We start from the raw sequence: 72,089 nt of genomic DNA on the forward strand, positions 1-72,089 counted from the left end.
ACAGAGTGAAAACAGTTTTCTGACAGGTGGAATTCGCTAACACGAAGGAATTTTTCATATAATGGTGTTTAGACTGCCGTAAGGTGTCAACACAAACTGGCTCGAGATTGACAAGTTAATACTTGAAATTCAAAAAGATTAATTGATATAAAAATATAACAATAATATTATAAAAGTAATATTTGCTCTGTGCTTAATAACATCCTGTCTCCATTACTGATGAACACAGAATAGAATTATTGGATGAATAAATGACAGAATAAAAGAATTGATTCTATTTGAGCATTCTGTTTAATTCTTATTAAATATCATATTGAAGAAAAAGTCTCGACTTATTTTGTGCATCATGTTTCAATGTTGCAGAGGGTTTGAATCAATTGTCCTCATTAAATTCTTCACTGTTTTATTCAGATCTTCTTAAATTAAATAATATGTGCAGCAATTAAATTATGTGAATGGTCCAAATTATTAAACCTAAGAAGCAGTTCCATTGATCTCCAACTGTCAGGCCGTTACAACAAACACAAATTCGAAAGAATGCATTTTTTATCACGTTTGTAGGTTATGATAAGGCATTTGGAGTAGAAGTGGAAATGAAAAACATTACAACGTGATTCGATTTATGAAAATAAATTACAGATGTCTGAACATTTTCATTAAGTAAATTGAAGTTTATTGTTTAAGATTTAATTAGAACCTTACAACTTCACAGTGTTCGAGACAAAATCAGGTTTTGAGTGATTGAAAACTGATTTTATTACGGAGTGCAAATCAGCAACAGGAGAACTAACTGCCGAATGACAATAACAACATATAATATTGGTGCTACTTAATTTAGAAAAAACCTTGAATAGTGCACCGGCCTGTAAAATATCATCTGTTTTGGAGAATTTTTAATTGTATCAAAAATGAATTCAGAAACAAAACATTTCTTTACTCAGCTATGCTCAGCTCGATAAACTGTTTTGCCTTGATTATTGTGTTGATTACATTTAATTAAGAAATTAGATCAAATCAGGTAATGATTTTCAATGTAAATGTTGCTTGGTTAGTTTAATTCTTACTGTGTCACTGCATCTCTATTGGGGACATTGAAGTGTTACTGTGTCACTGCCTCTCTATTAGGGACATTGAAGTGTTACCGTGTCACTGCATCTCTGTTAGGGACATTGAACTGTTACTGTGCCACTGTATCTCTGTTAGGGACATTGAACTGTTACTGTGTCACTGTATCTCTGTAAGCGACAGTGGACTGTTACTGTGTCACTGCATCACTGTTAGGGAAATTGAACTGTTACTGTGTCACTGCATCTTTGTTAGGGACAATGGACTGTTACTGTGTCATGTGAGAGAATTTGCTCTGTGAGAGAATTTGCTCTGAAACTTGTAATTAAAACGTGCACGATGAGATGTGATTAAAATGTGTACGATGAGATGTGATGAGACCAGCATGATTAATCAAATCAATGTATGCTCCCTAATGTAATAAGTATAGTAATCAGACCAACATGATGAATCAAATCAATGTATGTTACCTAATGTAATTAGTATAGTAATCACCTATAATCAATGAATGTAAACAACAGCCACCTTGGGGAACAATGGTTGTTGTTCAGTTACTCAACTCAATGTGATTATGGCTGAAAGGAAAGAGTGAAGTAAATAAGTTCTCTTTATTATTCGGCCTAAGCCAATTAAGCCATGATAGTTGTACAAGCAGAACTGTCTAGATAAGGACAAAGGTCGTAACTACCGTGGTTTCAAGAAATAAATGATGCACCAATTAGTGACCAACCTCAAACAAGATAAATAAATGGCAGGCTCAGAAACAATGGTGACTAAAAAGATCAACCTTGAGAGTAAGATAAGGATCTCGGGGTATGGAGTTATAGTGAGCAAAAAGACTGTAAGCGAACAGTTCGTCCGATGGTTCCGGACATCCCGGCTTTATTGTCTTGTACTAGAGAATAAAGTCTACTGCTTGGAAGATCAAGACTCAGAGTCTCTGTTCCAATGGGCTAAAATCATTTGTCGTCCTGGGGAACAACGACAGTCACTGCATCTCTGTTAGAGACATTGAGCTGTTACTGTGTCACTGCATCTCTATTAGGGACATTGATCTGTTACTGTGTCACTGTATCTCTGTTAGGGACATTGAACTGTTACTGTGTCACTGTATCTCTGTTAGGGACATTGAACTATCCTGAATCTGTTATTTTTGATTTCTCATTTTCAGCGAAATTACATTTTTACACAGTTTTCGAGAAGTGATACAGGCAGAGAGAAATAATTAAAAGTCGAGACGAGTTCTGAAATGAATATCAGTTTAATTTAAAATAGGTTATTGGTGTTTCTGTTGTAAGTTGATTATTGATCAATTAGAATCCAACGGTTTGAAATTTACAGATTGAACAGATCTTTCTGCTGGGAACTCGGCTGTTGAACTGTTTGTGTCTGTTGTGTTTCGGGGCGTGTGGTCACTGTGTTGGGACCAGGAATCTCCCTGACTGGTTATAAACCTTCTGGTTCCTTTTCCTGTACTGCAGGAAGTGAAATTTGATTCATTTCTTCAATGCACTTGTATCTGTGAGAAATGTGACCGTTTGACTCGGCGTCTCAGAAATTAAATCCCTGAAGCATATTGTGTCCATCAGAGAAGCAGAAACATCAGGCTGTAGAGGGAGAATTGGGTGATTTTTAAGCAGTGATGTACCGGCCTTGGGAATGTTCGATGAACAAATACAAAGTGAGATTTACTATATTGTGCTCCGTACTACAGCAGCCCCTGAACTGTTTAGTTTGACAGTTGAAGGGTCAAATTCACTTGCATATTATTTTTAATCTTCTAAAGGCATTTTAGAGACATTTGCTCGGCCAGAATTTTTAATCTAATTGTTCCTTCACAAAGTGTTGATATGAAGTATCCTTGAACAACTGCAGTCCATCTGCTGCAGGCATCCATCCTGCTGTTAGGCAGGGAGCTGCAGGATTTTGAACCAGCGATTATGAATGAATTGAGATATTGTTTCAGGTCGGGATGGTGTGTGTTTTGGAGGGGAGCTTACAGGTTATACTGTTTCAGATGTGTCTGCTGCCCTTGTCCTGTTAGGATGTAAAGGCAGCGGGTTTGGACAGTGTATTCTATGGAGCCTTGGTGAGTTGCTGCAGTGCATGTTGTATATAATACACACAGTGCTGTCACTGCTTGTTAGTGATGGAGAGAGTGAATAGGGTGAATGAGGAGGTGGGTAAACTTGTGGGTGGCTTTGCCCTGGATTGTGTCAGATTCCGTGAGGTTTTAGAAGTTTCCCTCATTGAGGAAAGAGGAAATTATTTAATAGTGACTGACTTGTGAAAGATTTAAATGTTTTTCCAACACTTGCGCCACAGCCCGTATTGTGCTTACGTGTCACTGTGTGACTGGGTGAGTATGTGTGGAGTGAGGGTGCTTTTCCAGACTGAATCAGCCAGACAGAGACTTACACACATCACACACTCTCACACACATCAATACACACATACAGACCCTCATATTCTCTCACACATACATTCACACACACAGTCGCTCATATTCTCTCACACATGTACACTTACATATGCACACTTACTTTCTCTCTCATACGATATCTCACACACATTCTGTTTCTCTCACGGTCTACATACTCTGTCTCAAATACAAATACAGACATACTCTCGCTCTCTCAATCAGTCTCTCACATCTCATACACAAAAACACTCAGACGCACACACCTCCGCACGCATTCTCTCTCTCTCTCACACACACACACACACACACACACACACACACACACACACACACACACACACACACACACACACACACACACACACACACACACACACAAACACTCTCTCACGCTCTCGTAGACACACCCTCTCTCCCACACTCTGTCACACACGCTCAAGTTGTCTCACATTTATTCACACACACTCTCACAATTCCTCTTGCACACGCATCGCTCTGCAACACACACACGCATATATTTCTATCTCTCTTGCACACACTATCTCGCACCTGTACATTCTTGCTCTCTCAGACACTCGCTCTCTCACAAACACTCTCTCACAAACATAGACCTATGCACACACTCATACTTATACACAGAAACAGTCTCTAACATAAGCATAGTCTCGTGCAAACATTCTCCGTCACACACACACACACACACTTTGCTTCTGTCACCCACACACATTGCACACATCTTTCTCACTCACACGCAATCCCATGCACGCTTCCACACACTCATGAACAGATTATTTTACTTTCCAATAGGCACACTGTCCCCTCTTGCAAACGCAGCCCACTGTCACACATGTGCAAACACAGTCTATCACACACAGGTACCTTCACACACACATTCACACTCTCTTTCTATCAAATACACACAACAAACACCCTCTCACGCACTCTCCACCTCACATACGTCAGAGAGACTGTCATTTACATCACAGCATAGAATCACAAGATCCGACAGTACAGAAGGAGGCCATTCAGCCCATCGAGTCTGCATCAACGGAATCCCACCAAAGCCCTATCCCCATAACCTAATTCTAAGTCTATAAGTCTAATTCGTCCTCCTGAAACTAAGGGGCAATTTAGCACGGCCAATCCCCTGAACCCAAACTTCTTTGGACTGTGGCAGGAAACAGGAGCATCCAAAGGAAACCCAAGCAGACCCGGGGTGAACTTGCTAACACACACAATGACCCATATCGGGAATTGAACTGTGAGGCAGCAGTGCTAATCACTGTGCACCTCGGCCACCCCCTCCCCCTCCCCCACTAACATTTGAATGAGGGTGGGATCGAGGAGTCCGAGTAAAACTCAGGTGAATAAGTTTCAGCGGGAAATTCTTCTCTGTTTGGAGTCATATTTAGCACAAAGCAAGATGGTGATGGTTGTTGGAGGTCAAACATCTAAGTTGAGAAATCACTGCAGGAGTTCGGCAGGGGACTGTTCTGGGACCAACAATCTTCTATTGCTTCATCAATGACACATTTCATCCAATGTGAGGTCAGAAGTAGGGATTTCCATGTGTTACACCGGACACAAAGACACAATCAGTAAGAAGGGATCTGGCTGAGACTAAGTCCGCCTGGCTCCCCAATACTGGTGTAAACTTGGTGTTTGATTCCTGTGTGACCCTAGTTTTGCTGGAAGCTTCCCTTCCAGCTCCCTCAGTCTGTCTATTTGTTCACTGATCCGTGTTTCTGAAAGAAAGGCCCCGACATTAAAGCAGCTGCCCGGTGATCTACACTGATTCCTGACTTTACACAGCCCTGTTACTGAAAGCTGATCAATGGAGAGAATCGGGAAAAGATCGATGGAGAGGGAGAGGAGGAGGTGGCTCACTGACTCTCTCACCCTCACCCACACTGACTCACTCACCCTCAATCTCTCATCCTCACTCAAACAACTTCCCTCACTTACCCTCACTTACCCACCTTCCCTCACTGACACACTCTCACTCACTCACCCTCATTCACTCACCCTCAATCTCTCATCCTCACTCAAATAACTTCACTCACTCAACCTCACTTACCTACCTTTTCTTGTTGACACACTCTCTCACTCACTCACCCTCACTCACTCTCCCTCATTCACTCACCCTCACCCACTCAACCACAATCACTCACCCTCACTCACTCATTCTCATTCACACTTACTCCCTCACTCACCCACCCTCACGCACTCGCCCTCACGCACTCGCCCTCACGCACTCGCCCTCACTCACTCAGCCTCACGCACTCAACCTCATGCACTCACCCTCAGAAACTCACTGATCCTGATTCACCCTGAGTCAGTCACCCTCACACACTCACTCACTCACAATCACTCACTCATACTTGTTCACTCACTGTCATCCATTCTCACTCACTCACCCACAAGCACTCAGAAACCCTCATTCAACCTCGCTCATTCACTAAAACACACGCCCTGACTCACTCATCGTCACACCCTCATACACTCACTCACTCACAATCACTCACTCATATTCGCTCACTCACTCTCATCCACCCTCACTCACTCATACCGACTCACGCGCAAACACACATTCAACCTCACTCGTTCAACCTCAATCACACACTCTGACTCACTCATTCTCACACCCTCACTGACTCACTCACATTCACTCACTCTCACACCCTCAGTCACGCACCCACATTCACTCACTCACACGCACTCACCCTCACGCATCACCCTCATGCGCCCTCATTAACTCACTGTCACTCAGCCACCCACACTCGTACATCATCACTCAATCAACCTCACTCATTAAACCTCACTTACTGACTTAGAGCCTCAGTCAGTCACCAACATTCATACTCACCTTCTTTCACTCATCCCACTAATCCACCCTGACTCACCCAGTCTCACTCAGTCTCACTTACCCTCACTCACTCACCCCATTCTCTCACACTCACACACTCACCCCACTTACCCACCCTCACTCATCTAATCTCACTCACTCTCACTCACAGTCACTCACTCAACTACCCACCCTCAATCACCCAGACTCACCCCCACAAACTCAAGCTTAATAACCATCTCTGTGTCTCTCTCTCACTTACGCCACCTCACCCATTCAAACTCACTCAAACTCACGCATCTACCTTCACTCACACACGCTCACATACTCATCATCACTCAAAAACACGCACCCTAACTCACAAATCCTCAATGACTCATCCTCATCAAACACTTTCACTCACTCACCCTCACTCTCCCACCCATCCACATTCATTCTCCCTCACACACCACCCTCAAAAACACACCCTGACTCACTCAGTCTCACACCTCACTTACACAGTTACATTCACTCTCTCATCCTCATTCACTCAATCTCACTCACATTCACTCACCCACCACCACTCACCTTCACACACCCTCACTCACTCTCCCTCATTCTTTCAATCTTGCTTACCTACACTCATCCAGCCACCTTAACTCACATTCAGCCACCTTCACTCACCTACCCTCTCTCACACCCCCTCATTTACTCACGTTCTCTTATGCGCAAGGATATTTTGTCCTTGGAGGGAGTGCAGAGGAGGTTCACTAGGCTGATACCGGAGTTGAGGGGGTTGAGATATGAGGAGAGGCTGAATAAACTAGGCTTGTACTCGTTAGAGTTTAGAAGGATGAGGGGAGATCTCACTGAGAGATGAAAGGGATGGATAGGATAGAGGTGGAGAGGTTCTTCCCGCTCAGAAAGGACAGTAGGACTAGAGGGCACAGCCTCAAGAATGAGGGGGGGGGGGTGCAGTTTAGAACGGAGTTGAGGAGGAACTTCTTCACTCAAAGGGTGGTGAATCTCTGGAATTCTCTGCCCGTTGAAATGGTGGAGGCTACCTCGCTAAATATTTTTAAGACGTGGTTGATGGGTTTTTGATAGGCAAGGGGATTAAGGGTTATGGGGAGAAGGCGGGAAAGTGGAACTGATCCACTTCAGATCAGCCATGATCTTATTGAATGGCGGGGCAGGCTCGAGGGGCTAGATGGCCTACTCCTGCTCCTATTTCTTATGTTCTCTCTCACCCTCACCCACACTTAGTCATCCTCAATCACTCATCGTCTGAACTTCACTCACTCACCCTCGCTTACCCACCTTCCGTCACCATCACCATCCACTCTCAATCATTTAATCACTCACTATCACACACTCACATTCTTTCACTCACACTCACTGAATCTGTGTGGGGAGGGTCTGCAACGAGAGAGAAGAAAGATCTCAAGTGGCAGTTTGGCGTTGAAAGGTGGGAGCTGCCCTGGGAGTGCAGAGAGCTGGAGGGAATCGCTGGGGGCTCGGGGCCAGGGGCAATGTCAAAGAGTCGGAGGAGAACAGGAGGCGAGGGAAAGGGCAGAGAGACCAGTGAAAGGGGAGAGAGCTGAAAGAAAGGGCAGAGAGATGGGGGAAAGGGCAGAAAGACCAGGGAAAGGGGAGAGAACCAGGAGAAAGGCAGGGTGGCACGAAAAAGGGCAGGGAGGCAGGAGAAAGACCAGAGAGCCGAGGGAAAGGGCAGAGAGCCCAGGGGAAAGGGCAGGAGAGTCAGTGGGAAAGGTCAGAGAGCCGGGGGAAAGGACAAAGAGGGGAGGAACCGGGGACAGAGGGCAGAGAGCTGAGGGAAAGCGTAGGGGGCTAAGGGAAAGAGCAGAGAGCCGGGGAAAAGGGCATGGAGCTGGAGGGAAGTGTAGAGAACCAGGTGGAAATACAGACAGCCAGATAAAAGAGAAAAAGATCCATTGTGGAAGTCAGAGAGCCAGTGGAAAGGGCAAAGAGCTGGGGAAATGAGCAGAGAGCGGGTGATGGACGGGCGGACTGTGGGGGTTTCAAAATAGAGCTAGCACCACAATCAGCTCATCTATAATGTCAGAGAATGATAGAGGAAACTTCAGGGCCCGAATGACCAACTCTTGCTATGAATATATGATCTTTCAATTAGTCAATGTTGGATTTATTTGAATTTATAATCACATTTAGAGATTCCTGATCATTCAGTAAGTATTCATTCCGGAGGTATTATTGAAGCAAAGTCATTAATCTCCGTTTTGTGGAGTGAGGGACAGTGAGTTGGAGAAAGGAAGGGGCACCAATCAGTTTGAACACAGGCAATTTCCAAAACTAGTGTGGAGATGCCGGAGTGAGGTTGGTGTGGGCACAGTAAGGATTCTCACAACACCAGGTTAAAGTCCAACAGGTTTATTTGGAATCACAAGCTGTTGGAGCTCCCTCATCAGGTGAGTGGATAGTCTGAATGAAGAGAGAACGTCTTCATCTCAAAGTGTTGTTGTTTGAGAAATAAACAGCGGTTTATCACACACTGCTGTTGTTTGAGAAGTAAATAGTTGCTGCAATAATGGAGAAAATTTTTGCTTTTCTCTGTTAATCCAATAAATGATATACCATTTTGAGATTATCAGGATGTTTTTTCTTCTCTCTAATTTGATAGAAGTGGAGACAGGGATGTGAGTTTCTACAGACATAACGATTCCCAAATGATAGAAGTAACATTACTTCAAAGGTGGATGAAAGATTTAATCGGGAAATATTAGGGAAAGCTCATAATTCTAATCAGTGTTCGAGATGGAACCATGAAAAATAGAAGCTGGAGTAGGCCATTCGGCCCATTGAACCTACTCCACCATTCACTTTGGTCAGAGCTCATCAATATCCTGATCACACCTACTACCCATATCCCTTCATCCCTTTAACGCCAAGGGCTATATCTAATATAGAAACCTATTTGCAACAATATGTTTGTTGACTTAATAAACGCAAATAAGAGTCTAACTTGTTCAATTGGCTATTCTTTCCAAGCGAAACAATCTCCGCCCAATCTCTACGGCCTGGTCTCCTACTGTCAGCAAAAGAACTCCGACGGCTCCATCATCTACGGCTGTTTGGCGATGGATTACTCTCCAGATGACTCCAAACTGACCTGGAAGAAAAATGGGCAGCAGATCACCAGTGGGTTTAAGACTTACCCGTCAGTGAGAAACACGAAGGGAACCTACACCCTGAGCAGCCAATTAACCATCAGCGACTCAGCGGGAGAATGCCCCAAAATTGACTGTGAGGTTCAACACAGCAGTTCAGTCAAGAGCGTTAAAATACCTTGTAAGTGTTGTGCAGCTTGTTGAAGACAGAAACACTGTGGTTAACATGTAGAGTCTTGGTTATCACTCTTTTAAATAGATGTGCATAATCCGGACCCCTGGATTGTTTCGGTCAGTGTCTATTGACTGCAAATGAGTTACAAATGAAGACAAAAGTTTAATTGATCCACATCTTCTGCAAGAAATGACTAATATGTTTTATTTTTCCTGAAGATCTAAAAGATATCCATCCAACTGTTATCCTCACCGTGAGTTCCAGTGAAGAAATCTCAAGCAGCAAATTTGCAACCATCTTCTGTTCAATCATCGATTTCCAGCCAGGGTCACTGACGGTGAAGTGGCTGAAGAATGGGGAACCCATGCATTCAGGAATTGTCACCTCTCCCGCCTGTCAAGTGAACGGGAACTTCTCGGCCAGCAGCCGGCTGACAGTCTCCGCTGGGGAATGGTTCAGCAAAGCGGTCTATACCTGCCAGGTCACTCATCAAGGATTCACTCAGAGTCTGAACATCAGCGCATCTCAGGGTAAGAGACTCAAACAGAAGACAAAGTATATCATTCCGATGTTAATTGGAATAAAGGATCTGTTAATTTTGGTTAAAAGTGTAGAACAACTAAATTATTGTCATGTAGTTTTTTTGCATTAGGACAGTGCATCGTTCAGAATTTCATCAGAAAAAAACATTTTTTTTGTTATTTCTTCATGAGATTTGCATTTATTTCCCAAACCTGAGGGTACTTAAGTGTGACTCACGTTGCTGTGCATCTGCAGTCACATGCATGCCAGGCCAGATAAAGACAGCAGTTTTACTTTGCTAAGGATCATTTGTGAACTCGGAGGGGTTTTACAACAATGGCTTCATGATATCCATTCGAACTTTTAAAATACAAATTTCAAACTTACAGTGATGAGATTCGAATCTGTGTCCCCAGAATCTTGCTCGAGTTTGTAAGTCTATTGACAACAGCATATGCCACTGCCTCCCCTTCAAAGAGTGATCTTTTCCGGTTTGAAGTAATATAGTGAGTGAGGTGGCCTTGCTGTCAGCTTTTTCCTGAGACAGCTGGTAAGATTTGGAGAAACAGAAGGTTCGGATTGTTTCACAGGTCACAGCATACGGGTAAAATATTGGAAAGTGCATCCACCCTATTTATAAACCATCGGTCAGTACTTTTTCCCTGAGTTTCCCTGAGTATTTGTTTGGGAATCCTGCAATGTTGAGTCATGAAAATTGTACCGCTGCAACAATACGTTAATAAAGGGAATAAGTTCATAGAACAAGTTGATTGTTCATCGCCGGTTGAAGCGGAAAGGCGATAGTTAGAGATTGAAGGTGACTTCGTCTTCTTCAGGCTGAAGACTGCTGTCCTGTTTCTGAAGGGTGAGCTTGGGTTGATTTTCATTTTTCATTCTCAGATCCTTCCCAGTGCCATGTTCCTACAGTGACGATACAGCCACCACCAATAGAACAGCTCTTACTGGAGGCGACCTCGACTTTAACCTGCATCATTTCTCATGCTCCTGATGGCGTTAACGTGTCCTGGATCGGAGAGAGGAAGTATTTGAAATCAGAGATTGCCGAAAACCCGGGAGTGGATCCTGACAGCGTGATCAGCAAATTAAACATCTCGACACAAGCCTGGCTGAGAGGGGCTGTGCTTGAGTGCGTGGTGAGCCATCAGGATCTACCGACTCCTTTAAGAAAATCCATCCACAAGGAAACAGGTGAACTGAGAGATTGAAAGAATAAATGTGTTACTGTGTCGAGTAATGGTCAATATTTAGCAGTCAATGCAATAATGGTCTCCCCTGAGTAGAAACTCGATTAACTAAAGACTCTGGGCCTATAGATATTGTTACGGGGAAATTTGATGTGTCGAGGAATGAAAAGTCAACTGAAGGCGATGCTATTGGGTTTAGATCAAATAAGGAGGGGCGAGACTGATCTGGAACATAAAACACAGAAAACTAAAACAAAATGTAGACCAGTTGGGCCGAACAGCCTGATTCTGCGCTGTAAACCTTCGGAAATTCCCCAGTCCGCCCCCCTGAGTTATTTGAAAAAACAATTGCGTTCACCTCTCCTCCAAGCTGCAAATCAAAAATGGAAAATTTTACAATCGAAATTGCAGCATATTTTTTCTGATATCTAACCAGCCGCTTCATTGTCTCCAGAATTCTCTAGTTTATTGATATTTATTGTACATTTTCTGCAGATCCAAATCCGCGGGAACCGGTCGTCTCTGTCCTCCTGCTCTCGGCAGAAGAAGTCTCCGCTCAGAGTTTCGTGTCCCTCAGCTGCTTAGTGAGAGGTTTCTCCCCCCGAGAGATCTTCGTCAAGTGGACCGTCAACGACAATCCGGTGAATCCCAGGAACTACAGGAACACCGAGGTGGTGGCGGAGAACGGCAATAGCTCCTTCTTCATGTACAGCCTGTTATCCGTTGAAAAAGAAGAATGGTCCAGCGGCGCTTCTTACTCCTGTGTGGTGGGACATGAAGCCATCCCCTTGAAGTTCACCAACAGGACAGTTGACAAATCCAGCGGTAAACTCAGTTTTATGGACATTTCCCTTGCACTGAAGAAAATCGTTAAGCCATGTGATTGAGAATCAATCGTTTCCATTAAAAACTTCAACAGAAATAATAAAATATTTTCCCCCAACGATAAATGAAATACCCAATTGCTTAATTGATTGTTTTTCAGTTTTACTTCCATTATATATCTTTGGTTTGACTCAGATGTTTCCAGTTTCGGGCACAAGTCTTGTTGAACCAGTTCACCCTGCTCAGATAGACCCTGGGTTCGAGACAGAGTAGAGCCCATTCATCACAGGATCCTGCAAAATATCTTTCCTGACTTTCCTCTCGTTGAGGAAAAATCCAACAATTTCAACACTTCTGACAAACAAGCACGACATTTAGATCTGGGAGTTCCTGCTTCTCTCATTGTCCATGTCTTTATCCATGGATACCAGCGTTAAGCTGCTGCACCGCACCCACTGGGAACTGAAGTGAGGGTCACACAGAAACATGTAGTACTAATCTCCCCATCAGCGAGAGGGAGGGTGAAATTGCTAACATACCGGATTCCTACTCACCCTAGAAGAGAGGGCAGAAGCAGTAGCTAACCCATGTACCACTACTTCCCCAATGAAAAGAGGAGGAACGTTTAATCCATTGTACCTCCACTTCCTCAGTGGTTAGAACCATCAGGGACATTGCTTCACCCGGTAGAGAGAGGGAAACTCTGAGTTCACTCTCCTACCTCTGCGTTTGGAAGTGTACGGCTATCTACTATAAGGACCCAACAGCACAAATTAGCTCCTGGTTTACTTGCTCCAGGTGCTGAAATATCATTATCTCAATCATTGTAATACGTATGTACTTGTGCAACATGATTTAAACATGATTCAATACTCTTGTTCCTGTTAGTCATGTTTTGGCACAGATTTCCCATGATACAAATTTAAACAAATAATAGAATCCTCACTGATTTTCACTTGTCTGTCCCTGGGTTTCTGAGATGCATAAATGACTTATTTGATTCGCGCTCCTGATGTCACCGTGGCACTGACATAAAATAAATTCATGCAGCAAACACTGACGATATAGTCCATTATTCAAATTGTTTGGATCATGTTCAGTTAATGATTGCAGTAAAACTTGGAGCAACAATTAAAAAGTACACAGACTGACAATACTGCGCAGGAGTGTCATAATTATAAGCACACACATAGACGTGTGTGTGTGCGCGCGTACACACACACACACACTCACACACACACACATCGACACAAATGCACAAATACACGCACAAATACACAAACTCACACATGTGCACACAAATACAGAAAGACACAAGTAAATACACCCAATCGCATGCAGATCCCCCCCACCCCCCATCACACACACACACACACACACACACACACATACTGAAAAACGGACAAGCACATTCAAATACAAACACAAAAACACGCAAATGCACAACACACATAAATGCATATACAAAAACACAGAGAAACATGCATGCATAAAATATATATTCATACGCCATAAGTACATGCAAGATACGCACAAACAGACACAAACACGCACGCTCACGCAAATACACTCATGGGCAACACATGCGCGAAGAAAAATACACATACACAAATATGCACAGACACAAATACTTCCATGCACACATGGATAGAGGGACACATACATTCATTCTGTCTCTCACCACACGCACACACACTTACACACCCAGACACACCCACACCCACACACACATACGCACCCACACTTACACACACATATACACACACCCACACACATACACACTTACACACCTAGACACAAGCACACCCCCACACACACATTTACACACACACACAAACACACACAGTTACACAAACACACACAGACCCACACACATACACACACACACACATACACACGCACATGCACTCATTGACATGCACTTGTACAAACAGGCAGAAAAACAACGTGAACACAAATAATCAAATATGTACAAACACACACACGCACACACTCACAGGCACACAGACACAGACGCGCGCACACACACACACACACACACACAGGCATGCAAACACACAAGTACGACACACGCATAAACATATGCAAATAGGTGCACAGGTCCAAGCTCAAACAGATACATGTATATTCACATTATAGACAGAAGCACTTGCATGCAGATGCACATACATACACAAGCACTTACGTACACTCAGATTAACACATGTTATCAGATTTTCACACTGACAGGAATATAGATACAGAGACATGTAATGTTCTATACATTAACACTCAAACATGGAAAATAAACATAAACACATTAACAGACTGCACATAGATGGCCAGACAGTCAAACTTTTACATGCAACATATTACTATGCTCAAATAGAACAGAACACCATAGCACACATTGCTGCACACGGAAGCACAAACATCGTTATGAAGAACTATCAACACGGATATACAGACAGTAACATGTTAACAGACTCGCACACACAAAAAAGGATGGAGGAACAGACTCACACAGAATGGGAAGGAAACCATCCTCGTGTGACAGAAATTAACATATTAAAATAGGCATAAGCACATGCACACATTGTGAGTGGCATGAGTAAACATGTATAGACTTCACACAATAAGAAGCATGCATCCACAATGCCAGCCGAATAAAATATACACAGACCCAGACACACAACAACACAAATCAACAAGCAGAAGCAAATGAACACGTTCATTAACCCTCATGCACACACATTAACGCAGGACCAAAGGTTAATGCAGACCACGAGATCCTCATGCATACGCACACAAACGCAAATTGCATCGATAAACACGTTGAGAAACTGAATTTAAGCTCACGATCTACCAAGCATTTCCACCACCAATGAGAAAAGATCGGAAATTACATCCCGGCTCTTAAACAGCAGCATTCACAGTTTACAGATCAGTAAACATCTGTGAAAACAATCATTGATCAGTGAACGTTCCTCCACATCAGTCATAACATTCTTCAATGCTATGAAATGTTCAAAAATGAACTGACACTCAAGAAAACATCTTCATTGCTTCTGACATGGACTGTCCAAGGAATGTAAAGAAAAATCAACTGTGAAAATAATTACGGAGATCGGCTACTGAGTGCCCTGAACTTAATAGTAGATATATGTTGAAAATTATACAGGTATTACATTAACAGTGTATGAAGGAGAACGGGGGAAAGAAAAATAACAATAAGATTCCCTGGATCAATAAAGTAATCTAATTTCATTTCCTGGTCTCCATCCCCTAGACTTCACCGATCACATATGGATTGAGGACAATGAGGATAATAACAGCAACATCTGGACAACCGCTTCCACATTCACTGTCCTGTTCTTCCTGAGCATGTGCTACAGCACTGCCGTCACTCTGGTGAAGGTGAGATCATTCAACTCACTCACATTTCAAACTGGCAGAATGGATTTGAAAATCTCTCAATGTTTCACTGATTAAAAACTCCAACATTAATGTCCCGCATCATAAACACCTGCTCCAATATTGTATTTTTCTTTTACAGATCAAACAATGAGTTGAATTTTGAACACAGTAGACTTACCACAGATGATTATCAAAATCTCTGGGTGACACAGATACAATATCTGCTATCAGTGACTGTATCAGAAAAAAAATTCTCAGGTTGTCATTCTGAATCTGTAACTGAGGTAATGGTAGACATTATTTCAGTTTTCAGTGTGAAATGTACGAGGCACTTTTGTTTTAATGTAATTGTGGCTAATAGTTTAAATACCATGTATAATTGAGAAACTTTTCTCATTCCTCATTCATATCTGATAATTCCTCTTTCTATTAAGATCCTGTTTCCTCTTTCTGGTGTATGTACCAGATGTACAAATATTGATGAATTCCCTGTGCACGTGTTCTGTTCTCAGTGTGAAGCTCGATCGTTATGTTCACTTTTCTTGCTTAAAACAAATGTCGCTGTAAAATATTCTCTGAATTTTAAAAATAAATATTGAATGAAATTTTTACCAACTCTGGCTTGGATTAATTCCTTTCTCTTCAAAACCCAACAACTCTGCCCCATTTTCCCCATTATACGGTTTTCCCCTCTTTCCCAGGCAGGGATTTTTCCCAGTCAAGTGTGGGATGTGGTTGAACTCAAGACCCTTCAGTGAAAGAGCCACTCTGCCACCCAGTGACCCATCCGTTTAAATACACATTCATCTCTGCCTTTTCATGATAAAATCCAGAGACGTGAGCTAATAATGTGGAGAACAGCGGCGATTTCACGCATAAACTGGTCTGTCACTGACGAGTTTCAGGTAATCCTAAAAAGCAAAATGCCATCTTCATTCGAGACCGATGCAGGACTGTGTTTGGCAGAAGATAGTTTTCTATGCACTGCCTCTTGAAAAAGGCCATCAGTGTCGCTGTAGCGTGGGTTACCAGAGTGTATCTCTCTTTATATCGTCCGATGAAATACTTCCCAGGCAGGCAAACCACAAGCAGGATAGAGGAAACATACAGAACAGATATACAAATCATGACGTGAAACGAAGAAATTGAGGTGTATTTCACTTAAAAACATCATCGATTACAAATTTCTAAATTATGACTAGTGTTGTGGGTAATTTGACAATTTGAGATTGTCTTTAACTATAGACAATATAAAACTCACGAGACAGATATCTGTGTGTGAGGGGGTAACATTAATTGAAAACAAAAGCAAAATATACAGCTGCCTGGAGATCACCAAGAGGATTAAGTGGCTCTGGAATAGAGCGGCAAGACCTTTCCTGTGAATCTAACTTGTACAATCAAAAACAGATCAATTATAGATGTTCTTACCGATCATTCCCACCTCATATTAGATTAAAACCAATTACATTCTGTCAACATACATCAATAATAATTCCTGACACATTTCTCAGACAATCGCATTTTACATCCCTCCGTAATGAGTTCTAATTCGTCCATTTAGTACCAATGCTGACTCCCATTTTGGTTGAACTCACTTCCCTCTGCTGTGTGGCTAAGAACTCTCATTTAGAGGTCAATGTGAAAATACCTGCTGACTCATTCGCAAAACTGGGCAAACACGTGATCCTGGGTCCCAGTACGATCTATTCTGTGTGTAAACATTGAATGCCCCCATTCATAAAGTTGCAAAATGTATCCCCTCGCCTGAAACTTTCAGATATTAATTTTGCTAACTACGAAGATTCCCAGGCCATTGGCTGTCAACTCTTCAATTTTACCATCACGTCTTACAGTGACTTGCTTTTAGCTGAAATGAACAACAATTTATTCAAAACATAAATTATATTTAAAATATGAGCATATATGTTTTGTAATCATAACTGTTTATTTAATTCTCCTATTGCATCCACATATGTGTAAAGTATTTTCTTCATTACCTTATCATCATTGTTTCAAGATTTATTTTGTTCTTTTTTTGTAGTGTCTTATGTGTTATGTCAAAAACCTTGTCAATTGGTTAATAATTTCCCCCCTTCAGTCGTATGTCAGATAAGCACATCATGGATTACAAATTTTCCAATTATGACTAGATTGGGATCTATGGAATTGACCACAGAGAAACAAAAACGCAAACGTTTCAAAAAGCTGGGACCCATTGGATACAAGTAAACACTTATTCTCCGAGACTGGGGCCTTCTGATAAAGATATTTCAGCTTCACATTCGGGTAAAACAAACACAGATAGACTTTTTTCTCTTATTGCTCCATGAGATAGGAAAAGACTCCACTGTTCAGAAAACACATTGACTGTCTGGCTGTAACCATTAAACATCCCCCACTGCCTTCTGTTTCTAGTATGCATTTCTCCCTGTTCAGATTCATTCCCCCTGATACTAATGCCCAGAATTCACTGAACATCACCTTAGGGACCCTCTCTCTGTGTTCTGTTCTCTCTGATACCATCCAGCTGAAATCATGGAAATCCCATGGGATCTGCCTCGTTCCCGTCTGCAATTTAATGTGCAATACTGTTTTGTAGGTAACTTTTCTTCGGTTACTCCTCATATACCACATGTTAATTCTGAAGGTTGCTGTATGAGATTGGTGTTGTCAATGGCTCTATCGTTCTGATGTTAGATGGCAATATTTATTGTCTTTGTAAGAATGGGAGACATTGTGGTGTTATCCTCTGTGTAAGCAAGTAGGGTTTCAAACTTGACTTCTGTAAACAACACATTACTAGTCAGTATCTGGATCATATAATCAGGTTCAACCGAAAGCAAGAGGTGGAAGCGGAGAAAGGGAAAAGCAGAGCCTTCTTCAGTTCATTTCGGAACTTCGTTTGGGCTACAGCATAGATAAAAGAGCTGTTGCATGAACTGAGCAATTGGAGCATGAAGTGTAGGTCATTGAAATCCAGGCTGGTGAAGTAGGCCTCACCCTTAAGCCGCACGTAGAGGAAATCTTCTGTCTTAACTGCTGATGACAGCGGCTGAGTGACAGAATCTCTACGGCCCATATTTGGATAAGTGTTGTCTTGGCCCGGAGGAGGTGGAGTCGTAAGAAAAGATTCTCCACTCCAGTGCAGTGTAGAAGTTGAAAAAAGAAAACATAAATAAAATCGCGTTAGAACTTATGATCTGAAATCTTTGAACACAAACTTGAGTTCTGAAGGCTCACAGGTGGTAGAAATCTGCACTTTCTAGTTCCATGTCGCGGCCACCAGAGGGCAGGAGGATTCCGTGTTGAGTCCAATGTCGGGAGAATTACAGACTCACTCACACGGCCAATAACAATATTGAGAGAATGTAATTCGAAGAACAAATGTTGAAGCAGAAATATTACATTAGATTTGACAGTAATTTTTTTTTTCACGGAAATATCATTATGAGTTGTTAAACTGTTGATTGCTGAAACTATTCACGTTCATTGAGCTTGGCGCTCGGCATTCTTTGTGATGTATGGCGGGCAGTATGTGAGCTGCAGACGGAAAAACGCCACCCATTTCCAAACAGTCGAGTTAGTAACATTGGTGTTTTCAGTTACCAGTGTTTTCAGTCTTCAAATGTTGCGTTTTTTTTTCAACAAGTATATTTTGGTGAAGAATCCGAAAGTGTGGGCTGGTTGTTCTAGCGGTATGATTCTCACTTTGGGTTATTTTGGTCAAAGTGTGAGAGGGTTGAGCCCTTTCATGTTATTTCCCCATTGCCCAAATCGCAGAGTTTACTCACGTCATTCCAGTGCAGGCGGCAGGATTGTTTCACTTGGGGTTTGGTTTGCGAATCTGAGCACAAACTGCAGGTAATCCATCAGCACAACAAACCCGCTTGGAAAACATTTTCAAAAGGGCTGACTTGGAAGGAGACATTTATTTTGTCAACATTCACCTGTTCAAGGGATAATATAATTGTCCGTTTAGGCAGCTGGCCAAATGTTTCTTTTCATTCATTAACGAGATGTTGGTGTCACGGTTCAGGCCGGCATTTATTACCCATAACTTATTACCCTTTAGAAGATGGTGGTGAGCTGCCTTCTTGAATTGGTGCATTCGATTGTTATAGGTACATCCATAGTGCTGTTAGTGTTTGGTGGAAGTCGGGGGAGGGCGGCGTTTGCCGTTATCCAAGCACCTTGTCCCAGTGACAGAGAAAGAACAGCGATATTTTTGCAAGGCAGGATTCTGATCGCTTTGGAGAGGATGTTCCCCGTGGTAGCGGTATTGAGTTTGGAAAGTGTTATCTCTGGCGCACTTGGTGAAAGTGCTATCTAAGGCGTACTAATCAGGCAAGTGGGGAATATTCACTCAGACTCCCGACTTCTCCTTGGAAATGGTGGCCAGGTTCGAGGGAGTCAGGATGTGAGTCATTCACTGCAGGATTCCCAGCCTCGTATCAGCTCTGTCACTGCACAAACTGATAAAATGTGTGTTGTTTGAAAAATAGGAGCATTTCCTTCCCTGCGTAGTGTGCAGAGAATTTTCAACACTCTTTTTTTTCTGAATGCATACTGAGACTTATGTAAAATCTAATGGCATATGCAAGCAAAATATTGTGTTCAAGTAATATTCGATTGCCGACTCTCTGAGGGAGTGGTTAGGTCGTCTTACTGTTTTACTGTCACCTGATAAAGAAGCAGCGCTCCGAAAGCTCGTGATACTAAATAAAACTATGGGCATTAACCTGGTGTTGTGAGACTTCTTACGGTCTTTAGCCAACAGTTTGAATTCCAACAGAGCGGTTGAACACAGCAACTCAGTTCTACATCAATTCGGGATGATTGTAAATGAATAAAGACAATCTCAGTGGTGAAACTTTTGTTTACAAGCACTCGTCTTTGACAAAACTGCGGCCCAATTTCGAAGCATCCGACAATATGTAACAACTGGGGCAAGTCGTCATGTGGGCCAGTGGCGCAATGGATAATGCGTCTGACTACGGATCAGAAGATTCTAGGTTCAACTCCTGGCTGGCTTAATGTTAAGCTTTCCATAAAGGCCGCAAATTCTACTTTATGCTCAGTAAAATAAGTGTTCGATAATTTAGACGTATTCAGATATATGCAGATGAGCTTTCATTAACATTGGGAATGGTAAGAAATATAGGAAATTTAAAACAAATGAAATTTAACAGGGAAGAAACATAACAACATCCGGTCGGGTGGAATCCTGGAGAAAGTATATGAGGGAAAAAGAGAATCACAGAATGATTCCACCAGAGATGAGGCGATTCCAAGGTTATTTGCACGATTCACATGCGTTGTTGGTGAAAGGCAACCAGAGGCCGTATTGTACATATATTTGAACAGAATCGCAGTAATGAGATTGGTGGGCTGGAAAATTGAACCTTACAAATCGAAACATAGGAACATGGGAATTCGAAGCCGATGGCGGTAAATTCAGCCCTTTGGCCCGGTTCCACCATTCTATTAGATCATGGTTAACATCTCCTTGATGTGAAATCCATCTCCCCACCTGTTCTCCACATCCCTTAATGCCTTTTTCAGAAATAAATCTCTCCCTTCTTGAAATCATGCAATGATGCAGACTCCACCGCGCTCTGGGGCAGCGAGTTCACCAATGCACCACCATGTGCGAGAAGTAGTCCCTCCTCATCTCAGTTTAAAATCTACGGCACTCAAACTATACACGTGACCCCTTGTTTTAGATTGCCCCATAAGAAGAATCGTTGGGTCTATCTTTATTTATCAATCCATTTAGAATTGTATACACCTCGATCAGATTCCCCCCTCACTTCTAAACTTCAGCAGTTTATGAGACCATTTCACCTCGCTATCAATTCCATGACCCAGCTCAATCCGTGTTGTTATTGGCTGAAGGAGGCAATCATGTTCCATCCAAACAGGACATGTTGAAATAGGAAAGTGTCAGAAGTGAAAAAGATCTAAGATGAAAATAAGAAGCAAAGGGATATCTGTTAAGTCTGTTTGAAAAGCACTTTTCACTGTTTTCCCTGGTAGTCCAGTGGTTTATGTTCAGCACTTCCCCACTGATGCGTGGTTTCAATTCCCGCCGAGGAAAATAAGATTATTTGATGTCAGCAAACCATTAATAATAATCTGATTTACTCTCTGATCGAAAGCAAATCGACTAGAATCAGCCGAGTGAGGTTTGCAAGATTCCATCAGAGCTGGAAATTTCACATGTAGAACAGTTCAAAAACAAACACAGAAAATAAAAGGACTGTGATAGACTGCAAAGTACTAACGATTGAGATGTTGCAATGTAAAATCTGTGTGCTGATGAGTCAGATTTCACCGTTTATATTGACACTAAGTAATGAAACATTTCCCTCATCTGCATTGAAAAACATTTGGAAATATTTCTGTTCAGTTTCGAACTGTCGGAGTGTTCATGTAATGTTTTCATTTGCCGAACACATCATGGTTGAATCAGAAGCTGCCATTTTGCGGGAGAAATCTGTTTGTGATGAAAGTGGTCTGGTGTGAAAATTAAAGTAAAAGCAGCGTGGATAAAATAAATTCTAAAACACGCTGTAAGCTGCTGGTCTGGTGGTTAGAGTTTGACTCTTTCCCTGATGTTCGGATTACTGATCTGAAATTGAACATTTTTTGCTCCCATCCAAACTCTGAAAACACATGTGAGTTGTTACCTGGATGAACATATAAAATATAATCGCGCCTCGTGTCCTGTAGTGCAGACTCTGAGCAAATTCAACAGGAGGTTCTCTTGTCATTTCTGGCAGAAATTGGGAAGAGACAAGTTTAAGGACAGTTTAAATGATGCCGGCTCTTCACTGCATATTACTGTGCGCAGCTCCTTGTGTTTCTGAGGTGAGATGATTTCTGTTTGTTCCTCAGTTCAAACTTACCTGAATCAGTGAAGGAGCAGGCTCAATCCTCCTGATGGCCTTTCCAAGTTCCATTGCTTTTCATGAATTTCAGTAACATTATCATCAAATAACATTATTGTGAGAGCTTTTCATGTGGTAGCGTGGCCGAGCGGTCTAAGGCGCTGGATTAAGGCTCCAGTCTCTTCGGAGGCGTGGGTTCGAATCCCACCGCTGCCAAAATGGATTTGAGTTTTGGTCTCACAGCTCAGATTGAATGCAGGAATGTGTACGGTGTCATTTTCGTCAAGAACAACGAACAGAAACATTACCAACTGAACAATTTGCGGGGGTAAAGCAGTGTGTGCAAGTGGCCCCTTTCGAGAGCACTCACACACAGTGAATTTCTGACTGCCGAGTTAAACACTCTGATGAAGGAACAGCGCTCCAAATCATTGCTCTCTTAGATATTTGGGAGACGGAAGCTTCTAACCTACCAGCTGGCCGAAATAGCTCAGTCGGGAGAGCGTTAGCCTGACTATCTAAAGGTCCCAGGTTCAATCCTGGGTTTCGGCAGGATCCCATTGTTGGTTTTCAGTGCTAGTTGCACTACATTTTGTCTCGCACTGTCTTCAAACATCAGTTCACACAAACTGCAACAGACCAAATACCCATCGCAATTTCCACCCTGCCAGATGTTGTTCTATTTCCTGCTTGTTGGATTTCGCTTTTTAAAAAACTCCCTCTATTTCTAAACATTCCCAATGTTAATGAAAGGTGATGAAGGTGAAGGTTTATCTTTGTTTCCGGATGCACACATGCCATGTAACGTCCTGAGTTTTTCCAACCTCATCACATTTCAGTGCAGATGTCAGGTCCGCTTTTACATGCCAGTGAAAATACATTTAGTTGACATTTTGTTTCAACCAAAACAATGTATATTTGCATTACCTCTTTTGGTTCCTTCGGAAGGAGGCCATTGGACCCATCGAGTCCTCACCCACAACAATCCCACCCACGCCCTATTCCCCGTAAACCCACATATTTACCCTTCTAATCCCTCTGACACTAGAATCAATTTAGCATGGACAATCAAACTAAAACACGCATCTTTGAGTCGGAAACTGGGACACCTGGAGGAAACCCACGGAGGCACGGGAAGAACGTGCAAAGTCTGCACAGACGGTGACCCGAGGACCTGAGTCCCTGGCGCTGTGAGGCATCAGTGCTAATCACTGTGCTACCGTGCTGCCCTTTCTACTGCATTCAATGTTACTGCAGTTCACTCCATTCAAAGTATTAGCATCAATCTGTGATAAACCATCCTGTGGTGATTCTGCTGAATAACATTAAATTATCACCGTTAATGGACCATCCAACGTTGGGCACCATTGATTTTAAACTTTGTTGTTTTTCTGGGTGAACTGCAGCTCTCCATTCCTCCCGCAATGTCACCGCTCAAACTGAGTCTTTCTCCTTCCTCCATTGTTAAACTCACAGTTACTGGTTTCTGAGTGAAAACTGCCTCCATTTCACTGGAGGTGGGAGAGTTTACTATTTCATTCAATTAAAAGTTTTCTTCTCATTGAAGCAGAGATTTGGAGACAGATTTGCGAGATATTTGTGTCGGTGGAAACAATAATTTCTCCCCCATTAACAGCCAGGTTTTAACCCGTATCAGCATTTTGTGTCATCAGCACTTTCCAGCCCATCGCTCTCTTATTTTCTTTTTGATTCTTTACATGTGACTTTTCCAATTCAAACACAAACAAGGAAATCTCCCTAATATTGATCCTGACAGTTGCAGACCTGGAAGTAAAACACGATTGTTGTACAGCAATGAATCTACACTTCCTGACCAGGAATCGAACCCGGGCTGCAGCGCTGAGAGTGCCGAATGCTAACCACTAGACACCAGAGAAGCTGATGAAAGGTCTTTATAATGTTCATTTATCCATGAATCACCTGCTTTTTATTGTATTTCGGACTTTTTTATTCACCAAATGCAAGTTTATCTTTCACTTTTTATCCTTCACAAAGACCTTGTCTTGGTCAAAACTGAGTATGTCATGTCTCTATTTAGATGAGAAAACACCACGCTGGTTAGTAATATACTGTATACACTCTCTCAGCAATGACTGAACTGGACCCATTCTTCATTCATATTAGTACAGGTGCTGTATCGATATCTGGTGCATTCGGCTCTGTATTACTGCACAAAACCCGTCCCTCATTTATATTACAACAGATCATATTAGTTAGATTGGCCATGCAAAATTGCCCGTTATTTTCCCTGAGAGTATGTGGATTAGCCATGGAAAATGTGTGGGGCTAACGGGGATAGGGCAGAGGGGAGGACCTGGGTGGGATGCAGACTCGGTGGGCCAAGATAACCTTTCTTCTGAACTGTAGGAATTCTATGGCTCTATGTCTAAGAAATATCATAGACGTTTGCGTGTTTATTTATTTTAAATATTCTATTTTCTAATAACCCCGTTTGGAGAAATGATCTATTTTAGCAATTCCCCTTCAGTTTTCCCAGTGATAACCTTCAGCCCATCTCTGCCTTCCACGAATGCATGGAAACACCAAACAGTTCATGTGTTTCAACTGAAGAACGTTTAATATGTAAGTATTTATTGACAACCATTCTGTTGTATGTTCTTGCAAACAAAATGATTTCAGCCTCACTATTTTGTTCCCGGTGTTGAATTATCTGTCTTCAGTGATCTGTTGGAAAACGGATCGGCTGACAATGTGTGACAGCAATATTCACAACGGTTTCAACTCTCTTCAGTTCAGCAACACATTGTTAATCAATGTTTTTTTTGCCAAAGTGTATGAACCAAAATGTTTGCCTTCATTCGGATTTTTTAGCATGAGTAAAACGGACAATAACCATGTAATTTACAAGAAAAGATGAAGTCATCTTGTTTGTTCAGAGACTGGGATTCATGTCCCTCAGCACACGGTTTAATTGTTCCAATGGGGACATTAGAAGATTTATAAATAGGAAATTTCACACTGTGTGCAATATTGTTTAACTGGGAGTGGCCTCTAATACAGCCAGCGATCACTGAATTTCAGAGTCATGCTCTGGATTATACCACTTGAGCTTCGTATCGTTTGGGTATTTTATGATATCCAAAGGATTTACTACCCGGTCCTTGCCGTAGTTAGTGTCACTGGTAAGTCATATTTCTCTGTGTTCATTGTCCTTGTCTATGTTATCCAGTTCTTGATATCATTCTGTGTAACCTTCATGGTTTGTTGCTGTGAATGCACTGGAAACATTTCTCGTTGCCACACAGATATCCTCACACTACCTGACATTCACTTTCAATCTTTCCACTTTACGGTTGTCGTTATGTAACATGATTTCCAGTATTATGATTCACAGCCAATTCCAAATCAGCTGATTCAACATCTTCAACTGCACAGCCTTCAACACAATCAAAGCAGAGTCATCCAGACCAGAAATATTTGCTCCAAACCTACTGGCACCATTGTGACCCCCATATACAAATCTGAAGAAGGCAGCAAATTGGAGATTTTATTAACTGGTGAATGTGGCTTCTTGCTACATCATTGCGGGGCTTTTCTGCTGTGAACTTGGTCTCGAGCAGAATAGGTGGACTCATTTTATTCTGGGGTGGATTTAATAAAAATGTTTCAGCTGTTACCAAGGATCCTGAGAGATTGTTTCTCTTGTGCTCAGTCTAAAATACGAGTAAATTGTGTTTCCTTTCCTTACAGTGAACGTATTGACGATTCTTATCCTGTCACGAGGGAAGTGTGGTCTTTCCAAAAGTGTGATACGTTACCTCATTTCCATGTCAGCAGCGGATCTACTGGTCGTTATCATTGATCTCATATTGAGGCAAATTCCCATTAAGTTTGATTTTGTAATCATTTACCATATTAAAATATGTAATATCCATGCTGTGCTGCTTTATGCAGTCACTGATTGCTCTGTCTGGTTCACTGTCTCTTTCACCTTTGATCGATTTGTGGCTATTACTTGTCAGAAGCTGAAAATAAAATACTGCACTGAGAAAACTGCAACAGTGGTTCTCGGAACTGTGAGTGTGCTTTTCAGTGTAAAGAACATTTTCTGGTATTTCATGTATGGTGATAGATATGCGTTTCAGAATATTCCCCATTTTTGTAATGTAGACTTTGATGCCCTCTCTTCTGCAACATGGGGAGCGGTTGAAAATCTGCATTATATTTTAACACCGTTCATTCCTTTTTTGTTGATTCTGTTGCTGAATGTTTTCACCATTAAACACATTCTAGGGTCGACCAAATTCCGCAAGAGACTTCGGAGCCATAAGTGTATGGATAGTTCAAAGGACCCAGAGACAGTGAAGAGAAGAAAATCCACTATCTTACTGTTTGCTCTATCAGGAAATTTCATCCTATTATGGTCAGTGTTACTTTTCTACTCCTTTTGTCAACGATTATATGATTTAAACTTAATTCATTTCTATATTCCTGCATTTGTGCGGGAATTGGGATTTATGCTCCAACTCCTGAGTTGCTGCACCAATACATACATTTACGCAGTGACCCAGACACAATTCAGAGAGGATCTGAAGAATGTGATGAGATTTCCATTTACTGTAATTGTGAAATTACTTACAGAATAAACAGATTTTTTTTCATTAGAACAAGGTGTGTATCTGGTGTTCTGCACAAAACCATATCTCAGTGAAACACAAACAATGAGGAGACATTTTGTGATACTATTTCTTATTAAGAAGTGTATTGAAAATGTAAAAAAAAGAAAAAAAAACAATGAATTGAGTCCAGGAAAAATCTGGATTCAAATTAGCTAATGCTTATGAACCAGTCTGGACATCACATTGAGTTCCAGTTCAATCCCCTTCTGTTAACACGGGCGGGAGTTTGCATCTCACTTCAGCTCCAACACAACTCCCTCAATGAAATGAATCTCAAATCTCAACCCCTGTCAACTCCCTTCACAGTTCCACCCCACCTCACAACACCCTCACTCTCCCAGTCAGCTCGACCCTCAGCCCAAACAGTCCCACCCCCTTTGCAGAATATTCCTTATTGGATATATTGATGATAAATTGAACAGATTAGACTCAAGGTTCACGAATGGGTGGATTGTGTGACAATAGTGGTTGTAAAATATTAGCTCTAAACTTCGATGGATTTACAGCTGGTGTCAGAAGTCAGCTTGAGACAGAATGTTGGAGTGGCAGTGATTCTATTCAGTGAAGCTCAATGGCAGCATTTGACAATGTACTTGGGACAATCAATTAATAAAACCTCAGTCAAATGCGCGTTAAATTCCACTACTGTCATGGATTTTGCAGCATGTGTGAAAGATCACAGTTAGGGTTGGTCTTCGTAAAAGGCCAGAGATGTAAATGATTGTTGAAAAATTCAGACAAAAATAGCTTTATGTTCAGTTATGAATAAATAATGTTTAATGAATTCAGAACAACTATTTAAAATAATAAAATATAATGTAATGGAATAATTAGCCGTAAATGGACATGTTTATTAGCAGGAATAACAATGCTAGTATCATATTCGTAAACTTTCCACTCCGAAAGTAACTGGAAAACATGAAAAGCCTTTTTTTCTTCACTCTTTCCAACCCTTAAAAAAACTCCTAAAACCTTTTTTCACTGTAAACGTGGTTTAAGTGATAGTTTCGCCATCTGCTGGCGACTCACTGTTTGAATGTGGCCAGTTACAGTGACATTTAATGCAGCGGAAGGTAGCCTACTCATTTTTTACAGGAGGAACCATCAAGGGCAATGTCAGTATGAATTGTGCAAGGGGCCTGATATTTCTCCCTGCTCTTCAAATTGGTACAAATATTGTTCGACAATTTTCGACTTTCTGCTGTGTGTTGGGTTCTGTGGTGTAATGGTGAGCACTCTGGACTTTGAATCCAGTGGTCTGAGTTCAAATCTCGGCAGAGCCTTGCTTTAATTTGCAAACGCAGATTGCCGAAAGAGTGTTTCCTTTAAATTTCTCATTAAGTCCTAATCAAGAGAATTTGCCAACCAGTTTAACTGTTGTTAGAGTTCGATTTGCTGAGTCTCTGGCGTCAGATGCCTGAAACATCTGTCTTTTTCATCTTTCGCTACTCTTTCCCTTCTTTGATGAAAGAAAGAATCAGTTGGTGTCACACAATATCCATTCTACTGGAGTCCGGCAATTACTGAGCGACTGTGTGTGTGTGTGTGTGTGTGTGTGTGTGTGTGTGTGAGAGAGAGAGTAGATGTGTGTGTGTGTGCATGTGGGGAATAAAAGTCTTCCTTCAGAGTGCTGTTGATTCCATGAGTGACGGTTCGCACTCTGTCCTCTCGCCTCCTAACTTTTGTTTAAACTGGGGCAGATAACAAAGTGAATGACACCTGTACGGGGATCCCCTGCCACTGAAGCTTCCCTACCTCTCAGCGCTGTGTATCCTTGAGCAATTGTCCCCTTGGGCTGATGCAATGACGCCAGGAGAGTCATTCACTGCATCATCTGCAAAGTGATTGTGGTGGAATTTGCTGAAATTTCCTCAGTGTTTAGATTTCCACTTTCTGAGAATTTAAACTTAAATTCCCTTCAGCAAACCCATAATACCATTTGCAAAAAAAAACAATCTTTCACCAAGTTCTGAACTCCGAGTACTGTATTTGGAGTCCGGAGACCTCACCATCACACCTTACAAACAGGAACAGAACCGCCAGATGCAAATGGTCACTAAAAGCACGTGATTGTTTTTTTTCATTCAATGTGGCAGCAGCAACAAGTAGGTCAAATGCTTTGAGTGATCATTTGCAGACACTTCGTTATATTTAAACTCCAGTCTGCCGGCAAGGAAGACCAACTTGTAATTTCCCTTCCAGTTATCTGCTGCACCTACATGCTAACTTTAAGCATTCCTTGTACAAGCGCATCTATTATATTCTTAATATCAACATTTATATTTTTCAGCCCTTCGAATATGTTCTGTGTCACTCTTTCTCTGTGTCTCTCTGTGCCTCTGTCTCTCCCTCTCGATGTTTCTCTCTGTCTTTTTCTGTCTCTCCGCCTCTCCCCCATTCTCCCTCTCTCAACCCTTCTCTCTCTCTCTCCTGCCCCATATCAGTCCCACTCTCTGTCCCCCTTTTGCGTCTCCCTCTCCTTCTGTCTACCTCGATCTGTCTCTTTTTCTTGTTGTTTCCACTGTGCTCATTCACTCTCACTTTTTCCCATTCGCTCCCACTGCCTGTCTCTATATCTGTGTTTCTCTTTGTCTCTGGCTATTTCCCTTTGCCTCACGTTCTGCCCCCCATTTCCCCTTCATCTTCCTTTCACTCTCTTATTATAACCTCCAAACTGTCTTCCTCTGTCTCCCTTTCTCATTCCCTGTATATCACCCTCGCCGTTTTCTCTACTCCCTATCCGTGTCTCTCCCACTCTGTGAGTGTCTCTTTCTGCCTCTGTTCTTTTTCTCTGTCTGCACCTATTCGAAAATCTTTCAAATTTTGTTGTTATCCATGCCTTTGTGCCTTTCCCTCTCTCTGCCAATCTCTATCACTCTCACTGTTGCTAACACTGCCCCCCCCCCAACGTCTCCCTCTCACTTTCTCTCTCTGTGTGTATGTGTGTGTGTAATTATCTCTGTCTCTGTGATGCTGTTTTGTTGTTTACAATGTGAATGCTTAACAGGAAGAATCATGGACCTTGTGGTTGTAGTTTCCTGTCAGGATGTATTGAGATGAAGAATTGCAGTAAAGGGGTATTTCAGAAGATCTTTTAGCTGCTGTCTAAAGTGAGTCTGTGTCACAGCATAAATGGCGGTGTTTGTGCAGCAACTTGTGAGTTGTAGCATAAAACCCAATTCCATAACAAAAAGATGTAACCTCATCGACTGATAGCCCAAGCCATACATCCGACTCCATGTTGAATAAAACATTAATGCCGACCATAAGACGATGAAATTCGCTGAGATAACAAACAGTAAAATGATGGATTTCCTTCGACTCTCCATCTCTGGGTCACTAGGATTTTCCCCACCGCTGTGAGCCCGGAGTCTCCTGCGGGCTCTGCTGCTCACTAAAATGTGTCTGACAGTGAGAGCATTGAGCAGCAGAATCAGGGCGAACGGGACACACGGGGTTAGAATGTTGTGGAGAAACTCAATTGTTGTCCAGACCAGAGAATCCACAACATCCCATGAGAAGCGACAAAACCAGTGATTGTTCGCCAGCCCATATCCATTTAATAACATAAAATACCAGAAAATGTTCTTTAAAAAGCTCAGCACTGTCACTGTTCCCAGAACCACAGCCGCCGATTTCTCAGTGCAATATTTACTTTTCAGCTTGGGGCAGCAAATGGCCACAAATCGATCAAAGGTGAAAGTGACGGTGAACCAGACAGAACAGTCAGTGGCTGCATAAAGCAGGACGGCGTGGATGTTACACACGGGGACTGAGTACAGGAAATAAAACTGTTCCCTATAAACAATGGGAATGTGTCTCAATATCAGGTCGAGGATAATGACCAGCAGATCTCCCACTGACATGGCCACCAGGTAACGAGTGACACATTTGGACAGACCACAGTTTCTGCTCGTCAACGTCACAATTGTAATTATGTTCACTGTCAGGAAGGAAATAAAGAATAAAATTAGCCATGATTCAGGGAAATAAGTTACCATTTAGACTGCAGATGGAACTTGTTTTAAAAAAATGTGCACACACACTGAACCAGTTAAATCTTTCTTTTCACATGATCCAGCACATCTTTTGGAGAGTGAGACGAAAGTGGAACATCTGGAGGAAATCCAGGCAGACACGGGGAGAAGATCCAAACTCGACACAGACAGTGACCCGAGCCTGGAATTGAACCCAGGTTCCTGATGCTGAGTCAGCAGTGCTAACCAGTGTGCCACTATGATGCTCCATGGTAGGTACAAAATGCTATTCATTTTTGAAAGCGTTTTCCGGGGGTCCTCAACATTTACCCTCACTTAGCTGCAGGTAAATAGTTTTGGTACCTTGTGGGGGATTTGGAGAGTGAGAAGGGTGTGTGGGTAATCCTGACAGATAATTCAGCGTGGAGTCCTGTACGTAGTAATCTGTCGTCTTTCAAACAGCTTACTGACAACTCGTGCATCAGAGCTGGTACCAAACAGTGCTGGTTTCACCCTTTCCTCTAGACACTACCAGCAGTTGGCAGAGAGAGATCCCAATGCCTCGGCAGCTCAGAATCTCTATTATGTTTACACAGGACTGTATCCTGGAGAGGAGACCACAGCATTGTGTCCGCTGTTTGTACAACAAGGGAAGAAATCATAATCTCACACTCGAATGGCACAGAACACAACTACCAGGGTTTGATTTCAAAGCTTCCTGCTTCAGTGTATAGCTACTGTCCATAGTGCCCAGTATATTTGCTGCTGCCCCACTATGGTCTACTGGACAAGTGAAGCTCAGCGATTCCTCTCTCAGTGGGATAGTTGCTGATCGATGCACCAGGTAAGAAAAACTCAAACCAAGGCCGCTATCAAACAGAAACCAAGCAGCCTGCCTTAATGATGATTGTCCAGTGACATATATATCCAATATTATATGATGCAGCAAAAGATTAGTTGAGGTATGAATCAGTTCCAGTCTCCCAGATTGCCTGGATCCACTACTGTTCACTTGTCTCTGCAATAGATCCACAGATGACATCGCCCTGGCCCTACATTCAACATTGTAAAATGACTCCTGTTTATCGACTACAGCTCAGCCTTTAACATCTTTATTCCAATGAAACTCATCGACAAAGTCTCTGGCCTGGGGCGAGGCCCCTACCTCTGCAATTTGATCCTGACAGACAGCAATAAATAAGGACAGTCAAACAACCTCCTCCACAATCATTCCCATCAGCGGTGCCCCACAAACCTGTGTCCTCAGCCCCTTACTATACTCCTTATACAGCAATGGCTGTGTGGACAAACTCCCCTCCAACTTGACATCCAAATTTGCTGATGACGCCACTCAAGTGGGTCAGATCGCGAACAAAGATGACGCCAAGAACAGTGAAGAGATGGAGAATCTGGTGAACCAGTGGGACCACAATATCTGGGAAGTGTCTAGGAAGTATTGGGTTTGAGTTGGTTGGGTTGACAGGGATCAGGTCGTGGGAGAGGCAGGTTTGAGTAGAACGTTAGAATGGAACCAATATAACAACCAACAGCATCACCTTAGATCTGTTATAGTGACCAATGGGAACAAGCTGAAAGCTATCTAACCAATGAGATCATGATGTGGTGGTCAGCTGACCAACCGACTCAGTATAAGTAACATGCTGCTGGGGTTTGAGGGAGCTTGGAGTGGCCTAGGGTGAGGCCTCGAGTGTTAGTGTTATGAAGTTTCCTTATTAAAGCTTTTTTGTTTTCTTTACAAATTGGAGTAAGTTTTGTTTCATTTTATTGCCAAGAACTGAAGAATCCCTTCTGCTGGATGCACATGGAATATGTGGGGTGGGGGCGGGATGTGGGGGTGGGGTGTGGTGAACTGTCCCATATGAAGCACTGTCTGCACTTTTAAAATAAAATCCAAAGTGACAAGTGGTTCCCCCCTTTTTTATTTCAGTGTAACTCTGATCTGATGTAAGGGATTGAAATCAGTTTGCCAGACGATAGCAGGCACAGTACAATTCTCCAGTGGAATAGGCCTTCTGGACTATTGCCAGGTAAACACCTAACTATCAGGGGCACAACAAGTCCGATATTACCCCCTCCCCCTCACGAACCACCCCCCAGCCCACGCTCTAATCCATTACTATTTAAAACTCTGTCTCCTCAAATCTAAGAAATCCCAGCATCCACCACACTGAGGTAATGAATTCAACAGATTCACCACCCATTGAGATAATTAATCTCTCTCCATGTCTGTCTTAATCCTGACTATTTCAGGTGTTCGGGCTCTGCTTCTGGATGTACTCCTGGCTCAGCACTGGTGGATCTGCCCGGAAGGCAGTTGTGTGTTTTTTATATAATCCTAATGACCTATCAACAACACTGGACTCAGATTGGCTTGAGGTTGACAACGACAATAACTTCAAATAGGTCCCTTTTAGCTGTGTTTTTTTTATTTAAATTCATCGGCTGGCACAATGCAAAACCATGATGTGGAGGTGCCAGCGTTGGACTGGGGTAAGCACAGTAAGAAGTCTCACAACACCAGGTTAAAATCCAACAGGTTTATATGGCAGCACTAGCTTTTGGGGCGCTACCCCTTCATCAGGTGAGTGGAAGTTCTGTTCACAAACAAGGCATATAAAGACACAAACTCAATTGACAAAATAGTGGTTGGAATATGAGTCTTTAGAGATAATCAAGTCTTAAAGGTACAGACAATGCGAGTGGAGAGATGGCCAAACACAGGTTAAAGAGATGTGTATTGTCTCCAGTCAGGGCAGTTAGTGAGATTTCTCAAACCCAGGTTGTCGATCACCAGGAGTGTTTTCTTCCCGTTGGGGCATTCTTCTGCAGTCATGGACATCCGGCCTCTGATCTTCAGGTAAGCATTCTCCAAGGCGACCTTCATGACACACGGCAGTGCAGGTTCGCTGAACAGAGACTGATAGCCAAGTCCCGCACACCAGAGGACAGCCTCAACTGGGCTCTTGTGTTGATGTCACATTATCTGTAACCCCCACGACTTGCCTGGGCTTGCAAAATCTCACTAACTGTCCTGGCTGGAGACAGTACACACCTCTTTAACGTCTGCGTAACCCTCTCTCCATTCACATTGTCTGTATCTTTCAGACTTGTTTACCCGTAAAGACTCACATTCCAACCATTATTTTGTTAATTGAGTTTGTGTCTTTACATGTCCTATTTTTGAACACAGCTCCTCACTCGCCTGAAGAAAGAACAACATTCCAAAAGCCAATGGTGCCAAATAAACCTGTTGGATTTTAACCTGGTGTTGTGAGACTTCGGACTGTGTTGACCACAATGCAAAACCTGTCGTGCCAATTACCAAGGCAACCCCTATGTTTTTCGCCTCTGGAATAATTGTTACAACTTAAAGTTTCTGTGTATTCAGCAATTTAAACATCTCAGCGTCAAACAAAAACATATTTTTAAGGAGTTTGCACACTTTTCCCCCCTCCTGCCGGTTTTCACAATTCTTTTTCATTTTCCTAAACATCTTTTACATCTTTACAAACTAAACTCCACAACACAGGCAGCATTATCATAGTGATCCGCGCTTTGTAGATGTGATAACTCAATAAGGACGCAGACCACAAGCATCAGTTGCAAACAGGGTAGAGCAGACGGCAAGAGTGGCAGAGTTAAACACGGGTTACATCATTCATAATCAGTGAAGAAACTTACCAGGGACACCAACAATAGCCAGGATTGGATAGTAAAAGTATCGAATCAGTTTCAGTACATATTCAACACGCTCAGTTGTATACAGCCAATCTTGAGAAAGTGTGTAAAGTATCGAGTATAAACTCCTCTCAACTGTTGTAATACTCAGATCTCTGCCCCTCAGATGCTGAACCATTGTGGGAACGTCCAAATCCACCTTTCCTGGATTCAGGTCCATTGCAGAAAGCTTGCAATTTCTTTCTCCCAATGTTGATACCTCGACTCCCTCTCTGTGGAGCTGCTTATCACTGTGACACTCCCAATGACACTGTGCATAACCCCTTTATGAAGCATGGATGGGAATGCTCCAGAGACACGATTAGTACTGGTTTAATTAATTCCGACGTTAATTACAGTCACTGAACAAACAGGTTAATATTTTCCATTCAAAATATTTTTTTTTTGTAAATGCATCACAAAATAATTCTGGGTCTGTGTGATCGTTCCTGATGGAAGGAATTTTGGAAATGCCGGAAGGGTTGACCAGTATCTTTCAATGCTGCTGGGAGATGGGGTTGTGACAAAAAAAGGAACACATTATGCAAAAGTCCCCCCAACCTGTCCGTAAAGGGAAAACATTTTAGTCCTGGAAATGTAGAGCTGTCAGCATCGCATCAGTGGAAAAAATGGGGAAAGTCTGAACACAAAATCTTGGAGAAAATAACTTGTGACTTCTGACACCATGGGTGGGTCCATTGTGATTTGTCGTTTATATTAATGATTTGGATGAGAATTTAGGAGGCATGATTAGTCCGTTTTCAGTTGACACCAAGATTGGTGGCATAGTGGGTAGTGAAAAAAAGAGGTTATCTCTAATTGTAACGGGACCTTGATCAATTGGGCCACTGGATTGATGAATGACAGATGGGGTTTAATTTAGATGAATGCGAGGTGATGCATTTGATAGATCGAACCCGGACAGCAACTAGTTAATGCTGAGGTACTGGGGACAGTTAGAGAACCAAGAAATCTGGGAGGGTACAGGTTCATAGCTCCTGGAAAGTGGAGTCACCGTTGGGCAGAGTTGTGAAGAATGAATTCGGCATACTTGGTTTCCTTGGTCAGAACAGCGAATAAAGGAGTTGCGACACCTTGTTGAAGTTATACAAGACTTTGGTAAGGCCACACTTGGAATACTCAGTACAGTTCTGGTGACTCTGTTATAGGAAGGATATTATTGAAGTACGAAGAGTGCAGAAAAGATTTACGAAGAGGGTATTGGGACTTGATTGTTTGCCTTTTAAGGAGAAACTTGAGAGACTAGAACTTTTTCCCTGGGGTGTAGGAAGCCTAGGGTTAATCTTATGGAGGTCAAGAAAATAATGGGGAACTGATCAGCTAGATATTCAATATATTTTCCCAAAGGCAGGAGATACAAAAACTAGGGGGAATAAGTTGAAGGCGAGGTGAGAAGATACGTAAGGGTCTGGGTGAGCAATTGTTTCACATAGAGGGTAGTAAGTTTCTGGAACAAGCTGCCAGAGGGAGAAGCGGTGGGTACAGTTTTGACTTTTCAGAAAGCACTAAGACAGCTAAATGGATAAGATAGACACAAATGGGTCAAATGCCGTCAATTGGAGAGCTTAGCGTTCTATAAAAAAGGCAGCATGGACAAGTTGGGCCGAAGGGTCTGTTTCCATGCTGTAAACCTCAATGACTATGATTTTCCTGCCGTGTTTGTTCCAATGCCAAAAAAATCCCTCCTGAGGTCACCGGACTTTGATATGATCCATGTCTCGCCTGCCATGGGAATCGTAATGGGCGGGATAGGACAATCCCACCTCGTGTTAATCAGTAGCAAGACGTGTTTATCTCATAGAATCATAGAATTCCAACCGTGCAGGAGGAAGTTATTTGGCCCATCGGGCCTGCACCAGTCCAAATGGGCCACAACAGTCCCAGCCAGACCCTATCCCATAATCCTCTGGAAGCCTCCTTCCCCCTCAGACACCCACTCAGCCTCTTTCAATCTCAAACAGCTCAATCAGTCCTGCCCACCCTCAGCACCCCACCCACAGCCGCCCCCCCCCCCCAGACTCCTCACTCACCCGACTCATCCTCAAAACCCCAGTTGACCCTGTCCCCCTCTGATCCCCACTCAGCCACCTCCTCCTCAGGCTCCTCACACAGCCACCCACACCATCAGAACCCCACTCAACCCCCTGACCACTTAGACAGCCCACTCAGTTACGCTCCCACCTCTGACACTCCTGTCAGCCCCCTCCCCCTACTCCCTCGTTACTCAGCCCCCCTTCAGGCCTGAGTCTTGGCAGTGTCCATGACACTGTCCACTTGTACTGACACCTGTATTTCACGCCTTGCTCCTGCACGGAGAGTTGAGGAGGTTTATCTGCCTCGTGAGTTTGATATTGTCTGTAGTTAAACCAGGATGCTGCCTGGTATGGAAGGGCTGTCTTACGAGGAAAGATTGAACAAACTTGGGCTGTTTTCCCTTGAGAGACGTCGGCTGAGGGGGGATCTAATAGAGGTTTATAAGATTATGAAGGGGATAGATAGAGTAAATGGTGGTAAGCTTTTTCCGCTATTAGAAATGGATAGAACGAGGGGTCACGGGCTTAGGGTGAGGGGGGCTAGGTATAAGACAAATATTAGAGGGCAGTTTTTCACGCAAAGGGTAGTGGGGGTGTGGAATGCACTGCCGAGTAAGGTGGTGGAAGCAGGCACGCTAGGGTTGTTTAAGAGTCACTTAGACAGCCACATGAGCGGGCTACATATAGGGGGATATAGCAGGCCTTACTAAACATTGTAGGCTTGGGATTACGTTTTTGCCTCAGGGATGTTACAGTCTTTGCCTGTTTAATAATGATTTTTTTGTCTCCACAGGCATTTAAGTCCAGCAAGGGGCATGCATGCGGCAGGTTGTAGTGGGCTGCTCTTGGACGTTGCTTCGGGGGTTGCCTATTGCTTCATGTCGTTAGTGTGCTTAAACTGGACCATCTCGAGGGCAACATGACAGCTCAGAGACTATCTCTGTTGCTGTGCGGACACATGGATTTGGGCCTGTGTCTGTGGGAGTTTGCACGTTCTCCCCGTGGTTGCGTGGGTTTCCTCCGGGTACTCCGGTTTCCTCCCACATCCCAAAGATGTGCTTTTAGGCTGATTAATTGGGTACTAAATTGTCCCTATATTGGACCTCCCTGATCCTCGCACATTAGGCGTAGACTAAAATCATGAATAGGTCACAGAGAGTGGGAGGGCGGCGCGGGCTCGTTGGGCCGAAGGGCCTGTTTCCCGTGCTGTGTTGTTCTTTGTTCTTTGTTCTTTGTTAAAGACAGTATTGGTCACTTCAAATTATCCCATAACACTAGTCACAGTTTGGAAATTTGTAATCGATAATGTGCTTATGTGAAATACACCTCAGTCTCTTTGTTTCACCTCATGGTTTGCACCTCTGCTCTGTATGTGTTCTCTATCTAGCTTGTGGTATGCCTGCCTTGAAATTGTTTCATCGGACAATGTACAGAGATTCGTTCTCTCAATCCACGCTGTATCGACTCTGATAGTGTTTTTAAGGGGCAGTGTAAAGGGAACTATTTCCTGCCTAGCACTGTCCTGCATCGGCATCTGATGAAGCAGAGCCTTTGCTGTTTAGAATTATCTGAAACTCGTCAGTGAGGGACTAATTTATGAATGAAATCACCGATGTCTCCTCATTGTTCACTCATTCTGTCTCTGGATTTTATCATAAAAAGGCAGAGATGAAGATGTTTTTACACGGGTGGATCGCTGGGTGGCGCAATGACTCTTTCACGGATGGGCCTTGAGTTCAGCCACATCCCATACATGACTGGGGGGACATGCCTGTCTGGGAAAGTAGGGTTTGTGGGGTGGGGGGGGGGGGGGGGCGGACCCTATAATAGGGAAATGGAGCGGAGTTGATGGCTTTTAGAAAACGGAATTAAGCCAAGCCAGAGATGGTTAAATTTTTATTCAATGTTTATTTTAAAAGTTCAGAGATTTTACAACGATTTTTTTTGAAGCTAGAAAAGTGAAGATAACGATCGAACTTTACATTGAAAATAGAACACATGCACAGGGAATCCATCAATATTTGTACATCTGTTACATACAGCAGAAATAGAAAACAGGATATTAACAGGAAGAGGAATTAACAAATGTGAATAAGAAATAAAACAAGTTTCTTATTTACACATGAAACTTGAACTACGGGGAAACTATTAACCATAATTACATTTTAACAAAAATGCCTCATACAATTTACACTGAAAACTGAAATAAAATCTAAGGTAGCCTCAGTTACAGATTCAGAATGATAAGCTGGGAGAATTTTACTGATACAGTCACCGAGAGCTGAGACTGTAGTTGAGCCGTACAGAGATCTTGATAATCAGCTGAGGGAAATCTTCAGCGTCCAAAGTTCAACCCGTCATTTGATCTGTAAAATAGAGGCAATATTGAAGCAGATGTTTCTGATGCGGGACATTAATGTTAGAGTTTTTAATCAGTGAAACATTGAGAGGTTTTCAAATCCATTCTGTCAGTTTGAAATGTGAGTGAATTGAATCATCTCACCTTCATCAGAGTGACGGCAGTGCTGTAGAAAATGCTCAGGAAGAACAGGACGATAAATGTGGAAGCGGTTGTCCAGATGTTGCTGTTATCATCCTCATTGCCTTCAATCCAGATGCGGTCGGTGGGGTCTGGGGGCGGAGACCAGGAAATGAAATTAGATGACTTTATTTATCCAGGGAATTTAATTGTTATTTTTCTTTTCCCTTCATAAACTGTTAAAACATTTGCTTGTATAATTTTCAATGTATATCTACTGTTAAGTTCAGGACACTCAGTAACTGACCTCTGTAACTATCTTCACACTTGATCTTTATGTACATTCCTTGGACAGGCCACATCAGAAAGCACTGAAGGTGGTTTCTTGAGAATCAGTTCATTTTCGAACTGTTTGTCAGTATCCCTTATTGAAGAATATTATGACTGATCTGGAGGAACGTTCACTGATCAATGAATGTTTTCACAGATGGTGACTGACCTGCAAACTGTGAATACTGCTGTTTATGAGCTGGGATGTAATTTCCGATCTTTTCTTATTCATGATGGAAATGGATCGTTGATAACTAGCTTAATTTAGTTTCTCAACGTGTTTTTGGTGCAATGTACATTGGGCTCGTTGTCGGTAGTTATGTCCATTAAATTTCATGTTTAAATTTTACTTTCATCATTTACCTACCATTTGTATTTAAATTATTTCATTTGTGTGTGTGTACATTCGCATCTTGTGCTCTGCATTAATCTTTGGCTCTGAGTTAATATATGTACACGAGCGTTAATGTACGCGTTCATTTCCCTGTGTTTGTTGATTTGTGTAGTTGTGTGCCTGCATCGGTGTGTATATTTTATTCTGACATTGTGTATGTAATGACTCTATTATTGTGTTAAGTCTATGTAAATTCATTAATGCCACTCTTAATGGGTGCACATATGTTTCTGTTTTTTCCTATGAGTTAATTTCTTTCATTCTAGTAATGTTTGTTTCCCTTTATGTGTGTGTCTGTTTCCCCATGTGTCTGTGTGTGTACCTGTTAACATGTATGTATGTATATACGTGTTGATAATTCTTCATAACGATATCTTGATATATGTTTGTGTTTCAATATGTAGTAATGTGTGCTATGGTATTCTGTTCTGTATGATCTTGTTAGTTTTTGTGTCTACATGTTTGCATGCAAATGTTTTGCTGTCAGTTCATCTATATGCAGCCTGCTTATTTGTTTATATGCATTTCCGTATATATCTGTTAATGTGTATAACATTGTGTATCCCTATATCTATAATCCTGTCAGAGTGAATGTGTGCTAATATATATATACTTATTTGAGTATATGTATAAATATGTATATGAGTGCACTTATGTGGATCAGCATGAATGTGTGTCTGTCTGTGTTGTTTCCATGCATGTATGTGTTTGTGTTTGGGTCTGTGTACCGACTCACATAAGTGTGTGCACTTGTGTGTTTTATGAGTGTATGTATGCGTGCTTTTGTATACAATTGATTGTGTGCATATGCTGTAGTTTTTGTGCCTGTTTGTACAAGTGTGAGTCTACATATTCGTGTGTGTGTGTGTGTGTGTGTGTGTGTGTGTGTGTGTGTGTGTGTGTGTGTGTGTGTGTGTGTATGGCTACACGTGTATTTCTAATTGTGATAGTTTTGCGCAGTATTGTCAGTGCGTGTATTTTTTAACTGTTGCTTTAAGATTCACCGGCAATTATTAACTGAACATGATCCAAATAATCCGAACAATGGAGCACATTTTCAGAGTCTGCTCTTTAAGTTTCTTTTATATGAGTGCTACGGTGATATGAGGAGAGTGAATGAAATAATTCATTGATGCATCTCAGAAACCCCAGTAACAAACAATGAAAACCGGGGAGGATTTAATTATGTATTTAAATTTGTGTTATGGGAAATCAATGTCAGCACATGATTAACAGAAACAAGAGTGTTGAAACATTTTTGAATTATTTTGCATATATTAGTTTATGTGTATTATAAACTTCAGTGATACTTTGATAATGATAATGATACTTCAAAATCTGTAGCAAAGAAGGAATCTAATTTGTACTGTTGACAACTGACTCCTGATTATAGGCAGCCGTTCCCTTCCAAACATGCTACTTATGAGAGGGAGGAGAGTGAGCTCATAGTGGTAAACTCTCTATCCTGTGAAGCAATGTTCCTGATGGTTCTGACCACTGAGGAAGTGGAGGTGAGTGGATTAAATAATGGCATTCCTCCTCTTTTCATTGAAGAAGTTGTGGTACATGGGTTAGCTATTGATCCTCTCCTCTCTTTGTTGGGTAAGTAGGAATCCGGTATGTTAACAATCCCTCTCTCTGATGGGGGGATTGTTGCTCGATGTTTTTGTGTGACCCTCACTTCAGTTCCCAGTGGGTTTGGTGCAGCAGCTTAAAACTGACGAAGGGTAAAAGCATGGACAATGAGAGAAGCAGAAACACCGAGATCTAAATGTTGTGTTTGTTTGTCAGAAATGTTGAAATTGTTGGATTTTTCCTCAGGGAGGAAAGTCAGTGAATTTATTTTGGAGAATCCTGTAATAAATGAGCTCTATTCTGTCTCTAAGACAGGGTGGATCTGAACTGGGCGCAGAAGTTCAACAAGACTTGGAATTTGGCCTGAAAATATCTGACTCAAACCAAAAAAAAAATCAATTGGAAGGAAAACTGAAAAGCAATCAATGAAGCGATTGGGTATTTCATTTATCGTTAGAGGAAAATGAATTTATTCTTTTTATTGTAGTTTTAAATGTAACCAAGTGATTCTCATTGACATGAATTAACCGTATCCATCAGTGCAAGGGAAATGTTCACAAAACTGGGTTTACCGCTGGATTTGTCAACTGTTCTGTTGATGATCTTCAAGGGGATGGCTTCATGTCCCACCACACAGGAGTAAGAAGCGCCGCTGGACCATTCCTCTGCTGCAATGGATAACAGGCTGTACATGAAGAAGGAGTTATTGCCGTTCTCCGCCACCACCTCGGTGTTCCTGTAGTTCCCGGGATTCACCGGCTTGTCGTTGACGGTCCACTTGACGAAGATCTCTCGGGGGGAGAAACGTCTCACTAAGCAGCTGAGAGAGACGAAACTCTGAGCGGAGACGTCTTCTGCCGAGGGCAGGAGGACAGAGACGACCGGTTCCCGCGGATTTGGATCTGCAGAAAATGTACAATAAATGTCAATAAACTGGAGAATTCTGGAGACAATGAAACCGCTGGTTAGATATTAGGAAAATGTGCTTCGCTTTTGATTTTAAATGTTTCCATTTTTGACTTCCAGCTTGGAGGAGAGGTGAACACAATTGTTTTCTCAAATAATTCAGGGGGGCGGATTGGAAAGTTTCAGAAATTTTACAGCACAGAATCAGGCCATTCGGCCCAACTGATCCACTTTTCTTATTGTTTTCCTAGTTTTGATGCACCACATCAGACTCCCCCCTTCTTCTTCGATATAAACCTAGTAACATCGCCTTCAGTTCACTTTTCATTCATCAACACATCAAACTCCCCATAAAAATATCGATCGCCCATAGTCGTTTCGTTGTAGTTTTTTTTCCATTCAGGGGAGACCATTAATGCACTGAATATTAAATATTGACTTGTACACTTCCACTGGAGATAGCCACAGTGATGCATTTACATAGAAACATAGAATAGTACAGCACAGTACATGCCCTTTGGCCCTCAATGCTGTGCCGAACGATGTCCAATCCTAAGATCAAGCTATCCCACTCCCTATCATTCTGGTGTGCTCCATGTGCCTATCCAATAATCACTTGAAACTTCCTAAAGTGTCCGACTCCACTATCGCAGCAGGCAGTGTATTCTACACCCCACCACTCCCTGAGTGAATAATGTATCTTGGACATCCCTCCTATATCTCCCACCATGAACTTTAAATTTACACCCCCTAGTAACAGCTGCATCCACCTGAGGAAATATTCTCTGCACGTCCACTCTATCTATCCGCCCCCCCCCCCCCCATCATCTTATACATCTCTTTTAAGTCGCCTTTGATCCTCCTCTGCTCTAAAGAGAAAAGCCCCAGCTCCCTCAACCTTTCCTCATGAGACCCACCCTCCAAACCAGGCAGCATCCTGGTAAATCTCCTCTGCACTCTCTCCAATGCTTCCACATCCTTCTTATAGCGAGGTGACCAGAACTGCACTCAATATTCCAAATGTGATCCGATATAGTTGCAGCATAACCCCACAGCCTTCAACTCAAACTCCCTATAAATAACCGGTAAAACACTATAGGTCTTCTTCACGGTTCTATCCACTTGAGTGGTAACCTTTAGAGATCTGTGGATATGAACCCCAAGATCTTCCGGTTCCTCCACATTCCTCAGAACCCTACCTACATTTTGACCCCACATTTATTGCTTCAGTCTCTCAGCTCACCTGTTTCCTTGTGGATAGATGTTCTTAAAGGAGTCGGCAGATCCTGATGGCTCACCACGCACTCAAACACAGCCGCACTCAGCCAGGCTTGTGTGGAGATGTTTAATTTGCTGATCACGCTGTCAGGATCCGCTCCGGGCTTTTCGGCAATCTCTGATTTCAAATACTTCCTGTCTCGGATCCAGGACACGTTAACTCCATAAGGAGCATGAGAAATGATGCAGGTTAAGGTCACGGTCGCCTCCAGTAAGACCTGTTCTATTGGTGGTGGCTGTATCTTCACTGTAGATTCATGGCATTCGAGAGGATCTGTGAATGAAAAATGAAAATCAACCCTAGTTCCCCTTCAGAAGCAGGACAGCAGTCTTCAGACTGAAGGAGACCAAGTTGCCTTCGAGGTATCAATCTCCAACTATCGCCTTTCAATTTCTATAGGCGATGGCAAACCAGCTTGTTCTATGAAATTATTCCCTTTATTAAAGTATTGTAGCTGCTGTATCATTCTCATGAATCAGCATTACAACTGATACCACCCTGAACTCAGGAACAAAGTACTGGCCGTTGCTTTATAAGGTTAAGATGCATTTTGCAATATTTTACTCCTGTGCTGTGACCTGTGAAACAGTCCGATACCCACTGTCTCTCCAAGTCTTACTGGCTGTCTCAAGAAAAAAAAAGGTCACGTCAAGGCCACCTCACTCACTTCAAGACAGAAGGGAACATTATTTGAAAAGGAGACAGTAGCATGGTGTGTTGTCGATGGAGTTGTAACCTAGGGCGACACTCTGGGGAAATAGATTCGAATCTCACCACTGCAGATGGTGAAATGGGAATTTAATAAAAATCTGTGATTAAAAGTCAAATGATCACCATGAAGCCTTTGTTGTAAAAGCCCACCTGGTTCACGAATGTCCTTTAGAAAAGTAAACCTGCTGTCTTTATCTGGCCTGGCATGCATATGACTCCAGATTCACAGCAACGTGGTCCACACTTAAGTGCCCTCAGGGATGGAATATAAATGCACATCTCAGGAAGCAATAACAAAAATTGCTGTTGTGATGCAATTCTGAGTAGCACTGTCTGAATGCAGCAAACTACATGACAATAACTTAGAAATTGTTCGATGCTTTGTACTAACTTTAATAGATCCCTAATTCCAATTAACATCAGAATGGTATATTTTATGCACGATTTGAGTCTCTTACCCCGAGATACGCTGATGTTCTGACTCTGAGTGAATTCTTGATGAGTGACCTGGCAGGTATAGACCGCTTTGCTGAACCATTCCCCAGCGGAGACTGTCAGCCGACTGCTGGCCGAGAAGTTCCCGTTCACTCGACAGGCGGGAGAGGTGACAATTCCTGAATGCGTGGGTTCCCCATTCTTCAGCCAACTCACTTCCATTGACCCTGGCTGGAAATCGATGATTGAACAGACGATGGTTGCAAATTTGCTGCTTGAGATTTCTTCACTGGAACTCACGGTGAGGATAACAGTTGGATGGAAAACTTGAGGACCTTCAGAAAAAAAGCATATTCGTCATTTCCTGCAGAAGATGTGGATCAATTAAACTTTTGTCGACATTAGCAACTCATTTGCAGTCTATAGACACTAGCCGGAACAATCCAGGGGTCTGGATTATGCACATCTATTTAACTGAGTTATAACCAAGGCCCTACATGTTAACCACAGTGTTTCTGTTTCACACAAGCTCCACAACACTTACATGGCATTTCAATGCTCTTGACTGAGCTGCTGTGTTGAACCTCACAGTCAATTCTGGGACATTCTCCCGCTGAGTCGCTGATGGTTAACTGGCTGCTCAGGGTGTAGGTTCCCTTTGTGTTTCTCACTGAAGGGTACGTCTTAAACCCAGTGGTGAACGGCTGCCCATTTTTCTTCCAGGTCACTTTGGATTCATCTGGAAGGTAATCCATCGCCAAACAGCCGTAAGTGATGGAGCCGTCGGAGTTCTGTTGCTGACAGGAGGAGACCAGGCCGTAGAGAGTGGGCGGAGACGGTGTCGCTGGGAAAGGATAGCCAATTGAACAAGTTAGACTCTTTTTTGCGTTTATTAAGTCATCAAACATATTGTTACAAATATGTTTCTATATCAGATATAGCTTTTGGTGTTGCAGGGAAGAAGGGACATGGGTAGTAGGTGTGATCAGGATAGTGATGAGCTCTGACCAAAGTGAATGGAGGAGTAGGCTCAGTGGGCCGAATGGTCTACTCCGGCTTCTATTTTCTATGTTTCTATCTCGAACATTGATTAAAATTATGGACTTTCCTAACACTTCCGGATTAAAACTTTCATCCACCTTTGAGATGATGTTACTTCTGTCATTTGGGAATTGTCATCTCTGTAAAAACTCATATCCCTGTCTCCACTTCTATCAAATTAGGAAGAAAAGAAAACATTCTGGTTTCCTCAAACTGACATGTCATTCATTGGACTAACAGAGAAGAGCAAAGATTTTCTCCATTATTGATGAAACTACTTATTTCTCAAACAACAACACTTTGTGATGAAGAAGTTGTCTCTTCATTCAGATCATCCACTCACCTGATGAGGGAGCTCCAAACGCTTGCAATTCCAAATAAACCTGTTGGACTTTAACCTGGTGTTGTGAGAATCCTTACTGTGCCCACACCAACCTCACTCCGGCATCTCCACACTAGTTTTGGAAATTGCCTGTGTTCAAACTGATTGGTGCCCCTTCCTCTCTCCAACTCACTGCCTCTCAATCCACAAAACGAAGATTAGTGACTTTGCTTCAAAAATACCTCCGGAATGAACACTTACTGAAGGGATCAGGAAACTCTAAATGTGATTATAAATTCAAATAAATGCAACATTTTCTAATTGAAGGATCACACATTAATAGCAAGAGTTGGCCATTCGGGCCCTGAAGTTTCCTCCATCATTCACTGAGATTACAGATGAGCTGATTGTGGTGCTAGCTCTATTCTGAACCCCCTCATTCCGCCTGTCCATCACCCGCTCTCTGCCCATTTCCCCAGCTCTTTGCCCTTTCCACTGGCTCTCTGCCTTTCGCGGTGGCTCTTTTTCTCTTTTATCCAGCTCTCTGTATTTCCACCTGGCTCTCTACACTTCCCTCCAGCTCTGTGCCCTCTCCCCCGGCTCTCTGCTCTTTCCCTCAGCCCCTTACGCTTTCCCTCAGCTCTCTGCCCTCTGAGCCTGGTCCCTACCCTCTTTCTCCTTTCGTTTAGCTCTCTGGCCTTTCCCCCGACTCTCCTGCCCTTTCCCCTGGAGTCTCTGCCCTTTCCTTCGGCTCTCTGCCCTTTTCGTGCCTCCTTGCCCTTTTTCCTGGTTCTCTCCCCTTTCCCTGGGCTCTCTGCCCTTTCCCCCATCTCTCTGCCCTTTCTTTCAGCTCTCTCCCCTTTCACTGGTCTCTCTGCCCTTTCCCCTGCTCCCTGTCCTTTCGCCTCTCTGGCTGCCCTTTCCCCTGGCTTTCCGCCCTGTTCCCCGGCTGTGTGCCCTTTCCCCCGCCTCCCTGCCCTTCCCCCAGCTCTCTGCTGTTTCCCCTGGCTCTCTGCCCTCCCCCCACCCCGGCTCTCTGCCCTTTCCCTCGCCTCCTGTTCTCCCCTGACTCTTTGCCATTGCCCCTGGCCCCGAGCCCCCAGCGATTCCCTCCAGCTCTCTGCACTCCCAGGGCAGCTCCCACCTTTGAACACCAAACTGCCGCTTGAGATCTTTCTTCTCTCTCCTTGCAGACCCTCCCCACACAGATTTAGTGAGTGTGAGTGAGAGAATGTGAGTGTGTGAGGGTGAGTGATTAAATGAGTCAGAGTGGATGAGTGATGTGTGAAGGAAGGTGGGTAAGTGAGGGTGAGTGAGTGAAGTTCTTTGAGTGAGGATGAGTGATTGAGGGTGAGTAAGTGTGGGTGAGGGTGAGAGAGCGTGAGTAAATGAGGGTGTGTGAGAGAGGGTCGGTGAGTGAAGGTGGCTGGATGAGTGTAGGTAAACAAGATTGAAAGAATGAGGGAGAGTGAGTGAGGATGTGTGAAGGTTAGTGGAGGTGGGTGAGTGAAAGTGAGTGAGATTGAGTGAATGAGGGTGAGGGAGTGAACGTAACTGTGTAAGTGAGGGGTGAGAGTGAATGAATCAGGGTGTGTTACTGAGGGTGGTGTGTGACAGTGTGTGAGGGAGAATGAATGTGGATGGGTGGGAGAGTGAGGGTGAGTGAGTGAAGGTGTTTGATGAGGATGAGTGATTGAGGATCTGTGAGTTAGGGTGCGTGATGTTGAGTGATGATGAGTATGTGAGGGTGTGTGAGTGAATGTAAGTGCGTGAGTCTGAGTGAGTTTGAATGGGTGAGGTGGCGTCAGTGAGAGAGAGAGACAGAGAGACGGTCATTGAGCTTGAGTCTGTGGGGGTGAGTCTGGGTGATTGAGGATAGGTCGGTGAGTGAGTGAGTGTGAGTGAGAGTGAGTGAGACTGGATGAGTGAGAATGGGTAAGTGGAGTGAGTGAGTGAGTGTGAGAGAATGAGGTGGGTGAGTGCGTGTGAGTGAGTGAATGTGGGTGCGTGACTGAGGGTGTGAGAGTGAGTGAATGTGAGTGAGTCAGTGAGGGTGTGAGAATAGTGAGTCAGGGCGGGCGATTGAGGTTGAACGAGTGTTTGTGGGTGAGTGAGGATGGATGAGAGTGAGTGAGCGAATATGAGTGAGTGATTGTGAGTGAGTGAGTGTGTGAGGGTGTGAGGATGAGTGAGTCAGGGCGTGTATTTGAGTGAACGAGTGAAGTTGAATGAGTGTGTGTGAGTGCTTGTGTGTGAGTGCGTGGGGATGGATGAGAGTGAGTGAGGGAATATGAGTGAGTGATTATGAGTGAGTGAGTGTGTAAGGGTGAGTGACTCAGGGTGAATCAGGATCAGTGAGTTTCTGAGTTTGAATGCTTGAGGTTGAGTGCTTGAGGTCGAGTGCGTGAGGGCGAGTGCGTGAGGGCGAGTGCGTGAGGACGAGTGCGTGAGGGCGAGTGTGTGTGAGGGCGAGTGTGTGAGGGCGAGTGCATGAGGGCGAGTGTGTGTGAGGGCGAGTGTGTGAGGGTGGATGAGTGAGCAAGGGTGAGTGAATGAGGGCGAGTGGGTAAGCGTAAATGAGAAAGAGTGAGTGTGGGTGAGTGAATGAGGGTGAGTGAGTGAGAGTGTGTCAATAAGGGAAGGTGGGTAAGTGAGGGTGAGTGAGTGAAGTTGTTTGAGTGAGGATGAGAGATTGAGGGTGAGTGAGTGAGGGTGAGTGAGTGAGAGTGTGTCAGTGAGGGAAGGTGGGTAAGTGAGGGTGAGTGAGTGAAGTTGTTTGAGTGAGGATGAGAGATTGAGGGTGAGTGAGTGAGTGTGGGTGAGGGTGAGAGAGTCAGTGAGCCACCTCCTCCTCTCCCTCTCCATCGATCTTTTCCCGATTCTCTCCATTGATCAGCTTTCAGTAACAGGGCTGTGTAAAGTCAGGAATCAGTGGAGATCACCGGGCAGCTGCTTTAATGTCGGGGCCTTTCTTTCAGAAACACGGATCAGTGAACAAATAGACAGACTGAGGGAGCTGGAAGGGAAGCTTCCAGCAAAACTAGGGTCACACAGGAATCAAACACCAAGTTTACACCAGTATTGGGGAGCCAGGCGGACTTAGTCTCAGCCAGATCCCTTCTTATTGATTGTGTCTTTGTGTCCGGTGTAACACATGGAAATCCCTACTTCTGACCTCATGTTGGATGGAATGTGTCATTGATGAAGCAAGAGAAGATTGTTGGTCCCAGAACAGTCCCCTGCCGAACTCCTGCAGTGATTTCTCAACTTAGATGTTTGACCTCCAACCACCATCACCATCTTGCTTTGTGCTAAATATGACTCCAAACAGAGAAGAATTTCCCGCTGAAACTTATTCACATGAGTTTTACTCGGGCTCCTCGATCCCACCCTCATTCAAATGTTAGTGGGGGAGGGGGAGGGGGTGGCCGAGGTGGCACAGTGATTAACGCTGCTGCCTCACAGTTCAATTCCCGATATGGGTCATTGTGTATGGAGTTAACAAGTTCACCCCGTGTCTGCTTGGGTTTCCTTCGGATGCTCCTGTTTCCTCCCACAGTCCAAAGAAGTTTGGGTTTAGGGGACTGGCCGTGTTAAATTGCCCCTTAGTTTCAGGAGGTCTAGTTGGAGTAAATACATGTGGTTATGGGGATAGGGCTTTGGTGGGATTCCTGTTGATACAGACTCGATGGGCTGAATGGCCTCCTTCTGTACTGTAGGATCTTGTGATTCTATTCTATGATGTAAATGACAGTCTGACGTATGTGAGGTGGAAAGTGTGTGAGAGGGTGTTTGGTGTGTGTTTGATAGAGAGAGGGTGAATGTGTGTGTGAAGGTGCCTGTGTGTGATAGACTGTGTTTGCACATGTGTGAGACAGTGGGCTGCGTTTGCAAGAGGGGACAGTGTGCCTATTGGAAAGCAAAATAAACTGTTCATGAGTGTGTGGAAGTGTACATGGGATTGTGTGTGAGTGAGAAAGATGTGTGCAATGTGTGTGGGTGATAGAAGCAAAGTGTGTGTGTGTGTGTGTGTGTGTGTGTGTGTGTGTGTGTGTGTGTGTGTGTGTGTGTGTGTGTGTGTGTGTGTGTGTGTGTGTGTGACAGAGAATGTTTGTGCGAGACTGTGCTTATGTGAGAGACTGTGTCTGTGTCTAAGTTAGAGTGTGTGCATCGGTCTATGTTTGTGAGAGAGTGTTTGTGAGAGAGCTAGTGTGAGAAAGCAAGAATGTACAGGTGCGAGATAGTGTGTGCAAAAGAGATGGAAATATATTCGTGTGAGAGAGAGAGAGCGATGCGTGTGCAAGAGGAATTCCGAGAGAGTGTGTGTGAATAAATGAGAGACAACTTGTGCATGTGTGACAGAGTGTGGGAGAGAGCGTGTGCGTGAGCGTGAGACTATGCTTATGTGTGTGTGTGCGTCTGCGTGTAAGAGAGAATGTGTGTGGACGTGTGTGCGTGTGAGTGTTTTTGTGTATGAGATGTGAGAGACTGATTGAGAGAGCGAGAGTATGTCTGTATTTATATTTGAGACAGAGTATGTAGACCGTGAGAGAAAGAGGATGTGTGAGAGATATCGTTTGAGAGAGAAAGTAAGTGTGCGTGTGTATGTGTGAGAGAATATGAGCGTCTGTATGTGTGTATTTATGTGTGTGAGAGTGTGTGATGTGTGTAAGTCTCTATCTGGCTGATTCAGTCTGGAAAAGCACCCTCACTCCACACATACTCACCTACTCACACAGTCAGTGGGAGTGACACGTGAGCACAATATGGACTGTGGGGCACGGGTTGGAAAAACATTTAAATCTTTCACAAGTCAGTCACAATTAAATAATTTCCTCTTTCCTCAATGACAGAAACTTGTAAAACCTCACGCAATCTGTCACAATCCAGGGCAAAGCCACCCACAAGATTACCCGGCCCCTCATTCACCCTATTCACTCTCTCCATCACTAACAAGCAGCGTCAGCAGTGTGTATTATATACAACATGCACTGCAGCAACTCACCAAGGCTCCATAGAATACACTGTCCAAACCTTTACATCCTAACAGGACAAGGGCAGCAGCCACATCTGAAACACTATAACCTGTAAGCTTCCCTCCAAAACATACACCATCCCGACCTGAAACAATATCTCAATTCATTCATAATCGCTGGGTCAAAATCCTGGAGCTCCCTGCCTAACAGCAGGGTGGATGCCTGCAGCATATGGACTGCAGTTGTTCAAGGATGCTTCATGTCAACACTTTGTGAAGGAACAATTAGATTAAAAATTCTGGCCGAGCAAATGTCTCTAAAATGCCTTTAGAAGATTAAAAATAATATGCAAGTGAATTTGACCCTTCAACTGTCAAACTAAACAGTTCAGGGGCTGCTGTAGTACGGAGCACAATATAGTAAATCTCACTTTGTATTTGTTCATCGAACGTTTGTTCATCGTACGTTACTGCTTAAAAATCACCCAATTCTCCCTCTACAGCCTGATGTTTCTGCTTCTCTGATGGTCACAATATGCTTCAGGGATTTAATTTCTCAGACGCCGACTCAAACATCAAGTTAAACAGTCACATTTCTCACAGACACAAATTTCCTGAAGAAATAAATCAAATTTCAGTCCCCGAAATACATCAGAAGGTTTATAACCAGTCAGGGAGATTCCTGGTCCCAACACAGTGACCACACGCACAGAAACAGAACAGACACAAACGGTGCATCAGCCGAGTTCCCAGCAGAAAGATCTGTTCAATCTGTCAATTTCATTCAATGAAATTGATCAATGGTCAACGTACAACAACAGAACATCAATTACTTATTTTAAATTAAACTGATATTCATTTGAAAACTCCCTGAAACTTTTAATTATTTATCTATTATAAGTTACCTCTCGTAAAGATGTAATTTCACTGAAAATGAGCAATCAAAACTATCAGTTTCGGGACAGTTCAATGTCCCTGCAGAGATGCAGTAACATTATAAGAATTAAACAAACATGGACACATTAACATTGAATGTCATTACATGATTCGAACTAATTTTTTAATTAAATGTAGTCAACTAAATAATCAAGGCAAAATACCTTATCGAGCTGAGCAGAGCAGAGTAAAGAAATGATTTGTTTCTGAATTCATTTTCGATAGAATTAAATATTCTCTAAAACAGATAATATGTCGTATACCAGTGCAATATTCAAGGTCTTTTGTTTTGAATTAATTAGCACGGATATTATGTTTTGTTATTGCTAAATGACAGTTAGTTCTCCTGTTACTGATTAGTGCTCCGCGATAAAATCAAATTTCAATCATTCAAAACTTGTCTTTGCCTCGAACATTGTGAAGTTATTAGGTTCCAACTAAATCTTAAACAATTAACTTCAAAATAATGAATGGAAATATTCAAACATCTGTAATTCATTTGCTAAAATCAAATCACGTTGTAATGTTTTCCGTTTCCTCTTTTCCTTTAAGTGCCTTATTATAACCTACAAACGTGTTACAAATGCAAGCTTCTGAACTTGGCTGTGCTGTAACGGCCTGGCAATTTGAGATCAATGAAACTGCTTCTTAGATTTAATAATTTAGACCATTCATATAAATTAATTACTGAACATATTGTTTAATTTAAGAAGATCTGAATTAAGCAGTGAAACATTCAATGAGGACAAATGATTCAAATCCTCGGCAGCATTGAAAAATTCTGCGCAAAATAAGTTGAGTCTTTTTCTTCAATATAATATTGAATAAGAATTACACATAATGCACAAGTAGAACCAATTCTTCTATTCTGTCACTCATCCAATAATTCTGTTGTGTGTTAAACATTAATGGAGGCAGAATGTTATTATTAAGCGCAGAGAAAATATTACTTCTATAATCTTATTATAATATCTTTACATAAATTAAGCTTCATGAATTTCAATTATTAACTTGTTAATCTCTAGCCAGTTTCTGTTGACACTTTACGACAATTCAAACACCGTTATGTTGACAATTGCTTAGTCTTAGCGAATTCCACCGGTCGGAGGACTGTGTTCTCTCTGTCAAGTTTATTCAAACTGTGGAATTCTAACTGATCAATTGTCAAATTACAACAACAAAAAAATCAATAACTTTTTTTCAAAACTGAACTGATATTCATTTCAAAATTCCCTTCGAATTTTCACTACCTCTCCCTGTCTATCTCAAATCTCGAAAACTGGGCTTTTTTTCCTGAAAATAAGCACATCAAACGTAACAGATTCAGGGTAGTGTAATGTCCCTAACAGTGATATAGCGACGCAGTAAGAATTGTAATTCATGATTTATTTTATGATGTAAGCATCAGGTAACATGAATAAAATGTATATATATATATATATATATTTCGAAACCTGTTTGTTTTCTATAGGCAAGGATTTTTAAGCGTTTTATTTTCATTTAGCTGGTATTAGTATTTTCATTACACTTTTAAAAGTGTAACCGCTCAGGATCACGGAGCTTAAAAAATACAGAAGCAATTGAGAAACACCAACCCATTTCACAAATTTTGAGATGACATTCGTGATTATTTACCTCGGCATCAAACTACAAATTACGTGGAAAGAATGTTGCGCCTGCACAAAGAGAATGTAATAAACGGGCACAAAAATTGCCAAATAGCAACGTCTTATTCTCCAAAACTCATATTGAAGTGAAAGCGAACTTCATCGGGTTATAACAATTAACGCAAAGTATCTCGTTGAACTGAGCGCTGCTGTGGAAACAGCTTGTTATCATTGAAATAGTTACTGGAATTATCACAAAATATTTCCAGCCTAGAAAGGTTTCTTCTCATGTTAGTTGTGTGCAAAGCACATCAGAACTACTAGAAGGGATTAATGAATAATGATATTAATATAAAGTAATCTTTGCTGAATGTGGAGTTAGAATACCGATTTTAAATTGTTTAATTTATCTTAATTTTACAATTAAGCTGCTCATGAGAAGTTTGTCGTTGCAGCAACGACTTAGTGTCCGAATGAACGTTGTACGTCATGACATATTTTAACTTGTAAACGTTAGTTAGCATTTATAAAAATGTTATGATATCTTTACTTATTTTTCCAAAACATGCCTGTTTTCTCCCGACAAGGATTTTTAAACTCACAGATTGTTTGCATTCAACCAGAAAAAAGTATCACTCAGTGCCACCGAGTTTAAACAATGCCAAAACACAAAACCATTTCACACATTTTAAACATTCATAGTGACCAAACCGCAAAATCTCCTCAACAGAAACACACCAAAACACATCAACGAGGGAAGGAATCCATTTCAGGGGGACGCAACTTAATGATACACTCAACAAAATCAAAAATATCATTGCAAGAAAATCTCAATATCCAATCCGGCAAACCAGCTCGTCACCAAATATATGAATGACTAAATGAATGACTGCCCGTTGAAGTGGTGGAGGCTACCTCGCTAAATATATTTAACACACGGGTAGATAGGTTTTTGGTAGGCAAGGGAATTAAGGGTTATGGGGAGAAAGCGGGAAAATGGAACTGATCCACTTCAGATCAGCCATGATCTTATTGAATGGCGGGGCAGGCTCGAAGGGCTAGATGGCCGACTCCTGCTCCTATTTCTTATGTTCTTATGTTCTAAAGTAAACAGAAATCTGGAATAAGAGCAACCGCATAGCGAAGAGGTGGAATACGTCCAACAAATTAACATTGAAACTTTGCCACAATTTATTCATAGTGGGTCATATTTCAAACAGATTTCAAACATTCTTAAACATTTGGATAGTAAAAGCTGCAGCGGTCAGGTAAAACATTGCATGTATCCCAAATTGGGAATGCAGTGGCAAATTGTGTTTTGGACGAGTGGCGTAAACCGTGGTTTGGTTTAACCAGCAGTTATCAGTTACGATTTTAAGAAAATATAAATAAATAAAGCTTGCCTGATTTCTGTGTGCAGGCACACGTCAAATAGTTTAAAACCCTAAAAAAACCCTTAACAAGTTTAAACAATAGTTTAGAATAGTTTAAAAATGCGTTGTATGTAATCACAAAACGTCCAACAGCTCAGCATCACGGAGTGTGAACAATGCAGAATCGCGAAACCATTTCATAAATTTTATTTCTTCAAAGTCACCCAGACAGACAACCTCCTCACCAGAAAAATGCATCACTGAGAGACTGAACCCCGGTTCATGCAGAAGCAGCTCAATTCTACAAACAGTTTCAACAGAATCAAGTTTCACATCGGCAGAAAATCTCAATTTAAAATCCAGCCAATCCGCCCATAACCAAAGTAACTAATAATCAAACTGAGCACAGCAATAACATAACAAAACCAGCATTGTGATTAAGCCGAACATGTTCATAGCATTAATGCAGACAGTTTAACACATTTTGTTAAGATTGGGTTAGATTTCTAACACTTGTGGAGTAGATGGTGGAACTCGCAGCCACTAGATGTCACCGAGATTAAATATTGCAGAAACGCCGAACTTTTTAACAAAAGGAAGGCATTTAATGTAACCCTGACACACACACTGTCCTCAGCAGATAAACACCAAATCACAAGAAGAGACTAAATTCACCTTTTATCAATTAACAGAATTCTATAACCGCAATTTAATCAGGAGCACCTGAAACATTGTAAAGATTTTTCAGCACAGAATCCACCAAACCACATTTCAGTGAACAAGTGAATGAATAAAATCGAGAAAAATATAAAACAAAAACTCAAATAAAACACTGACTAAATAAATGCATGGTTCTTACCTGCAGTCACCGTCACCATGGTCCCTTGTCCCCAGTAGCCCTCAGCGTCACAGTGTCACATTCTCTAGGCTGGGTCATACAATAACCATTCCTGCACAAAATAGACAGAAATCCATCAGTATTTAAACAAAATCACAAGACAGAGGGAAAGTAAATCACTGCATTTTTCATGAAATTATTACTACCCTGGTGGATACCGTTCGCTCAACATAAATAACCTTAATGTTCTATATTTCACATGGGATCACATGATCAAGTTATTGAAAACACTAACTGATAATCAAAAAGTTATCATAATTTTTTCATATTGATTCTCGCTATTTGTGTAGTGCTGGGACATAAATAAGACAGCACTGTAAATAATGCCGAATTGTAAAACAAAGCACTGCCCGAGAATCGGTCAATTAGCGCTGAGGGGTTTTTGTATTGACAGTAACTGTTGTGCCACCCCAGGTATCCCCTGCTGTAGTATCACAGAGTCACACACCCGCACAAAAACTGCGCTCGCTCTCTGTTCAGTACTGCCGCTCAATATTTACTTCAAATAGACCCGTATTCCTAATGTAATTTACAATTTATGCAGCTGTTCACAAAACACAATCCAGAAACACCTCCTCCAAGTATCAGAAATAGTAAAACGAGCATTATATCCAGCTGAAACAGTAAATATAAACAGAATGAAAATCTCGGCTCATTATGCCTGTGTGTTTTCCTGATTTAATGTTTAATTTTCACTACGTTAGGCTTGTCAGAAGTGGTTTGTGTTTTGGTTCTGATTACTGGCGCTATTATTATATTTAAAACAGATACTGACCTTCAGGTTATGATGGAAGATGTTGAATTCCATCTCGAGCTGTTCTTGTTCGGGTCTATCCCTGGATCCTCTCGCTGTGGCCTCTTGCACAGTAATAGATGGCGGTGTCTTCGGTCTTCAGCCTCGTCATCTCCAAAGAGAAGATGTTGTTTGAAGTGTCTTTGGACGCAGTAAATCGATCCTTAATTGATGGGGCGTAGTCGTTGCTGGATGAACGATAGTAGCTAACTAGCCACTCCAGCCCTTGTCCAGGAACCTGCCGGACCCAGTGCATCCAGTCGTTACCAACACTGAAGCCACTGGTTTTACAGGTCAGTTTCAGGGAGCCTCCGGGACGCCCGGTCTCTGCCTCTGGCTGAGTCAACACAATCTCCGACTGGACACCTGTAAAAATAGATCAAAAACCCCGAGGATTAATCTTAGTGAAATGATTGCTGACTCTGGAACATTCCAGAGATAGGTACACATTGAGACAGTGATAATGAGAGACTTGGACAATAACAAAAAAATACTCACCGTATAAGAAAGTCAGCAACAAACTGAGAGAAATGGCCGACCTCATCTTTCTGGTGATTTGGGGGAAATGGTTGTGTCAGGAACTCAGTGAACAAACCAGCTCCCGGACTGTTGGATTCCGGTCCCAGTGAGCGGTATTTAAATACCCGGCAGAAGGGGGCGGCTTTCCAGGCGCCGCCTGTTGGCTCCCTGCTGGAGGCGGCGCCTGGATCCACGTCCCACCTTCCACACCCCCAACAGAATGGACTCGGAGATTTACAATAGATTAATATTAAAATGGGCATTTTATCTGTATCAGGATATTTGTTTGGCTAAAATGTTCATTGTATTGTCCCCATTATTTCTGATGTGATATTACAGTTCATCATCACTTTACTTAAAAAAAAACTAATTCCATTGTAAATGTGGTGCTTTTATTATCAAGCCCCTAACAAGAAAACACATCTAGAAATGACGAAATAACATTTTTTGGAAAAATAAATAAACTGTCAGTCTATTTTGCAACAATTCCGGGTCTCTGTCACTTTACAATAATAAAGCATAGTTTATCAGAAAAAAATGTTATCGACTTCTGTAACTAAATGCGGGGGATGAAGAAAGCGATTCGATTTGCAGTATGGATGGCTATCACTGTACAGTTTGGGTTTGGAGATGAGAAGGAAATCTCACAGGTACAATGTTTCTCCTTATATTTGTCAAACTTCCCCAATGTCGAAAGCAGTTCTTTGAAAATAATAGGACTCCCGCCCTCCTCATAATGAAACAGTGAGGTGACAGAGAAACATAAAATTAAATTGATTTTTGACGGAGAAGTTAATGAATCGGAACAGACACTGAGATCATTAAAGTTCTCCTTCAAAATCCAAATCATTGCAGCTCACTCTATTGGCCACAGGCTGTCTAACATTCACTAGTATTGGGAACACAGGATATCAGGACTTTGCGGCACATTGCACAATATCACAAGAATAAATGTTTTATCTTCCATTGAATCAGGTTATGAACTGATCATTTCTCCACTCATTGGCAGCTATGAGAGGAACTCTTCAATAACAGAAATCAGGTTATACTGTACAATAGAACACGGTGCAAACCTGGCACAAGATCAGTCGGGTGCAAAACGTTCAGAATATTACAGGAATCCCCGTTGCTCGTCTCAGTTTTAAGATTTTATTTTAATATTATTTCCTGCCATTGCATCGATTTCACTTCACTGGGGAATTGGTCCCATCAGCATCTCTCTCTCTCTCATTTCATGAAGTGGTTAAAAACATTAATTATTGGAATGAAATTTACTTGGAAACTATACAAACAATAAGAAAAAGGTCACTTTATTGTTTTATGATTGTATTTACTCAGATAATGAACAGGACATTGAATGAAAATATTTGATTACAATGATTACCACTTCAAATGTGTCTTTCTTGTGGGAATGAAAGATTTATTGTTTAAATGTCTGAATCCCATTTTGTCCATTCAGGTTCACGCTAATCTGTCCCACACAGTATTTGGCAGCAATCCAGGCTGCTGTCAAATAATCAAAGTTATTGACAGGAAACATCTGGGGCTGTTTGTGCAGTAGATCAAAGACCTGTTTCCTTTGTACTGACCACTTGGCTGCAAGCCAAGTTAAAAACCTTCACGTTGTCAATGCGGACTATTTATATACAAATCAACCCAGCAACAGTATTGGAAGCACATTAATTTTTAAAAGTTGTAAATCTAGATGATTTTTTTCCCCATCTCTAAAGAAAGGAAAGTCACCCAGCTTCTTTGGCACCCCGTTAGCAACAAAGATGATTTTTCTTTCCCCAACGCATCGGGATATTGTGATAGATGGATGGATGTAAAAAATTACAGGCAAACTGAGAGATGTCTCAGAGAGGTGATACATGAACATGTATGTTTGTGTTTGATTTCCCTTATTTTTCCATGGAATGTTTAAGTTGGTGGAAAGACCAGCAGTTTTTCCTGTTCCAAATTCCCTTGGACTGGCTCCTTCTCTCGGCCACTTCTGAAGGTATTAAAACACCAATCATTTTGCTGTCCGTCTGGGGTCACATCCTTGTGTGACCAGGTAGTGATGTCAGATTGTCTCTATTGGGGAATCTGAGAGATCGCTGTGGTCACTATTAGTATCTATTCCAGATTTATTAATTGAATTCAGATTCTACCTTCTGCAATGGCCTGATTTATATTCTTGACTTCACAGCATTGTCCTGGGCCTCTGGATCACTGGATCAATGAGATGAATATTATGTCACAATCTACACAAACAATAAATGTATTACTGTGTTGATGTAGGAATGAATGACATTTGGGTGAATGATAGTTTGATTCCTGAATATTTTGAATATATGCCTGGATACATTGATAGATGGCATTGTAATATGTTATTCAACATTCCCCTATTTGTACTTGATTATTTCATAATTTGGCTCAGCTCCTTTATTCCATTTGTGTCAGTCTAATCCCTCCAATTCTTCCAGGGTGTCTGGGTGAAATCCATCACGAGTTTATTGGGAGTTTGCAAGCTGATCCTGATGAAGTCAAGGAGGTGTAAAGATTCGCATTCTAATCAGTAATCTCTAAACTGTCTGTGCTTTATATGCTCTGTCCGAGGCCAGAACTCTCCATTCACCTGACGAAGAGGGAGTCCCCTCGAAAGCTTGTGAGTTTACTATCAAATAAATCGGTTGGACTAAAACCTGGTGTTGTCAGACTTTTTACTGTGTTTACCCCAGTCCAACGCCGGCACATCCACATCATGTCTTCTAACCTGACAAGAGGCTGTATCTTAAACCTTACTGCCTCACAACATTTGCCGCTGTATACTAAACTGGAAATACAGTCTTCATGCGTTACACATGGTTCTGCCACAGTTACTATGCTAATAGTTCAGTAGTCATGTCTAAGTCATGTCTAAGTTAACGCTTCACCATCAATGTGGTTGATTATTTAAGATTACGCCATATCTCAATTTTATTGCAGTTTGCAATATCTTCTCTTTGCAGCATTGTCCGAATCTCAGGGTGCATCACTCTCGGTCCTGTATCAACAATTATTACGAATAAAGTAGGGTCTGTCTTAATTTATATCAGTGAAAAGTCTGACAACACCAGGTTTTAGTCCAACCTATTTATTTGATAATATACTCACAAGCTTTCGGGGTTAGCCCTTTCGTCAGGTGAATGGAGAGTTCTGGCCTCAGACAGAGCATATAAAGCACCCCCGTGACTTGCCTGGGTTTGCAAAACCTCACTTACTGTACTGTCTGGAGACAATACACATCTCTTTAAACTGTGATCAGTGCTCCTTCCACTCACATTATCAGCCACTTCAGGTCTTGAACAGCAGGTTAGGTGTAAGGATTCGCATTCTAATCAGTAATCTCTAAACTGTCTGTGCTTTATATGCTCTGTCTGAGGCCAGAACTCTCCATTCACCTGACGAAAGGGCTAACCCCGAAAGCTTGTGAGTATATTATCAAATAAATAGGTTGGACTAAAACCTGGTCTTGTCAGACTTTTCACTGTGTTTACGCCAGTCCAACGCCGGCATACCCACATCATTAATTTATATCAGTCAGGCTTCTGAATCAGTAGTTATCACTAATACTCTGGACTCTGTCTCAGATTAAACATGTCTCAATCTTGTACCAGTCATTATTACTCATGCACTTGGCTCCATCTCAGCTCATATAAATCTCGTTCCAGTATCAGTAATAAGTTGGCAATGTCTCAGTTCATGTCACACAAGCACCTGTATCAGTAAAACTGCAGAATACACTGTTTCAGTTTTCTTTTCCTTGACAATGTCATTTCTTTTTAATGTTTCTTTCATGAGATGTGGGTGTCATTGGAATCTGGCATTTGACCACCCCCACAAGGCACTCGGAACTAACTCATTTCTATTTTGTTGGATCAGGCCCCTGTTTATATTAAAATACAGTCTGGCTCTGTTAATACTCTGCTAGATCAGAACTCAGTTTACATTGCACTAGGCATTCTCTCTGGATATGTAATGTTCGATACTGACCCTGTATATATTTCAGTGGAATGTGTCAGTGTTATTCCTGCACTTAAGTAAACCTCTATTTGAATTATGTCTGTGTTAATACACCGTTCTCCGAGAAGAAGAGATAATATGTCGGGAAAAAAATATTGCTATCAGGCAGGAACCAGAAACGGGCAGTATTGGGTCGACAGTATTTGGTTGGTGCAGTCTTGGAGGGCCGAAGGGCCTTTTCTTGGGCTGTAATTGTCTTTGATTTTTGTTCTTTGTTGACAGTGCATTCCACACAGGAATTCGTACCCATTTTGAATGCAGTCAGCAGAAGTAGAATTCAGATATCGCTTCTTCTTTTCCAAAGCCCAAAATCTCATCGAGTTTGCAGTTGCAGAAGGATGCAGAGAATTGTGTTCTTCCAGCCAGTTTTATCATTACTGGCCTTGACCAGTGCGATAAAAACTGAGACCATGTCTAATGCAATATATACATGGACACGGTCAATTTCAGAAACAAGAATGCATCTAGTTTGATACAAACCGAGAAATATCTAAATGAATATAAACAGAGACAACGTCTCGCTTTACATAAAGAGCAAAATTACGGACAACATAAACAGGGACAGCGTCTAACTTAGTACAAACAGATAAAAGATTCAGTCTAATATGAGTAGAGACAGACAATATAAAATTCTACATGCAATATAAAATGAGTTAGGCTCTCGTGAAAAATAAAGAAATACATAGCCTCATAATATAAGTTGACACAGGGTAAATTTACTGTAATATAAAGAGACAAACTCAATCCCCATGAAATTGTAGAGATGACGACTGCATGATCATAAAATTGCAGGACAGGGGTAACATGGGCTTCGCTGCAGAATGCAACATTCCCTCTGCATTGCCAAATTAAATACTCCCAAGTCAGGAATAGCATGAATCAGTACAAAGTGAATCTCCCTCTACACTATTCAAATCAAACATTCCCGGAACTGTATCGTGTAAAGAACCAGAGTGAACCTCCTTGTACAAAGTCTGCTCAAACAAAATGAAGGCAGAAAGAGAATGGACTCTCTTCGACTTAAAACCTCTCCTACACTCTTCCTTTAGAGATTCGGGAGGCAGATGCTTGGTGCAGGGAAAAATCGGCAACACACTTCAATAAACCACATCCAGTTCAGGTACAACAGAGATTAGATACGGATTAAATCATGATATTGACAAAGTCATATCAACCATTCAAAAAACAGCTACAGTGAGTTGAGATGCAGAATAAATATTCCTCGACATTGTCCAGTCAAACACACCAAGGACAGGGACAACACCGGCTGGATCTAGGGGAAGGTCCCTCGGTGCTGCCACATCGAATTCTTATCATTAGGTACAGCCGAGGTTAGATGCAGAAGAAAATGTAACAAGCATTTCAAGAAAATGGAGTGTTCAAGAGATTTTTTAGAGTAAATCTCCCTCCCGGATTCAAATTAATTTAATTATATGTTGTGGAAGCCTGTAACTCTGGCTGAGAGAATACATTGGACAGAAATTGACTTTATCTGTGGAGTGAAGACGATGAACCATCGTGGAGAAACAAGACACAGAACTAGACAGGAGAAAGACAGAGAAAGGGATGAAACACAGGAGATGTTCTGTGTTTTCTGTGTGATTTTAATTCGGGATCAGAGGGATTATTTCCTAATTCCGAACATAGATATCATCATGATGTTTTTTCTCACGTAACTGATGAATAAATAATGTTGAAAAACAATCATTACTGGAATCCGTTGATTGATTTGCATGGTTGTCTCTATTTCTGTGCTGTGTTGGTGGGGAAATACTTGTGTTTTTGTCAGTCAACAGTCTAATTTCAAATTTCTATTTTTGTATTTATTTACATAAATACCCACTGTTTACAATGAAATGTTCAAGACAGCGAAACCAGATAAACCGTCACTTATTGATCCGTTTCAACTCAAAATAGCGGTTTATTTTAAGAATTTTAACAGTTGGTTCAAAATGAATAGAAGCTTTTGAACATTCATAACACCAGTTGTATTTAATTTAAAAAAAATGATACAACCCTTTTCAGAATTAGTTCTGAAAGTTCTGATGTCACAATTAATAAAGCATCTGTGAACAGGCACATATTCTGCTGAATGTTAATCTGATTGAGGATTTAGTCTGTTTAAACTAGACAAGTTAAATTTAAAAAAAAAACACAGATCTGATGTCCGAAGTACTCTTGTTTCAAATAGAGATCACACTCACGCGAGGACAGAATTAAAAAAAAAACAGTGTGGTTATCACTAAGAGATACTATTAGCTTTGCTGTCTCATAGGCGACGGGGAAGCGGGTTCGATTCCAACCTTGGGTGGCTGTGAGTGGATTTCACATTCTATCCATATCCACGTGCGTTTCCTCCGAGTGTTCCAGTTTCCTTCCACAGTCCCAGGATGTGCAGGTTAGGTGGATTGGCTATGATAAATTGTCCCTTAGCGTCCAATGATGTGCAACGTAGAATCATAGAATCCCTACAGTGCAGAAGGAGGCCATTTGGTTCATCAAGACTGCATCAGCTATCCAGCAAAGCATCCTTCCCAGGTCCAAGGTGGATTGTCTCTGCTAAATTTCTTATTAATGTTAGACGATGTGTAGGTTCGGGGGATTAGCCTGTGATTATGCGTCGCTGTCGGGATAGGGTGAAGGCTGGACCCAGGTAGGATGCTCTGCTGGAGAGCCACTGCAGAGTTGTTAGACCGAATGGCCTCCTTTTGAAATGCAGAGATCCTATGATGTTATGTTGTTGTGATCAGGCAGAAGCTTGACTGTATTCGCATTAATCTCAACGCTTCCAAAGAATTACAACGTTCATTTTGGTGGAACTTGCATTTATAGAACACTTTACCCGACCTCAAATCGTCCTAAAGTTTGAGTGGCGCAGGCGTGGAAGGCCGAAGGGCCTGTTTCCTATGCTGTATTGTTCATTGCTCTTTGTTTGTTCTTAAAACTCACTGATGTCCTTTTGCTGAATTTAGTCACTGCTGTCATGTTGCAAATACAGCAGGTAATTTGCGTACAGCAAACTACCGCAAACCGAGATGTGATAACTTGACAGTAAATATGTAATTTTGTTTGAAGAATCAGTATTAAGGTAGGATATTGGAGAGAACAGTTTTGTTCTTTAGAATTACATTAATGAGATTTTGCATCCTGGCATCGATCTTTAATGTGAATCTAGTTCTCCCTCCGATGATGCACATTGACCTGTTGAGTAACATTTGTGTTGTTTTCGCTTTAGATTTCCAGAATCTGCAGCACTTTACCCTGTTGTTATTGATCCACTGGATGTGAGCATCACTGATAAAGCCAACATTTAGTTGTCCCTTCTGAGAAGGCGATTGTGAACCACCTTGTTGAAACCTGCCCTCTGGATGATTTTATTATTTGATTTTCTACAGCAGCTTTGATACAAACGACTGGCCTATCCGGCAATTTCAGTCGTGGCTAAGAGTCATTTTCATCACAATGGAACTGGAGTCTCTGTAGGACAGACAGGATAAATATAGGAATCTTCCATTTCCAGTTATTTCTAAAGAGAAAATGTCATTTGAAATATAAAAGCAAATTACAGCAAATTGAAACCAAAAGACAAAATACTGGAAACTCTCAGCAGGCCTGGCAATATTTGTGAGGAGAGAAAAGAGCTGACGTTTCGAGTCCAAGTGACCTTTTGACAAAGCTTCTCTCTCCTTACTGATGCTGCCAGAGTTGCTGAGATTTTCCAGGATTTCCTCTTTACGTTGTTTGAAGTGTCTTTGGGCGGAGCAAATTGATTCTGAATCCATGGGCAGAGAAATTGTAGGTTGTTCCATGACTATCATACTGAAGAAGACACTGTGAACACTGGCCAGGGACTGGTCATACGCAGACCATCCTGTTGCTGCCAATATTGAACGCTATGTCTTTACAGATCAGTTTCAGGGAGCCTGAGGGACGCCCGGTTTCTGCCTCTAGCTGAGTCAATACAACCTCCGATTCGACACTTTTTAAAATATGAAAAAAAAACCTATGAAAACAAAACGTCAGACACCCCGGGCATACTGAATCATCTTTTGCCATCGGGGGCAGATACAGTATCTGAGGACACGTACAAACTGATTCAAAAACAACTTATTTACTGTTGCAATCAGATTACTGAATGGACCTACATCGCATTAAATTGTTTTTTTTTCTAGGCCCTAGCTATGACTGCAACATAACATTCTTCACTCTCTCCCGTCCTTCCCTATGTACGGTATGCTCCGTCTGTATAGTGTGCAAGAATGAATAATTTTCACTGTGTACTAATATATATGATAATAATAAATCAAATGAAATCAAACAAAATATATCAAGAATACTGAGAATTATTCCCAGTTAATTGATTGCTGGCACTGGAACATTCAAGAGACAGACTAACACTGAGGCAGTAACAGTGAAATCCATTGTAACGTCTCTGCTAGTCCAAGAGGTGAAATTGCATTTGAGCAAGTGTATTAGAGAGAAAAAAATAATTTGATTGTAAATTAAGTCCCTTCATTTCTGCACCCCTTCACAATGGAATAAACATGAAGAAGATGACATTACCTTATCAGGATAAAGACGTCAGTCTTATTTACAATAATGTTGTATCTCTAACACATTGCAGCAAAAATATAATTCATTCGAGGAATTATTATCGATTTATGTAACTAAATGCTGGGATGATTGTATTTCAGGTGTGGATAGCTATCACTGTAATTTGAGACCAGATGTACGAAGAAGAGAAGAAATGGCCAACTGTTATTATCACTGACAATTCATCCAATAACTGCACTAATATTTTCAGGACCTGGCTTCGAATCCCAGAATAACAGATGGTTGAATTTAAATTCAGTCAAACCATCTGGAAATAAGAATCTACTTTTGAGCATGATATCATTGTCGATTGTGTAAAAAAAACCTATTTGCTTCACTAATGTATTTTCGAGAAGGGAATCTGCCGTCCTTAACTGGTCTGGCCTATCTGCAATTCCAGAGCCACGGCAATGTGGTTGGCTCTCCATTGCCCTTGGCAAGAGGTAGGCAATAAATTCTGGTCATCCAGCGGTGCCCATGTTCAGAGAATCCCTACAGAGCAGAAGGAGGCCATTTGGCCTATCGGGCTCGCACCGATACCATTCCAACCCAGGCCCTATCCCCAACACCCAACTATGTGCCCTGCTAATTCCCTTGACATTATGGGTCAATTTATCATCGCCAATCAACCTAAGTGACACATTATTTGACAGAGTGAGTAAATAGGCTGACAATTGGAGAATGTGCAGACTCCACACAGGTAGTGATTCCACATAGACCAAAATCTGGACTTAAAACTGGGTCCCTGACACTTTAAGGCAGAAGTGCTAACAAAGATGTCACCGTACAACTCACAAATACATTTTAAAAAATCCTCATATGATGCAATGTTACACCTTATATTTCCCCAATAGCTACTTAACCCTGTGAAAATTAACGGTGAAAGAAAACTGGTTGACTTATGCTTATTTGAGTTGACAGAGAAACATGAAATTGAAATCGACTTTGGACAGAGAATTTAATGAATCAGAACGGAGACCGGGATCAGGAAAGTTCTCCCTCAGCATCCAGATCATTGCAGTTCATTTAATTGGCCACCGGCTGTCTAACATTCACTGGTAGTGTGAAAACAGGACATCAGGACTTTGTGGCATATTGCACAATATCACAAGAATAAATGTTTTATCTTCCACTGAACAAGGGTATGAACGGGTCATTTCTTCACAGATTGGCAGCTACCAGAGGGACTGGTAAATGATCGAAGTCAGATTGTGCTGCACAACAGAACATGATGCTAATCAAATGTAAGAGAGGGGCAGAGCACTGAGAATATTCCAAGAATCCGCGCTGTTCAAGGCAGTTATATGATTTTCTTCTACTTTTAATTATTTTCATTTTGGGGCCATTACACTGATCTCATTGGACTGAGGGATTAGGGAACATTAAAATCTCCTCCATGCAGATCATGCAGTAGCTCACAACATGGCTTTAATTGTTGAAAGGGCATTTATTTTAAAAATGAAATAGCACCTGGCCATTTTAGTAGTTTCTGATATTGTTTAATCACATAGTGAACAGTGCATTCATTTAAAATATTTGCTGAGAAAGAATACAAATTAAAACGTTCCTTTCTTGTGGGAAATAAACAATTATTATATTACTGACTAAGTTCCATTCTATCCTTACAGATTCACGTTAATCTGTCCGACGCAGTATTTGGCAGCAGTCCAACCTGCTGACAAACACCCGAAAATATTTACAGGAAACATCTGACGGTGTTTGTTCAGTAACTCAAAGATCTGTTTACTCAGTACTGAGCGCTTGGCTGCAAGCCAACTTCAAACTCTTAATATTGTCAATGGGGCCTATTTATAAACAAATCTGCCCAGCAACAGTACTGCAGGCAACTTAATTGTTTTTTTTTAAGTTGTAAACCTATACCAATGCTTCCCATTTCTTAGGCAAATAAAGTTTCCAGCTTCTCCGGCACCTTGGTAGCAACAATGATGATCTCTCCAACACAACCAAACACTGTGATAGTTGGATAGAAATAAATTCAGGCAGATTGCGAGAGTTGATACAGAGAGATGGTATATTTTATACTACATAAACATGTATGCTTGTGTTTTATTTCATTTATTCTTCCATGGGATGTGGGGACCTCTGGGAAGACCAACTTTTGTTTCCTGTGCTTAACTTATTTACAGCAGAGTGGTATTCCAGGGCATCTCAGAAGGCATTGCCCAGTTACACATACTGCTGTCCGTCTAGAGTCACATCCTGCTGATGGTGGATCTTCAAATCGAAGCTGGAAAGAGTGAAAATGATGAGGTGGATGAGAGTGGTTTGTTATATTTGGAACATTGTGAAATTGATTTGTGCACAACTTGACATTTTCCAGACAAAGCACATAGCCAAACACACACACACACATTCTCTCTTGCTCTCATTCTGTCTTACGTATTGTCTTCTTTTCATATACACATGCACGTAGACACACACACACACACACACACACACACACACACACACACACACACACACACACACACACACAGACGTGAATACACACATTTTCCTTCAATTTAAGACTCCACCTTGCCTTCCTGGGAGGCTTCAGAGAAAATGACCCCAACTATCTTTCAGGTGGAATGATGAAGAAATAAACTTTCCCCAACGCCATGATTGCCGAGCTGGACGTTGAAGGTGCCATGGTCTCCAACAGAGCCTTGGTCAACATTCTTCCTTCTAACCAGGATTAACACAAATACATTAACATGAATTGAGGCATTTTGCTCCGAGGCTGGATTGGCGATATTGGAACAGGAGTGGGCCAATCAACTCCACAGACTCGCCCCGCCATTCTTTAAGATCCTGGCTGATCTGTAACCAAATTCCATGCAGCTGCCCACGACCCATATCCCTTGATACCCCTGCTCAATTAAAAAAAAAACTACCTTAGACTTAAATTTAACAATTGAACCAGCATCCACCGGCGTTTGAGGACGAGAGTTCCAAACTTCGCCACTCTCTGTGTGTAGAAATGCTTTGTATCAACTCTCCTGCATAGCTTGGCCTTTTTTTAAAATATGGTCCTTTATTCCCGAGCCTTCAACAGGTGGAAACATTTTATCCTTGTCAACTCCGTCCTTCCCTGTAAATATTTTGTTGATTTCTGTGAGCGCACCCTCCAAACTTCTGAATTCGAGCGAAAAACTCTGAATTTGTCTAAATTCTCCTGGCAACCTAACCCCTTAAAATCAGGTATAATTCTTGTAAACCTGCGTTGAACTCCTACCAGGGTGATCACGCTTCCAAAGTTTGTTGCCAATACCTGTTCAGAGTTCTGTAATTGGGGTCTAACAAAGATTTTGCACAATTGCAGCACAGCATCTGCGTCCCTCTCCCCCTAACCTTTAGATATGAAGACCAGCACTCCTTTGGCCTTCTTGACTGGTTTCTGCAACAGTTCATGGCATTTTAAGAAGCTCTGCACCGGAACTCCAAATCTTGCTGGACATTAACTGAACTGAACTTTGTATTTTCTAAAAAAAATCTTAATCAATATCAGTTGGATATTTGTCTATTTTTGTAATTATTTAAGTCGCTGATGAATATTGTCAATAATCAAGGCCCCCAGATAGATTCCGATGGGCACCATCTAACCTACATTATCCAACAGCGTACCTATAGAATTCTTTGCACTTTAAATTTTGGCACCTTCCACAGAAGGGGATGTGATATTATATTTATGGGTGTGAACTCTTGATACATTAGTATCATTGATCATACCTGATAATGATACTGTCACAGTTAACTGTAATTGCAGAGTTTTGCCAGCAGATGGAGTTGAAATCTTGATCAGTTACATTAGATGATTCAGGCACTGTTTCAATAAATACTGCACTGGACTCTGTGTCCGTTCATTCTGAATTGGCCTCCATATGTATATATGTGGAATGGGCCCCGTCTCTGATTACAATATAATGTATCATATGGCACCTTGTTTCAACTAATTTGCACCGGTACATGTCAATGTATACATCACACCATCACTCTGATCCGAATTTTTACCGGCAGGATGGAACGTTGCAGTTCTCCCGCACACAGCCCTGAATGGTAGTTTAAAATAAAACGCAGCAGAAGTCTCAAATAAAATCCAAATTTTTAAGATGGGGGAGCTCAGCAAGAAGGAAAAGAAACAAGGCTGAAACAATTGCTAATATCTTCAGCCAGAAGTGCCAAGAGGATGTTTCATCTGGGCCTCCTCCTGAGGTCCCGAGCATCACAGATGCCAGTCTCCGAGCAGTTCAACTCATTTCACAGGATAACATAGGAAGATAGGGACAGGATAGGGACAGGGCTTGGTCATTCATCTCCTGGAGCCCGCTCGGTCATGCAATATGATCATGAATGATATGTGGCCTAACCCCATGTTAAAAGCATTGGACAATGTAAAGATTGTTCGTCCTGACAATACTTCAGCAACAATAATAACGATTTTTGTTCTGGGACTAGTTGTGCCCCAGCCAATGTATTCAAGTACAGCTATGACACTATCAAAGACACAACATTGTGGAATTTTGGCAGACACGCCTGATCACAAAAGGCAGGACAAATCCAAAACGACCAAATGCCACCCAATGAACGGAACTCCATCAACGTAGTAGAAAGTATCAAGGATTATTGAATAAGCAATAATAATAATTGTAATAATAATAATTTGGTCAGTGATGCTCTGCTGGGTTCCCACGAGGAACACTCATTTCCAGAAATCATTTAAACTTACTCCAAATATAATGGAACTAACTGATTTAATAAAGAGAGAGCCTGCCCTCGACATCAGCGCAGCACTTGACCGATCGTGACAGCAAGGACCCTGAGCAAAGCTTCAATCAATGTGGATCCGGGGGTAAATATTTCACTGACCGCAGTCATACCGAGCACAGAGGAAGATGGTTCTGGTTGTTTAAAGCCAATCGTCTCAGCCACAGCGGTTTACAGCATGGAAACAGGTCTTTCGGACCAACTTGCCCATGCCGCCCTTTTTTAAACACCAAAACTAATCCCAATTGTCTGAATTTGGCCCATATCCTTCTATACCCATCTTAGCCAAGTAACTGGCTAAATGCTTTTTCAAAGGCAAAATTGTAACAACGTCTACCACTATCTCTGGCAGCTTGTTCTAGATTCTCACCACCCTCTCTGCGGAAACAAATGCCCCTCTGGAGACTTTTGTATCTCTCCCCATTCACCTTAAACCTGTTCCCTCTAGTTTTAAACTTCCCTATCTTTGAGACAAGATATTGACTATCTTGCTGATCGATGTCCCTCATCATTTTATAGAAGTCTATAAGATCACCCCTTAGCCTTCTACGCCCCAGAGAAAAAAAAAGCCTAGTCGATCCAACCTCTCCTTATAAATCAAACTATCAAGCCCTGATAACATCTTAGTAAATCCCTTCTGCACTCTTTCTACGTTTGGCGTAACTGCAGTAAGGCTTCCCTAATTCTGAACTCATGACTTCTTGCAACAGAAACCTTCCTAATTGCTTGTTTTACTTGCCTCTAAAATTTCATTGACTGGTGCAAAAGGACACCCAGATCCATTTTTACATCACACTTCCTAATATGTGTTGCTTTCGGCTTTACACACCAGTGTATAACTGTACATTTATCCCCGTTGTAAGGCATCTGCTCCGTGTTCACCCATTCACTCAAATTGTCCAGATCACATTGAAGCCCCCCTCCCTGCACCCCGCCCCCCCCCCAGCCCCCCGCGCTACCCCCAGGACCCTCCTCACAGTTCACAAATTTGTCAAACTTTGTTTCGCCAGCCATTTTGGACATGCTACAATTGATTCCCCCTTCCAGATCCCACTGGCCACAGCGCCAGGGACTTGGGTTCATTTCCCAGTTTGGGTCATTGCTGTACAGTATCTGCACGCTCTCTCCGTGTCTATGTGGGTTTCATCCAGGTGATCAGGTTTCCTCCCACAGCCCCACAGTCATTCTGCTTAGGTGCATTGG

General features: G+C 42.0%; 3 non-coding genes and 1 gene segment (V, D, J or C); 3 read left to right on the forward strand and 1 right to left on the reverse strand.

The window, feature by feature from the left end:
* Nucleotides 1-22,610: 22,610 nt before the first annotated feature.
* Nucleotides 22,611-22,692, forward strand: trnal-aag (transfer RNA leucine (anticodon AAG)). Its single transcript has one exon. It is a non-coding gene; the product is annotated as a tRNA-Leu (tRNA).
* Nucleotides 22,693-22,955: 263 nt separating this feature from the next.
* On the forward strand, nucleotides 22,956-23,028 carry trnav-gac (transfer RNA valine (anticodon GAC)). The gene has a single exon. It is a non-coding gene; the product is annotated as a tRNA-Val (tRNA).
* A 5,320-nt stretch (nucleotides 23,029-28,348) lies between these two features.
* trnaq-uug (transfer RNA glutamine (anticodon UUG)) lies at nucleotides 28,349-28,420 on the forward strand. Its single transcript has one exon. It is a non-coding gene; the product is annotated as a tRNA-Gln (tRNA).
* A 13,265-nt stretch (nucleotides 28,421-41,685) lies between these two features.
* LOC145362414 (Ig heavy chain C region-like) lies at nucleotides 41,686-57,504 on the reverse strand. The segment is given in 6 exon segments: nucleotides 41,686-42,586; nucleotides 43,834-44,142; nucleotides 45,560-45,859; nucleotides 56,129-56,179; nucleotides 57,027-57,326; nucleotides 57,459-57,504. Coding segments are annotated over 6 exon segments (1,398 nt in total).
* Between the last annotated feature and the right edge of the window lie 14,585 nt (nucleotides 57,505-72,089).

The sequence above is a fragment of the Carcharhinus amblyrhynchos genome, unplaced genomic scaffold (genome assembly GCF_965287045.1).
Source record: "Carcharhinus amblyrhynchos unplaced genomic scaffold, sCarAmb.v2.hapA scaffold_38, whole genome shotgun sequence".
NCBI lineage: Eukaryota > Metazoa > Chordata > Chondrichthyes > Carcharhiniformes > Carcharhinidae > Carcharhinus > Carcharhinus amblyrhynchos.